This window comes from Papio anubis, chromosome 2, assembly GCF_008728515.1.
Source record: "Papio anubis isolate 15944 chromosome 2, Panubis1.0, whole genome shotgun sequence".
Taxonomy (NCBI): domain Eukaryota; kingdom Metazoa; phylum Chordata; class Mammalia; order Primates; family Cercopithecidae; genus Papio; species Papio anubis.
Window position 1 is genome coordinate 56795074 of NC_044977.1, and position 72089 is coordinate 56867162.

General features: G+C 39.4%; 1 long non-coding RNA gene across 2 annotated transcripts; it reads left to right on the plus strand.

The window, feature by feature from the left end:
• Window positions 1–7925: 7925 nt before the first annotated feature.
• LOC110742540 lies at window positions 7926–51882 on the plus strand. 2 transcript variants are annotated; one of them, XR_002520326.2, is made up of 4 exons: window positions 7926–8441; window positions 42918–43266; window positions 44759–44827; window positions 50645–50661. It is a non-coding gene; the product is annotated as an uncharacterized LOC110742540 (long non-coding RNA). The 2 variants fall into 2 exon arrangements; XR_002520325.2 differs by having other exon boundaries at window positions 7927–8441; window positions 44759–51882.
• Window positions 51883–72089: the final 20207 nt, after the last annotated feature.

Here is a 72089-nt window from a genome sequence, read left to right on the forward strand (position 1 = left end):
AGTGTGTTGTGGAGATGCTGAAATGAGATAATATTTCAGCTGGAACCATCCTGGACTTATAATAAGAACTCAATACATTTAAGCTAATATCACCTGTTTGCTTAATACAAAATGCTTCTCTGCCAGTTAAGCTAAAATGAAGCTAGAACTTGTGATAAGAAATTTCCAGCTTGAAGATATCTTTGGGCATTGGCAGAATCGATATGAATTTAAAATGATTCCTTCTAAATATCCACTTTCGAAATCTAGGTTTTGAAAATGCAATGAAGGCAGTAAAAAGAACCTTCTTGATATGAAAACATAACCAGAATATTAGAGTTTCCAAGGATAGACATTCCTGAGCCCCTTCAAGGAACAGATGGACTTACATATGGATGAATGAAATGATAGTCTAGGTATAATTAGTGGAAAGGCACAATGACACTCTTATTAGACTGGGGATATGTAGAATTAGAAAAGGCTCCAGACAACTTTCTTTCATTGCCCAAAAATCATTAAAGGAAGTTGGGGCTGGGTGAGTGAGGAGAACTAGCTTCCTAAGATGATTCCATTCCTTATGCCAAGTCACAGCCAGCCATTCTGTAGTTTTGCAAATCTCCCTCCAGAGAGAAGAAGAAGATAATTTTCAAAGCAGCTAAGCCCACGTAACCACTAAAATAGAAATGAAATTAATGGAATAGTTTGTATATTCCCTCTCACACTCATCTACAATAAATCACACAAAGCTGCAGCATTTCTGCATTTATCACACAAATAGTCCCTTTCCTCCTAATGGCCATGTTTCTCTCTTTAAATACAGAGAAATAGATTCACTGCCTAGAGTCTGGGGAAAGCCTGCATTTGCTCATAAACAGCTATCAAAGAACAATGGTTGTGCAGTCCAACTGGCACTTGCTTATTGGACTGTTAGGCTGTGGGAGGATGTTCAAACAAGAGAAGTGCAGAAAAAGACCCAGCCTTCCTTATAGCTTGGGGCCCATCCAGCAATTGGAAGTGTACTATTTCACTGTCAACTTTTTGAGAGAAGCCACATCGCAAAGCCATCCCTCTTTTCATCTTTCCCTGCATAACTTACATTGAAAACTTAAAGGATCAGACTACTCAGGGGCTCTTGAAAAAAGTACATTAGTCTAGAAGGAAACAAATGGAAAAGCTCTCCAAGAACAGTAAATATTCTTTGTACTGATGTACTACTTTCATCTGCAATTTAAAAGGGCTTTGTGTTTAAGAAAATGTCACTGTCATTCCCACCAGAGGGCCAAGGTAAACCCAGACACACAGGATGAAAGGACTCTCACTTGTCCTTCTCGGTCTTTAGAGTTTAAACTGCTCCTAGGTTGAAACTAAGCAAAGAGAAAGAATCTTGGATTGGAAATCAAGAATAAGATTATTGAAAATGGTGGATATTTCTCCAATTCAGGTGCATATGCTCCCTGGAGGGTCTGGCCTGGTGTGTCTGGTGATATGTGAAATCTCAGGATAAGAAAATCTAGTTCAGGGGAATATCTATTCTACCTGAAGGTTAGCATGTCAAGTAGAAATGTATTTGGCTGCAAGTAACAAAAACAATGGTTTAAACAAATAGGGGCTTTTAATTTGACCACATAATATCTCCAGAATTAGGCAACTGGTGCTTTTAGGGACCTAGATTCCATCTTTTCATTCTCAGCAGCCAGTCTTTAACCATCCTTAGCATATCAGCTTTTGCCCTATTTTTTGTCCTTTTATTCTATGACTTTTATACTTTCGGGGCTCAAGTCTGTGTACAAGGTGGAAAGAAGAGAACAGATTGTTGAGTAGTGCTTGCTGTCTCCATCCATCCCCTTTTTAAGGAAAGCAAAAACTTTCCAGAATCCTCTCCATAAAAATTCCATTTCACTTTCAGTTTCCAGAATTAGATCATATTTTATTCTTAGTTGTAGGGACCATTACACATCAGAAGTCAGAATTTTCAAAAAAAGAAAAAGAAAGAAAGAAAAAGAAAGAAGGAAAGAAGGAAAGAAGGAAAGAAGGAAAGAAGGAAAGAAAGAAAGAAAGAAAGAAAGAAAGAAAGAAAGAAAGAAAGAAAGAAAGAAAGAAAGAAAGAAAGAGAAAAAGAAAGAAAGGGAGAGAGAGAGAGAGAGAGAGAGAAATCAAAATTGCCTCAATGGGCTTAGGACACTGATGACCCTGTATCTGGGGCTTATATCACATTGCCATCTTTAACAAAATTAGGGCTCTTTCAACAAGAATAAAACGTCTATTTGCTACTCAATTAATGGGGTTAGCACCAGTGAATAATTGGGAATATTTTTAAAGCACTGAAACACAGTAGTATACATAGCATGTCAAAATGCAAAATTTGCATACATTTTACAACAATATTTGAAACAATTGCATGCTTTCAACATGCCACTGCAAACCCATCTTTGTGATAACTGATCTCCCTCAGCCCTTGCCCTCGTCTGACCCACTTCCCGCCCAGTAACATGGTAATCTTTGAAAGGCACCCTCTGAATATGTTGCTCCCTTGCTTAAAATCCTTCAATACCATTCCAGCAGGGCGGGAATAAAGTCTAAAGTTTTCCTGTTACTTTCAAAATCCCTCCGAGTTTAGCATCAGACTTCTCTCCAGCTGCATTTCTTACTACTTCTCCTCCTCACTTTTGAAGCTACCATTGCTCAATTTTTCAACAGCACCAAGCTCTCTTGCCATTGAATCTGGTGCATGCTGCACCCTCTGTCTGCATCACTCTGCTCCAACTTCCTGAAATTCGTCTCCCCTGGCTAACTCCCTGCCATCTTTCCAGCTGTTACTTCCTCTGGGAAGCCTTCTTTGATGCCCCTAACAACATCTGATGCTCCTACTTTATGCTCTTCAATACCCTCTCATTGCATTTAGAGTTCTTTATCAATGTTGCTGACATTTCTCAGAATATGCAACTCTTCCATCTTCCCCATCTTGTTCACTATTTTTGCCTCCACACCTAGCATATTGCCTGGTTCCATAAATATCTTGATTTTTAATTGATTTCTAGTTGCTTGAAGTTTGTTGAAATAATCCCAACTTACTTACTTACTTACTTACTTACAGCACACTAACTATACAGGCGAAGCTCTATTGTTTCTTAAAGAGTTTAAATAAACAGATAAACCTAGAAATGAAGAAAGGAACATAGGGTATCAGAAGCAGAAATTTGACCAGGGTCAAATGTGGCAGAGGTGCCCCCATCATTAGAAGATTTAGTGGAGGATAAACATTTTATCCCAGTCACTCCTATAAAAACTGCCTTTCTTTTTTATAAGCAAGGCTTTTATTTTGCTCGTGACTTGTTTTGCAAAGAGCCCTGTCATCTCATATTTAAGGATTTGTTGTTGTTTGGTTTTGTTTTCCTCCAGGTTTACAAGTGAGGCTGTGAGGCCTAGAGTACTCATTTTTGTGGTGTTTCTTCTCTAAATTCTCTGACTCTTTTTTTTTGTGAGCCTTGTTAGCATCTCTCTCAGGCAGGCTGGAACCATGTAGAAGGAAAGGTGGCACCTGAGAGTTCCCAGGTACCATGCTTGTTATTGATACTTCCAGATTCATGGTTCATGTTTCAGAAGGAGGACAGGCAGAGAAAGGATCATCTGAGCTCTCTGATCCAGCCATATCTGAACCCAGAAGCTCCTCTGGACTTCCCAGGTTTATGAGTCAGCAAATGTCCTTTCTGCTACAGCTCTTTTAAATTGACATTTTTGTCATTTACAAATAAATAGTGAATACAGGATTTGAAATGAGAAATGTAATAGTTGATTGACTTGATGTCTCATGTCAACCCCTGTGGCTCTTGGTAGGAGAAGTTATTCCCACCCAAACCACTGAAGACTCCAGTATAAGAAAATGGAGAAAGAATGTCAGGAGACAAAAGCAAATAAAGCCAAGGTGTCTACTTTGTCCATGTGACATTGATACCAAAGGAGGGAAGGGAAGTGCTGGGAAGGAAAGGCCTTGGTCCCTGGCAAGGACTCCACACCCTGCCTGTACCCACAGACCCAGGTGAGGATGGGCACTCCTGCCTTCATGCTCAAATGTTGCATTTCCCAAGACTACCCTGGCCTGCCATGCCCCCATCCTGCACCTATCATACCTATAAAAACCCTGAGTCCCTAGCAGGCAGACCCACAAGTCACTGGACATCGAGAGGAACACATCGGTGGGAGAAGACACAAGTGGCTGAATATTGAAAGGACGTCTAGGGGAACACGCTGGCAGAAGAGCACAGGACGGATGTCAGCAGGCCACCGACTGACAGAACAATGTGGACTTTGACTGGGGTAGTCAGAGGAGAGCCCAGGACACTCAGTGGTCTGATTCCAGGGGAAAACCACCTTCCCACTCCATCTCCCTTCTGGCTCCCACATCTGTTGAGAGCTACTTACACTCAATAAAACCTTGCACTCATTCTCCAAGCCCACGTGTGATCCAATTCTTCTGGTACACCAAAGCAAGAAACTCCAGGATACAGAAAGCCCTCTGTCCTTGCGATAAGGCAGAAGGTCTAATTGAGCTGACTAGTGCAAGCTGCCTACGAACGGCTAAACTAAAAGAGTACCCCATAACACACACCCACTAGGGCTTCAGCTGTAAACATTCACCCCTATTCATTGCTGTGGGCTTGGAGCCCCACAACCTTCCCGTCTGCATGCTCCCCTAGAGGTTTGAGCAGTGGGGCACATAAGAAGCTAGCCACTTCCTGTCACGTGCCTTGAGAAGGGAACAGGGGAAACTTTCCCATTTCAACATGTCTCTTTGTCACTGCAGCTTCAGCTAAATTCATAAAATTGCTTTTATTTCTGAGACCTGGAACTTTCTTTGGGACAGTGGAAGTGGACAACTTTCTGAAAATTAATTTTCCAAATGTTCGTTTGCTAAGGCTAGTTCACTGATAGCCAATTTGTGAAAAGCCAATTGTGAGCTTTAATTTAAACTCCAAAGTAAATAAAATAAATCAGAATTACCCAAAATATAACATATAATAAATCAAGATTAAAGAAAAATGTCCATATTAATACTCAGAATTATTTTTCTGAATGTTATATTTGATACCCAAAGATGAACATTTCAGTTAAGTTGGTTAAGTCTTTTTAAATGTTTACAAAATTACTACAAGCAAATTTGCTATATTTGGCCAATTGATCATTCAGTGACTAAGCTTCTTCCCTTGCCCAAAACCTGAAGTAGTTGACTGCAACCACTGATGTTCTTCACAGGCTTATTTGAAACACTTGAATTTATACCAATAAGCAAGGTTTTTTTGTCGATAGGGCAAGAGGTCCAATGCAAGTAGAAAAAAAAAAGTGAAGACAAAGGACGACACCTCCCATAGGGAAAGGTCTGTACAGGTCACAGATATTCAACACTGCCTTCCCCTCACCCCACTTGCCAAGTCTCTGATCTGATATAAGCTGCCACATTTTTGAGATAATTTCCGTCTTTTATAAACACTCTGTTGTGGTTAAAGGGTCTGTTTTCCAGTACTGATTTAGTCTTTTACTGACAGTGAATTCGTGTAAGTCAGAAGAAGCTGTTACGCTGTAATAAGGAATCCCTCCCCAAGTCTCAACAGCTTAATGCAACCATGTTTTGTTTCTTGTTCATGTTCCATGCCCGATGTAACTGTCATCACTTTACAGATCCTATATGATCTATATTAACATACAGCTATACTACCTGAACCACTGGCTGCTTTGGTCAGCTCAGCAGAGGAAGAGGGGGCACAGAAAATCAAACAAAGGCTCTTAAATACTTCCACCTGAAAGTGATAGTTTTCATCCACTCACATTCCACTGGCCGAAGCACATCATGAGGTTACACTGCACTTCAAGTGGGCAGGGGATTGTAGTCCTCTTTGTCCCTGATTAGAAGAGAAATGAATGTTGGCAAACATTGGTATTACAAAACACAGAAAATTAATTGTTCTGTGTCTCTGTTAACTCATCTGTAAAATGAGGATGATAATATCCATGTCATAGAGCTATTTATGAAATGGAGAATGAATATACAAAGCCTAGCATTATACTTGATAGTCACAAAACAATAAAATTAACTATTATTATTATTAGAATTAATATTTATCTTTAGGATAGACGATTACATTGAGTAGCATCACTCTAGGTCTTTCAAAAAGTATTTCATATATAAGATCAGATTAATTTTATTTGGAATAAGTTGCATAATCACTAAATTTGTTTCTTCTTTTCTGTAAATGACATCACCTACCCATTTACTCAAGCTAGAAATTTTGGCACTATCCTTGATGCCCCTCTTTCCTCACCTCCCTAATTCAATCAATTCACCAAGTCCTGTGAATTCCGCTTTATGAATAATTTTGCACTCCACTGCTCTCACTTATTCCACATTACCATCATTGTTATGTACTGAATTTTTGTGTTCCTTCCCACTCCAAATGACTGTGTTGAAGCCCTAACTTCCAATCTGACAGGGAGAGATGGGGTTTTTTCAGGGGGAAATGGGACCTTTGCGAGATAACTAGATTTATATGAGGTCACAAGGGTGGAGTAACCATGACTGGATTAATGTCCTAATAAAAAGAAAAAGATACACCAGAGCTCTCTATCCTCTATGTAAGGACACAGTAAGAAGGTGGCCAAATGCAAGTCAGGAAGGGAGCCCTCACCAGAACCTGAGCAGTCTGGCACTCTTGGGCTTCCAGCCTCCAGAACTCTGAGAAATAAATGTCTGCTTGTTAAGACACCCATTCTGTAGTATTTTGTTGTGGCAGGCCAACCTGATCAAGGACAATCGTTTTTTCCATAGACTACAGCAACTCCCAACTGGTTACCCCAGTATTCATTCTGCTCTTCTCCAACTTTTATTCACATAGGAGCCATAGTGATTTTTTTTAGCTTAGACATTAAGCTTCTTTTTGGATAATATCCTTTAATAGTTTCTCATTTTATTTTTTACCAAGGCCTACAAAGCTCTCTATGGGTATAAGCAAGCATTCTGCATAAAGTGACATTCTAGTTCCCCAGGGATGAGGCAGTCATCCATATCAGATTCCCTACCTTGAATTTCTACAACTACTTTTATTATTTCTTAAAGAGAAGATGGGTTGGTGGACAGGTAGAAGTAAGAGGAAAGAGAAGGCTTAGGGAATCCCATCAAATATTTCCTGCTCCTTTTTATCTCCTGAGTACCTTCCTAATGAAGAAGTGGTTCAAACAGTCTCTAGTTAGGTGTTTGAATCTGAAAGAAGAAATGACAATGTCTTTCATTTTGTGCTTCAATTTCCATTCATTTTTAGTGGCTTCTCAAAGGATTAAGGTGAGAAGGTTAAATGGGGCTCAGAAAAAAAGCATTGAAATTATTTAGTAATGTCTGCCACTGGAGAGAAAATAGTGAAGAGTGACTGGTTTTGTCACCATCATCTGAACCCTCCAACCTGGATGATAGCCTTTCTCTGACATAGGAGGAATCATCTTCTTTGAAGAGCTTTCTCTCAAAAACCATTAGAAATACTAGTGACCACTACTTTCTGAGAGTGTCAAAAGGTTTAAATGCTGATAAAGCTTAAAGAAAGTGCATCATAATGCTAGACAGGTGTGACATTCATTCCCTGTCTTGTAATTTGCTTTCACTGATGGAAATTTTTATTTCTCTCTTATGTGGAAGAAGAGTAACAACAATGTTGTGGTTCAAACAGAACTTTTTTTTTTTTTTTTTTTTGAGACAGAGTCTGGCTCTGTCGCCCAAGCTGGAGTGCAGTGGTGCAACCTCGGCTCACTGCAAGCTCCGCCTCCTGGGTTCACGACATTCTTCTGCCTCAGTCTCCCAAGTAGCTGGGACTACGGCGCCCACCACGACGCCTGGCTAATTTGTTTTTGTATTTTTAGTAGAGGCGGGGTTTCACCGTGTTAGCCAGGATGGTCTCGATCTCCTGACCTCGTGATCCACCCACCTCGGCCTCCCAAAGTGCTGGGATTACAGGCGTGAGCCACCGAGCCACCGTACCCAGCCCAAACAGAACCTTGTTATTCAAAGGTCTTATGGTGTGATGGGTAAAAGCTTGGGAAATGCCTGTGGGAAATTAGCAGCACAACTTGCTTACTCACTTTCAGCCTATTAAAATTTTCCTGAAACTTATAAATTGAAAGATGTTTTGTTCCCAAGAGTCTGCTTGTATGTTGCTTCAGTTTTTAGAAATAATTCAAGAAAGTAAGCACAGGACCTGGGAAGTCTGCAGAAAAGTTTCAACTAAGATGACAAACTCAGTTAACTTTATTATTTTGTTTCCTTACAAAGCCCACGGATCATACCACACTTTTCTTTCTGCAAAACAGTTGAGAATTACCAGTAATTGGGACTGTTTACATTCAATGCCATCCTGACAGAAGCAGCTTTATTATATTGCAGAGGGCTAATTAATATATGATGGGGATTAAAGATTGCATCACAGCAGGTAAGCCTCTTGTCTGATATGTCATTTCACTGATTACAAAGGAATGCAAATTATATAAACAGAAATAATGTTTTTCTCTTATGCTAATTTTAGCCTAGCCCACCTGTGCATTTTTGACTAACTGGAGAAAGGTGAAAAATATTAGGTTTGCTAAGGTCGATTTCTGCCTTGTCAGCCTACCTCATCTGATATTAAATGCAGTTATATCTTATTTAGACTCCGTTTTTAACCTTTTTTTAATTCCTGAAAAGATAAAATTCAAGCAAATTACTCATATGAGCTATGAGATTTAGGAGACGTGACATGATTTGGGTAAGGTAAAAGGCTTGTCTTTCTTGACAAATTGTACAAATTAGAGCAATATTCTTGGCTATTTGACTATCGTGATATTGTCGTGTCTTAGGCTAGTGCTTGTTTGCAACAGATCTTTAATACCTAATATTGTTAATTGTACACCATATCAATACTCTCCTTTGCCTCTATCACAGGCCAAGGCAAGATGTAATAAACATTAATAATTTTAGATTTATTTCCACTGTAGCAAGAATGGGAAAAAAGTGTCATCTGAAATGCCATTTTCAAGCAATTGCAGTGATTTCCTGGAACCCTACATAACAAGTCCAGATTCAGTGGGAAAGACTGTGAGGATCCATTAGCAATGCTTACGATGAGCAAGTCTTGTGATGGGGTTACCCTCCTTGCATTAGAATTTGCAGTCTTCTCTTAGGCCATTAGCCTTTGAGAGCAAAAACTATATGTATCTCATTTTTGTAGCCCCAGTGCCAGGCACACAGTAGCTGCTCCAAAAGCAAAGGAGTCTGAGTCAGGCTGCTTGGGTTTAATGACTGTCCTTGTCGCTTACTAGCTGAGTGAACTCTTCATGTTTATAACTTAACTGTGGTTCAGTTTCCTTCTCTACAGAAAAGGCATGAGTTCCTCATTCATAGGGTTATAATAAGGGTTAAATAAAGTCATGCATATCCAAAGCTTAGCATACTGCCTGAGACATAGTAAATACTTGAGGAATGCAGGTATGAATTAACATAGGAATGAATAACTTTGCAAGGAAACAGAGAGAAGGATCCTAAACAGTCCTGCTGGTGTATGCATTTATGATTCAAAAATCCTCAATTGTTAAAATTTGGGTCAGAAACGTATTATTCCAGGTTGTTGGTAAATGTGAGGGCCCTTCTGGGTTTGGAGGTAGAACAATAAACTGAGAGGCCAAAGGAGCTGCAAATAAAAATTGACTTCTCTGGGAAAATGATTTTCACATTTATACCTACCTGCCTTTTGTCCTCCCATGCATTTCTCCAGATGTGGTACCAATGTGATACAACTGTTGTTTATTCCTTCTTTGACAATAGCAAGGTAGTATGAACCTGCCAGTGAGGGCTTCAAATATAGCTCCAGAGACATTCACCACTACTGCCTGCCTCCATGGTTTCCCATTCCCTTTCACAAATAAAACATGGCCTCATGCTTCATTCTGAGCTTGTATTTTACATACATCATTTGGATCTTCTCTGCAAAACAATGAAGTGGGCATGGTAATCTTCCTTTACAAATAGAGAAACTGAGGCCTAAGATGAGGAGCAATTTCCCCGTAAAAATCCTTTATTGTCAAGGTCCAAATGGCTGATGATTCATGCTACAGACATCCCAAAACAGCTGGTAGGCAGAGCTCTGGGCATTCCAAATGGAAACGTGGAACAGACACAGATCACCTGGCCACACAGACCTCAGCTCTAAAGACAGATAACTACTTATCTGTTAAAGTTTCCTGTGCACTAATTTTTAAAATCTAGAGATATATTAAGTAGGTTAAGTGACATCTTAAATTAGCCCATGGACATTTGAGAACAGAATCATTTCTAGGATCTTGATTCTGAGATTCACTGTTGGGCTTAAGTCACTGCTTCTGTGATGGTTGGTTTTGGGTGTGAACTTGACTGCATTAAGGGATACTTATCTGGGAAAGCATTATTTACTCTCCATGCTTCAGTAGATACTGAGCCCTTCCCTCTTCTGCCGAAAGGGAAACCCAGGTGATTTGGCGTTTGATTAGAAATAATTGGGCTGCCCCAGGTGTGTCGGTGAGGGTGCTTCTGAGGGAAACTGGGACTAAATGAAGAAGATCTGCCCTCCATATGAGCAGGCACGATCCAACCAGCTGGGGGCCCCAAATAGAACAAAAAGGCAGATAAAGGGCAAAGTCTCCCTGGAGAAGAGCCCAGCCTGTAGACAGACATCAGAACTCCAGGTTCTCCAGCCTTTGGGCTCCAGGACTCACACCAAGGCGCCACCGGGCTCTCTGACCTTCAGCTTTGGACTGAGAATTACACCATAGAATGCCATGGTTCTGAAGCCTTCAAACTCAGACTGAGCCACGCTACAGGCTTTCCAGGTTGTCCAGCATGCAGAAGGTCTGTTGTGGGACTTCTCAGCCTCTATAAGCAAGTAAGACAATTACCTCTAATAAATCCTTTTTCATATATCTCTCTATACATCTGTAGCTTCTGTCTCTAGGGAGAACCCTAACTAAAACCCATTCTCAAAGGTAACATGCATAAGAATTGCCCAGAGCAGGGGGATGGAGTCTTGCTAACATGCACATTGATTTAGAAGAGGTAGGGCCTAGGATTTTCTGTAGTTTGAAACACTTCCAGGTGATGTTGATGCTGATGGACAAGGAGCACACTATCAGTTTTCAGTCAGGCTTCCACAAAGTGCTTTCTGCGGGTGCCTTGCATCAGAATATGCACACATGAAGAGAGTCTGCCTTGGTTAGTGGGTCTCAGGTGGGTCTGGAGAGACGAGGGGAAACTGTCTGTTTAAAATGCATTCAGGTGATTCAGCTACATATTAACAAAGCATTGTGCCATTAATGAAAGTGTTTTCCAGACTTGCTCCATCATTAGAACCACCTGCTGGTTAAAAGGCACTGATTTCCCAGGCTTTCCCCCTTACAGACTCAGTTTTAAAGATCTGGCTTATCTCATTTTTATCTCTGCAATTCCTGATAATAACTTGGTGAGGTTATGGAATTTGTCCAAAATCTAACGTAGTAAATAGTAGTCTTAAGTATATGTGTAGACTGATGGAGAAGAGTCAGAGGGGAAGAAATAGTAAATGAGAGACAAATAGGGAATTAGAGACTTCATTGGGAGATATTTGCATGAGTGGACCTAGAGTACTCAGTACCACTGGGCTAGCTTTGGAAGGCTTGCTCACCCAACAGAGTTGTGCAGTGGCTCCTCCGCAGTGTGCCTGGGCTTCAGGAACGCAAGAAGCGGGACTTGGGTTCAGAGTGGTGCAGGCTAAACTCGCGGCAAGACAGTCACATGGACTCATAACTGCGTCAAGAACTTCAGTGAAGGAACTTCTAGTCTCTACCATACTGGTAACACTTGCCTTTTTTGTTTTTGTTTTTAGTTTTTTCTTGGTAAAAATAAAAATTTGCACAAATAAAATGGAAACTCATGTTCTAAAAATATAACTTTCCTAGTAATCCTCTACCCTTTTGTATCAACTTAAGTCAATTATAATCCTTTTTATCCCCCAGTTTCCACACACATAAATTTTCTAATATTGGCAAGACTTATTTCAGAGAGGGGTGAGGCTTATTAAAGTTATCTTAAGGATCTAAACCAGCGGTGATACGTGGAAGTTAGTGGAGGACAGATTTCTGTGGACAGAGTAAGGGAGAATGGTTTAAAATACTCGTATAATAATTAGACCAGAGAGAGCAAAAATGTTTTCTTTTAATGCTAGCCCCAATCTATTATTGAGCATCTAGGGAACTGTGCAGGGAAGTATTCTAAGCTGACATCTAATCAGTGTTTTTGAAAGATCTTGGTAGCCAAGTCTTTTGTGTATTATATCTAGCAAGAATTGTTTCACAGTTGTTTTCTAATTGTACTCTGCGTAAATATGCGCTAGAGTCTGGGTGAATGTGCATCACTATGCCCAGGGATTTGGTGAGGAGGAACCAGAAATTCCTCCTTTGTTATTAATATTCTTAATAAAACTTGATTTTCATGCTTTGGGCCTGGCTCTGTTGAAATGAGGGTTATGGAGTTTAAGAACTGGAGCAGAACAAACACAATCCTACCACAGATGCCCTTCCAGAAGGAAAAGGGATGAATGAGGTCATGCCTCTTGGCTGGTATTAGTCCCCCATCTTCTGTAGAACTCAAGGTGCTGCTCCTCCAAAACCAAATAACATTAGAGTCTCCACCTGTCATCTGAAACCACAGCACTCAGCGGAAGGCCCAGCTTGTCAGCTAATATCCACGCCCCTCATTCAGTGCATGCTGACTATTCCAGCTCATCCTGCCCACTCACCCCTAACCTCCACAGACCCAACTGGTTATGGTTATCCCACTTCAGTTGTCTAGTTAACTCACCCCAAAGAATGATTTGAATCTTTATAAAAATCAAGTCTCCTAATTCCTCTGTCCCTTCCTTCTCTCCTGCCTTCGACCCCATCCATCAGATTGTGGGACTCAATTATCTTCCCATAGTTTTGGTCTCCTTTCTTTCTTACCCATGCAAAATTTAGATTTTACATCAATTTTAAAATGGGAGAGAAAATAATTTTTAAAATGAGATAAATGGCAACTACTCATTACCTACTTGTTCTAGACTTTCCCGTATAAGGGTAGTTCTAGATGCTTTCTTACAGATTTTGAATTTAATTATACTGAGATTCAAGAATGCAGATTATATTTTGATTATTTGTTAAAACTTGTTATAGTAGTTAATCTTAGCAAATGTTTTATTGGTGGGCTTCGGATGAATATGAATTCATTTAGTTACACAAAATTTGCATAATGCAAATAAGTTGTTTATCTTTACTAATTCTTTTTGTCAGCTTTATCTCTCAATTACTGAGAGCTATGTGAAAGCCTAAGGGTATGTTGGTAAATTGTCGATTTCTTAATTATAGTCGCATTTAGCATTAATGTATCATCTTGCTAACTGAAACTTTGTGATTATGTGGTGATCTTCCTTGTCCCTAATATTTTTTACCTAAATACTATTTGGACTGATATAAATACAAACTCCCCAATTTTTTTTTTTTAGCTATTTTTTTTAGCATATGCTTTCCATCCTTTCTCCTATCAACCTTTTGATTTTCCTATGTTTTAGCGTGTTCCTTTGCTGCATAAAGCAGAATTTAAATCTGCCTTTCAAATGACAACATAGTTGATCAATCTTAGCTGTGATTACTGTTGTTTTAAACTTTATTGCTATTGTCTCATTTAATGTTCTTGCTTTTTGTATTAGTTTTTAGAAGTTTTTCTGACTCCTTTGCTTCATCTTTTATTTTTGAAAATTCCATTTCTTTCTCTACTATTTGAAAATTACATAATCCATTTTTAGTCTCAAACTTGACATTTCCCTATGTATTCTTAATTTTTTGAAGCCTCCAGTCAATCACAACTTGACATTTTTCCTGAGCAATATTGAAACCTTAGAATGTTTAAATTCTGAATGTCTAAATTCCTTCCTCAATTCCATAGTTTAGAAGATTGTTTAAAGGTTTGTTGTGCTGAACTCTATATTTTTGTTTATCTAGAAATATCATTTGGCCTTAAGAGATTTTTGTCACAGACATTTCTATTCTAATTGACAGCTATTTTCTCTCACACCTTGGGGCATATTTTTTGAACATTATGTTGTTGTGGGCCTTTTTCCTTAGTTCAGCTAGAGATGAGGGTCCTTATCACACAGCCACGAAAAATTAGGCTTGCAGACAACTTGAAGGGTAAGGCAGGCTTTTATTGGGTTGAAAAGGAAGAAAAGGAGAAACAGGGACTCAGGGGAGTGAAAACCCTGCTAGTACTAGTACATGCTTCCCTCCTTGCAGATTGAATCCCAAGTTCCACCCAGGAAGAGGAGGGGCTGGGCGCCTTCCTGCTGCAAGGGCCAGAAATTCTGTGTCTTGATGCGTATTCCTCCAAGTGTGCAGGCTGGCTGGAGTTTCTCTGGGGACCCCCTTCCCGCCTGGCTGTCTCATTGTTATGAACGTTTCCTGATTTCTATTGTTACTTTAAAGAAATCTTCTAATTATTACTCCTTTTATAAATGAATATTTTTTAGCTGCTTTTAAGATCATTTTCTTTAGTGTTCTATAGTTTCACTACACATTTCTAGCTATTGATTTGTGATTTACTTTCTCAGAACTCCTTGTGCTTCCAGGATTGGAAAATTCATGTTTTTTTAATTTTTTATTTTTTGCCATTATTTTGATGAATGATCCATGTGCAGTTGAAATAAAATATGCAGTCTGACGTGTGTTGTGATGTTCTGTACATGTCAGCTAGATTAAGTTGTTTGATAGTGTTGTCCAAGTACTCAATGATTACTAATGTTTCTGTCTACTTTTTCTCTTTTTTTTTTCTTTGAGACGGAGTCTCGTTTTGTCGCCCAGCCTGAAGTACAGTGGCGCGATCTCGGCTCACTGCAAGCTCCACCTCCCGGACTCATGCCATTCTCCTGCTTCAGCCTCCCGAGTAGCTGGGATGCCCGGCTAATATTTTGTATTTTTAGTAGAGATGGGGTTTCACAGTGTTAGCCAGGATGATCTTGATCTCCCGATCTCGTCATCCACCCGCCTTGGCCTCCCAAAGTGCTGGGATTACAGGCATGAGCCACCGCGCCAGGCTGAATTTTTCTCTCAATTTTTGAGAGGAGTGTTAATCTCCAACTATAATTGTAGATAGATCTATTTTCCTCTTAGTTTTGTCAGTGTTTTGAAATTATTAGGTGCATATATACTTAAGACTTCTATGTCCTTTTTATAAACTGACCCTTTATACCATTAAATACTTTTTATCTGGAAATTAATGTAACCCAAAGTCTAGTATGTCTATGTCTTATATAAATCAATGTTCTCATTATTAGTGTTTACATGTTATAATTTTTTTATCCATTTACTTTTAACTTAATTGTGTTATATTTAAAGTGCATTTCTTTCCAACAGGATGTAGTTGAGAGTTGATCTTGCTTGGGACAACCTGTCATTTGAAATTGATCCAAAAGATGTAACCAGTTTACCAGTCAGATTATAATCTTTTTATTTGGTGATTAGGAATTTGAGACTAGGAGAGAGAAAGTGACTTGGTCAAGATCACACAGCTAGTAATTGCAGGTATGAGAATAGATTTAGGTACATGATGCTCGACTCTGTGGTAATCTAGTTGCTACACAGACCTTGTCTCATTGATTTTGGAGGGTTTCCTAGTTTTCCCACTTCTGATTTTCAAAGTTGTGTTTCAACATCATGGTCAGTAGGATCAAAGCCATTGTTCTGGATTCATGGAAAGCCTTTGGTTTTGCCTGCTTTAGTGACTTGTTCAGGATATTCAGTCCTTAGCATTAAGCAACTCCTCTTACAGCTTCAAAGATGTTGGATAACTCCAAAACCTTTGTAGTGTAAAACCATCCAGTTCAAAGGCCAAGTGTTCCTTTAAAGGAAGGAGAAAAGTCTACCCAGATGCACATTTGGCCCTTGACCTCTTTTGATGTTTCTCCTTTGAGAATGCAGGTCCTGTCGATTTTCAGCCCCTCCATACTGACAGCACTGCAGAAATTTCTCTCAAATCCTCCATTTCTTTTTGCATCTATTTAAAAAAAGAAAAAACTTTAAAAATCTTTTCTGAATGAGGCATTTGCTATTTTTTGTTAAAGGTTGTCGTCATGGATATGAAAACTGTTGTCTGCCTTTTTGAAGTTGAAATTACGAATTGTTCCGAAATTAAGAAAGTTCACTTTCTAATTTACTTAAATTTGTATTTGCTGTATCTGAGCTACAGTATTCACATACAGGTGAATATCAGCTATACATACACGTGGGATTCAACTGATACACCATATAGTCTTAGAGCTCAATCTTAGGATGAGAGACATCTGCTTTCTACTTTTGTCTTTGACTAGTCACTAACCATTTGATCTTGGGCAAGTAACTTCACTTGGGTTAGTAACTTAATTCTTGGTCTCAGTAGCCACACCTGTTAAATAAAATAGTTGACATTTCCTGTCTCTTTCATTCTTCAGCTGTATTTTATTGCTAAATGTTTAAAGAGCAGCACATTATTTTGTATAACTATTTTTGTGCAACATATAAAACTGTAAATTTTGCCCCAAGCTGAAATTACAAACATCTCAGAATCTCCTCTATAATTTAACATGTAGTCTCTCCTAAACTCAATACATTGTTTTCATTATTTTTATACCATTGCTTAACTAACTTTGGGAATTTGGGGAGGGATACCTCATGCAGATCAATGTGCATGCTTTTCAGAAAACATACTTCATTTTCTTTGTGTCATTGGCCTTTCCTAATCATGTCAGCAATGTACATGTAGACTATGCTACTGCAGTGGTGGAGGCAGGAGTCAGTGCCACAGATAGTTTACTGATGGCAACATTGTCTGCATGAAATGGAATCTGCCAAGGGTGGGGAAAAATATCATGTCCTTCAAAATAATGCCTTATTTGGGAGAGTGATCACGGTGAGCTTTGAAGTAAACTTTGATTTGAAACTTGGCTGCCATGAATTAGCTTTGCATCCAAGGAATAGAGACTTGGCTAACTTGACCAAGCTTTCATTTCTTTATATCCAAATAGGAATAACAGAATCTAATTCTGCATGTTTGCTATATGGTTGAATGACTTAATGTATGGTGAAGCACATCTTATGTCTGGTATACAGGTCATGTTCAAATGTTCTTTCCTTTTTTGTTGTTACCCCTTTAAAAAGTCACACATGGCTGTAGTCATCAATTATGATTCTCAAAAAGTTGTTTTTAACATGAATTACTGCTTCCGGCTCTCTATTTCCTTCTCTTGAAGCAGTGTCATAGGATTCATAAGTATGAGAGAGATCTGCCCGGAATATGTGAAGGGAATTTGGAGGACACATTGGGAACTGCATGGATCTCAGTTATAGATATTACCCAACATGACAGGGACTGAAAAGAAGCAGGTAGCCGTCCCCTACCCCCCACCCTTTTTTTTTTTTTTTTTGGCTGTCTTTTTCTGGGCTATCTGTGCTTCCATCTCTATTTCTCTTTGAGATTGCTCTATTATTTACAGATCTGAGTTAGACATAACTTTATATCCTTCTTGAGTTGCATTTTTCTTTTCTATGACATAGCATTTTTCTATTATTTTTTTCCTACCTGACTTCATTTTCTCAGTATTGTCTTGCTGCTTTCTTTTCCTCTGCCAAACCTGCCAGACCTGCATGTTTATACGTACGAAGGGCTTGGATCTCACCCCTGTTATACTCCAAACACGTTTTCCCAGGACGGTTTGATCTACCACTTTGTTCGTTACCTCTCGGTTTTCTGCCCTCCCTAGTCCCTGAGCTCCAGGTCAATATATCCAACCTCATACTTGATATATGCAGATGAACGTCTAATAGGTCCCTCAAGTTGAAAAAGGCCAAAACAGAATTCTTGGTCCCCCAGTCTCCTCCCATCAACTCTGTTTCTCACTTGTAATTCAGGAAACCTAGTTTCTCAAAAGCCAGAGAATCATTCTTATTTATTGCTTCCCTTTACCATCACATGAAACTCATCAGCAATTTCTGATGGAAAAAAATGTAATCTGAAGCCATTTTTACCTTTCTGTTTCTACTCTGGTCACCCATATGGGCAAAGTTATCATCTCTCCCCTAAACTTTTACCAGGCCTCTTAATTTGTCTTCATATAGCTATTGCTGTCCCCTTAACAAAACTCACCCTCCATACCTCCTACTAGAGGGATAGTTTTAAGATTGAAAACCTCCGATCATTCCCCTGCTTAAAACTCTTCAATTGCCTCTTATTACATTGAGAATAATGGCTAAATTTTTTTTTTTTATTCTAGCACATCAGGCCCTACCTGATAAGATTTCTGCGACTTCTATAACCGAAAATGAATGGTATATTTCCTCTCTTCACTATAATGTTCTGGACACCTTCCAGGCTTTCATTTTGTTCTTTTATTTCTCTTCTTTTTTTTTTTTTTTTTTAAATAGGCAACACTCTTGAAAGCATCAAGGCATTTGTATTTTGTCTCTGGCTCAAGTCCCCACCCCGTGGATCTTTGCAGATCTCTCTCTTCATATGAGACCATTACCAAAGAACTCAGAAGAATAAATTATAAAATGATAAAGATTAGCCAAAGGAGTGATATAAGGGTATGAGAGCATGAATGCAATTACTGAGTTTATTTCTAATATTCTTACTTTTAAAATATAAATTTAAAAATATAATTATGTCAATGATAAATGTAATCTAAAATTAAAAACAAGCAGAAGCCACTAGCAATACACAGTGGGAAATGGAAATTGAAAAGCAATTTCAGGGACTTCTACTTCCAGACATGATGGAGTAAGACCAGATTCCTTCTTGCTTTAAATAACAAAATAGATAAAACATATAAAACAATGATTTACATGCAATCATTGGAAAACATAGTACAGGAATGTAATCCCAGAGCAAAGAGAAGAAACAGAAGAGAGTCTGTCAGCCTGCAGAGAGTTTCCAAGTAAAAACACAGGAGACAGAATTCAAGAGACCAGTAAGGCAGGTATTTGTTCGAGCAGAACACCAGAGAAGATGGAATTCACAGAGGGCATTCTGGTAATTTGCAGAAGCATTCCCTCTGGTTTTTGGCTGAGTACTGGTTTTACAGTGTATGAAAGGGAACTCGGTAAGGCCAGGGATATAATTTTTGGGAAGCAGTTTAATAATGCTAGAAGCTCCTTGCAAGTTGGGAATATTTTCTGTTCTAATGAGTTTGGAAAGGCCTCCTTATACATGGGCATTGGTTCAAGTCCTCACATAGTTACAATGTCAGTATTTGGGATAAGTTAGCCTGAGACCAAAAGCTGCCTTAGATCTGTCCTAACAAGGCTTAAATGCAAACCTTAATACATTAACTTGTTTCAGAGTAACTTAACTGAGTACTAGAGAAATAGAAGTCCCATAATATTTAAAGGAATAATAAAAAATTACCAGGTCAGGTGCAGTGGTACACACTTGTAGTCTTGGGAAATTGGGAGGCTGAAGCTGGGGGCCTTATTATTATTATTATTATTATTTTATTTTACTTTATTTTTTTTTGAGACAGAATCTTGCTCTGTCGCCCAGGCTGGAGTGCAGTGACCTGATCTCAGCTCACTGCAAGCTCCGCCTCCCGGGTTTACGCCATTCTCCTGCCTCAGCCTCCCAAGTAGCTGGGACTACAGGCGCCTGCCACATCACCTGGCTAGTTTTTTTGTATTTTTTGGTAGAGACGGGGTTTCACCGTGTTAGTCAGGGTGGTCTTGATCTCCTGACCTCGTGATCGGCCTGTCTAGGTCTCCCAAAGTGCTGGGTTTACAGGCTTGAGCCACCGCGCCCAGCCTTTTTATTATTTTTTAAGGTAGGATCTCGTGCTGTTGCCTAGGCTGGAGTGCAGTGGTGCAATCACAGCTCACTGCAGACTCAACCTCCCAGGTTCAAGTGATCCTCCTACCTTAGTCTCACAAGCAGCCAGCACAGTAGGCACATTGCTATCATGCCTAATTTTTAAAATTTATTGTGGAGACAAGCATTGCTTTGTTGCCCATGCTGGTCTTAAATTCTGGCCTCAAGTGATCCTCCCACCTCAGTCTCCCAAAGTGTTGCAATTACAGGCATAAGCCATCCGTCCTGGTCACTGGGGGATCTTTTGAACCCAGAAGTTTGAGACCAGCCTGGGAAACATAGTGAGACCCCATCTCAATTTTAAAGAAATACCAGACATCCAAAGTAACAGGAAAATATAACTCCTAGCCATAAGAAACACTCAACAGAAACAGACCCAGGCATAACAGATAACAAAATTAGCAGGCAAGAGTGTGAAAATACCTGTTAGAAACTATGATTCATGTATTCAAATAAACACACACAAAAATGTAAATGTTAAATATATACTTATCCCATGACATCAATCCTACTCATGAAATGAGAAAATTTTAAATTTTCAAGATAAATGAAAATTGATGTTGACACGAAAATCTGTACTCAAATTTTCAGTGATTGCATTGTAATAGCCAAAAAACCTGGTAACAATGTAAATATACATCAACTTATAAAGGAATAAGTAAACTCTGGCATACCTATACAATGGCATAGTACTCAGCAATTACGAGGAACATAATATACATGCAACAGCATGGATGAATCTCAAACTGATCATCCCAATGAAATAAGCCATTTCAAAAGGCTACTTATTATACGATTTTTTCTATGACATTCAGAAAAAGAAAAAATGAAACAAAAAATAACTTACGGGAACACAAGTGGAATCAGTGGTTACCAGGAGCTGGGGACAGGGGAGGGCTTGACCATAAGGGAGCCAAGAGGGGTTTATTGTGATGGAACTAGTCTATCGATTTTGATAATCCCATGATTATACCTTTGCCAAATGTAAACAGAATCCAAAAAAGTAAACTTCATGTAAATTATATATCATCAAATTTGATTTTGAAAAATACTGAAAATATCAAGTGTTGATAAAAATATGGAGCAACTGGAGCTCTTATTTCTTCAGGGAGTGTGTTAATAGCTACTTTGTATAGCTACTTTGGGGGAAAAGGGAACATTTCTTTTTGTTGTTTTTTTTAAGTTCCAGGATACACATGCAGGTTTGTTACATAGGTAAATGTGTGCTGTGGTGGTTTGCTATACCTATCAACTCATCACCTAGCTGTGAAGCCCAGCATGCATTAGCTATTTATCCTGATACTCTCCCTCCTCCAACCTCACAGCCCCCAGTGTGTGTTGATCCCCTCCTTGTGTCCATGTGTTCTCATTGTTCAGCTCCCACTTATAAGCAAGAATATGTGGTGTTTGGTTTTCTATTCCTGTGTTAGTTTGCTGAGGATAATGGCTTCCAGCTCCATCCATGCCCATGCAAAGGAGATGATCTCCTTCCTTTTTATGACTGCATAGTATTCCGTGGTATATATGTACCATATTTTCTGTATCCAGTCTATCATTGATGGGTATTTGGGTTGATTCCATGTCTTTGCTATTGTCAATAGTGCTGCAATGAACAGACACATGCATGTATCTTTATAATAGAATGATTTATATTTCTTTGGGTATATACCTAGTAATGGGATTGCTGGGTCAAATGCTATTTCTGGTTCTAGGTCTTTGAGGAATCACCACACTGTCTTCCACAATGGTTAAACTGTTTTACATTTCCACCAAAAGTGTAAAAGTGTTCCTATTTCTCCACAGCCTCACCAACATCATCGTTTCTTGATTTTTTAATAATCACCATTCTGACTGGCATGAAATGATATCTCATTGTGGTTTTGATGTGCATTTCTCTAATCAGTGATGTTGAACATTTTTTTCAAGTTTTTTGGCCACATAAATGTCTTTTGAGAAGTGTCTGTTCATGTCCGAAAAAGGTAACATTCCTTATGAAGCTGCATATAAACCTACCATACAACCCCATACTCCCACATATAGGTATTCGTCCAAATGAATAAAAACATATATTCAAACACTTATATGTAAACATTTATAAACTATCCATAAAAACAAAGCAAACAAAGTAAACACACACACACACACACACACAAACACACACCAAAAACAACCAAAAACTAAGAAATCTCAGATGTTCACCAGCTGGTGAATAAACTGTCAAATAGCTATACAATAAAATACTACTAATTAAGATACATTAACTGCTAATATAGGAACAATATGGATGATACTGAAGGGTGCCTGCCATAAGTTATGTACGTTCATATACGTTGTATAATTTTCTTTATAAAAATATATAGAAACTATAGAGCCTAACAACAGATCAAAGTGGGGAAGGATGGAGTGTGCCTGCAAAGGAGCATGAGTGACCTTGCTTAATGAAATTAGTCTGTGTCTTGATTATGGTGCTGGTTTCAGGAGTGTTTTTATCTATTTGTTAAAACATGTCAAATGAGTGAATTTCAATGTGTTTTATTATCAAATTATATCTCATGTTGATTTAGAAAATAGAAGCAATTAGAGCTAACTGTAAAATAAACAGAAAAAACTTCTATGGGATAACTTTAAATCAACTAGATCACAAATTAATAGGATATTTTTAAGGTCTCCAAACTTAAAAACAAACTGGAATATATGAGCAAATGAATCTAAGTATATATAATATATCCATAAAGGAAGAGCTAATTCAAATGATTTTGATGCACTACTGATTGCATCCTTAGTGAGAAATAATATTCTAAAGAGAAAAATAACTACACAATTATTTAAACACATGAGGTAAATTTAATTTTAGGAATAATGTTGGTTTTGCTATCTAGAAGTTGCTATATTTAAGCTACAGAGTAAATAAACAATTATGTTATTGTAATGAAAAACCATGATTTCCAATGCAAGAGAAATGCAATATAAGTATAAAATGTTAAGTCAAATTGTGCACTAAAAGTTTGTCTCGTTAAACTTAATTTTTATTTTTTTCTTTAATTTTTTATTATACTTTAAGTTCTAGGGTACATGTGCACAACATGCAGCCTTGTCACATATGTACACATGTGCCATGCTGGTTCACTGTACCCATCAACTCGTCATTTACATTAGGCATTTCTCCCAGTGCTATCCCTGCCCCAGCCCCCCCGGCCCCTGACAGGCACTGATATGCGATATTCCCCGCCCCGTGTCCAAGTGTTCCCATTATTCAACTCCCACCTATGAGTGAGAACATGTGGTGTTGGGTTTTCTGTCCTTGGGATAGTTTGCTCAGAATGATGGTTTCCAGCTTCATCCATGTCCCTGCAAAGGACATAAACTCATCCTTTTTTATGGCTGCATAGTATTCCATGGTGTATATGTGCTACATTTTCTTTATCCAGTCTATCATTGATGGACATTTGGATTGGTTCCAAGTCTTTGCTATTGTGAATAGGGCCACAATAAACATACATGTGCATGTGTCTTTATAGTAGAATGATTTATAATTCTTTGGGTATATACCCAGTAATGGGATGGCTGGGTCAAATGGCATTTCTAGTTCTAGATCCTTGAGGAATCGCCACACTGTCTTCCACGATGGTTGAACTAATTTACACTCCCACCAACAGTGTAAAAGTGTTCCTATTTCTCCACATCCTCTCCAGCACCTGTTGTTTCCTAACTTTTTAATGATTGCCATTCTAACTGGTGTGAGATGGTATCTCATTGTGGTTTTGATTTGCATTTCTCTGATGGCCAGTGATGATGAGCATTTTTTCATGTGTCTGTTGGCTGTATGAATGTCTTCTTTTGAGAAATGTCTGTTCATATCCTTTGCCCACTTTTTGGTGGGGTTGTTTGTTTTTTTCTTGTAAATTTGTAAATTTGTTTGAGTTCTTTGTAGGTTCTGGATATTAGCCCTTTGTCAGATGAGCAGATTGCAAAAATTTTCTCCCATTCTGTAGGTTGCCTGTTCACTCTGATGGTAATCTCTTTTGCTGTGCCAAAGCTCTTTAATTAGATCCCATTTGTCCATTCTGGCTTTTGTTGCCATTGCTTTTGGTGTTTTAGTCATGAAGTCCTTGCCCATGCCTGTGTCCTGAATGGTATTGCCTAGGTTTTCTTCTAGGCTTTTATGGTTTTAGGTGTAACATTTAAGTCTTTAATCTATCTTGAATTAATTTTTGTGTAAGGAAGGGATCCAGTTTCAGCTTTCTAATTATGGCTAGCCAGTTTTCCCAGCACCATTTATTAAATAGGGAATCCTTTCCCCATTTCTTGTTTTTGTCAGGTTTTTCAAAGATCAGATGATTGTAGATGTGTGGTGTTATTTCTGAGGCCTCTGTTCTGTTCCATTGGTCTATATGTCTGTTTTGGTACCAGTACCATGCTGTTTTTGATTACTGCAGCCTTGTAGTATAGTTTGAAGACAGGTAGCGTGATGCCTTAAGCTTTATTCTTTTGGCTTAGGATTGACTTGGCAATGCGGGCTCTTTTTTGGTTCCATATGAACGTTAAAGTAGTTTTTTCCAAGAAAGTCATTGGTAGCTTGATGGGGATGGCACTGAATCTATTAATTACCTTGGGCAGTATGGCCATTTTCACAATATCGATTCTTCTTATCTATGAGTATGGTATGTTCTTCCATTTGTTTGTGTCCTCTTTTATTGCATTGAGCAGTGGTTTGTAGTTCTCCTTGAAGAGGTCCTTCACATCTCCTGTAAGTTGTATTCCTAGATATTTTATTCTCTTTGTAGCTATTGTGAATGGGAGTTCACTCATGATTTGGCTCTCTATTATTGGTGTATAGGAATGCTTGTGATTTTTGCACATTTTGTATCCTGAGCCTTAAGTTGCTTATCAGTTTAAGGAGATTTTGGGCTGAGATGATGGGGTTTTCTAAATATACAATCATGTCATCTGCAAACAGGGACAATTTGACTTCCTCTTTTCCTAACTGAATACCCTTTATTTCTTTCTCTTGCCTGATTGCCCTGGCCAGAACTTCCAACACTATGTTGAATAGGAGTGGTGAGAGAGGGCATCCCTGTCTTGTGCCGGTTTTGAAAGGGGATGCTTCTGGTTTTTGCCCATTCAGTATGATATTGGCTGTGTGTTTGTCATAAGTAGATCTTATTATTTTGAGATACATTCCATCAATACCTAGTTTATTGAGCGTTTTTAGCATGAAGGGCTGTTGAATTTTGTCGAAGGCCTCTTCTGCATCTATTGAGATGATCATGTGGTTTTTGTCATTGGTTCTGTTTATGTGGTAGGTTACATTTATTGATTGCACATGTTGAGCTGGACTTACATTCCAGGGATGAAGCTGACTTGATCATGGTGGATAGTTTTTGATGTGCTGCTGAATTTGTTTTGCCAGTATTTTATTGAGGATTTTTGCATTGATGTTGATCAGGGATATTGGTATGAAATTCTCTTTTTTGTTGTGTCTCTGCCAGGCTTTAGTATCAGGATGATGCTCCCTCATAAAATGAGTTAGGGAGGATTTCCTCTTTTTCTACTGATTGGAATAGTTTCAGAAGGAATGGTACCATCTCGTCTTTGTGCCTCTGGTAGAATTCACCTGTGAATCCGTCTGGTTCTGGACTTTTTTTGATTGGTAGGCTATTAATTATTGCCTCAGTTTCAGAGCCTGTTTTTTGTTTATTCTGTGATTCGACTTCTTACTGGTTTAGTCTTGGGAGGGTGAATGTGTTCAGGAATTTATCCATTTCTTCTAGATTTCCTAGTTTATTTGTGTAAAGGTGTTTTTAGTATTTTCTGATGGTAGTTTCTATTTCTGTGGAATCGGTGGTGATATCCCCTTTATCATTTGTTATTGCATCTATTTCATTTTTTCTCTTTTCTTTATTAGTTTTGCCAGTGATCTAACAATTTTGTTGATCTTTTCATAAAATAAGCTCCTGGATTCATCAATTTTTTTGGGGGGGTGGTTTATGTCACTATCTCCTTCACTTCTGCTCTGATCTTAGTTATTTCTTCTACTAGCTTTTGAATGTCTTTGCTATTGCTTCTCTAGTTCTTTTAATTGTGATGTTAGGGTGTCAATTTTAGATCTTGCCTGCTTTCTCTTGTGGGCATTTAGTGCTATAAATGTCCCTCTTCACATTGCTTTAAATGTGTCTCAGAGATTCTGGTACATTTTATCTTTGTTCTCATTGGTTTCAAAGAACATCTTTATTTCTCCTTTCATTTCATTATTTACCCAGTAGTAATCAGGAGCAGGTGGTTCAATTTCCATGAGTTGTATATGGTTTTGAGTGAGTTTCTTAATCCTGAGTTCTAGTTTGATTGCACTGTGGTCTGAGAGACAGTTTGTTGTGATTTCTGTTCTTTTACATTTGCTGAGGAGTGCTTTACTTCCAATTACATGGTCAATTTTGGAATAAGTGTGATGTGGTATTGAGAAGAATGTATATTCTATTTGGGGTGGAGAGCTCTGTAGATTTTTTTAGGTCCACTTGGTGCAGAGCTGAGTTCGAGTCCTGAATATCCTTGTTAACCTTCTACCTTGTTGATCTGTCTAATGTTGACAGTGGGGAGTAAAATCTCCCATTATTATTGTGTGGGAGTCTAAGTCTCTTTGTAGGTCTCTCAGGACTTGCTTTATGAATCTGGGTGCTGTATTGGGTGCATATATATTTAGGATAGTTAGCTCTTCTTGTTGAATTCTTCCCTTTACCATTATGTAATGGCCTTCTTTGTCTCTTTTGATCTTTGATGGTTTAAAGTCTGTTTTATCAGAGACTAGGATTGCAACCCCTGCTTTTTTTTGATTTCTATTTGCTTGTTAAGTATTTCTCCATCCCTTTATTTTCAGCCTATTTGTGTCTTTGCACATGAGATAGATTTCCGGAATACGGCACACTGACGGATCTTGACGCTTTATCAGGACCCATCTTTGCTGGTCTATGTCTTTTAATTGGTCCATTTAGCCCATTTATATTTAAGGTTTATATTGTTAGTGTGTATTTGATCCTGTCATTATGATGTTAGCCAGTTATTTTGCCCGTTAATTGATGCAGTTTCTTCATAGCATTGATGACCTTTATAATTTGTCATGGTTTTGCAGTGGCTGGTACTTGTTGTTCCTTTCAATGTTGATTGCTTCTTTCAGGAGCTCTTGTAAGGCAGGGCTGGTGGTGATAAAAGTCTCTGCCTTTGCTTGTCTATAAAGGACTTTATTTCTCCTTCATTTATGAAGCTTATTTTGGCTGAAATTCTGGGTTGAAAATTCTTTAAGAATGTTGAATATTGGCCCCTACTCTCTTCTGGCTTGTAGGGTGTTTGCAGAGAGATCTGCTGTTAGTCTGATGGGCCTCCCTTTGTGGGTAACCCAACCTTTCTCTCTGTCTGCCCTTAACATTTTTTTCTTCATTTCAACCTTGGTGAATCTGACAATCATGTGTCTTGGGGTTACCCTTCTTGAGGAGTATCTTAGTAGTGTTCTCTGTATTTCCTGAACTTGAATGTTGACCTGTCTTCCTAAGTTGGGGAAGTTCTCCTGGATAATATCCTGAAGAGTGTTTTCCAACTTGGTTCCATTCTCCCCATCACTTTCAGGTACACCTGTCATAGATTTGGTCTTTTCACATAGTCCCATATTTCTTGGAGGCTTTGTTTCTTTTTACTCTTTTTTCTCTGAACTTGTCTTCTCACTTTATTTCATTAATTTGATCTTCAATCACTGATACCCTTTCTTCCACTTGATTGAATTAGCTATTGAAGCTTGTGCATGTGTCATGAAGTTCTCATGCCATAGTTTTCAGCTCCATCAGGTAATTTAAGGTCTTCTCTACCCTGTTTATTCTAGTTCGCCATTCATTAACCTTTTTTCAAGGTTTTTAGCTTTCTTGCGATGGGTTAGAACATGTTCCTTTAGCTCAGAGAAGTTTATTACTGACCTTCTGAACTCTACTTCTGTCAATTCATCAAAGTCATTCTCTGTCCAGCGTTGTTCCCGTGCTGGTGAGGAGCTGCAATCCTTTGGCGAAGAAGAGGCACTCTGGTTTTTAGAATTTTCAGATTTTCTGCTCTGGTTTCTTTTCTTCTTTGTGGTTTATCTACTTTTGGTCTTTTATGTTGGTAACCTACAGATGAGGTTTTGGTGTGGATGTCCTTTTTGTTGATACTATTCCTTCCTGTTTGTTAGTTTTCCTTTCTAACAGTCAGGTCCCTCAGCTCTGGTCGGTTGGAGTTTGCTGGAGGTCCACTCCAGACCCTGTTTGCCTGGGTATCACTAGCGGAGGCTGCAAAACAGCAAATATTGCTGCCTGATCCGGAAGCTTCATCCCAGAGGGGCACCCGCCTGTATGATATGTCTGTCGGCCCCTACTGGGAGGTGTCTCCCAGTTAGGCTACAAGGGGATCAGAGATGCACTTGAGGAGGCAGCCTGTCCATTCTCACATTTCAATTGCTGTGCTGGGAGAACCACTGCTCTCTTCAGAGCTGTCAGACAGGGATGTTTAAGTCTGCAGAAGTTTCTGCTGCCCTTTGTTCAGTTATGCCCTGCCCACAGAGGTGGCGTCTATAGAGGCAGTAGACCTTGCTGAGCTACAGTGGGCTTCGCCCAGTTCAAGCTTCCCTGCAGCTTTGTTTACCTACTCAAGCCTCAGCAATGGTGGATGCCCCTCCCCCAGCCAGGCTGCAGCCTTGCAGGTCGATCTCAGACTGCTGCACTAGCAGTGAGCAAGGGTCCATGGGTGTGGGACCCACTGAGCCAGGCATGGGAGAGAATTTCCTGGTCTGCCGGTTGCTAAGACCTTGGGAAAAGTGCAGTATTTGGGCGAGAATGTCCCATTTTTCCAGGTACAGTCTGTCATGGCTTCCCTTGGTTAGGAAAAGGAAATCCCCTGACCCCTTGTGCTTCCCAGGTGAGGTGATGCCCCACCCTGCTTCTGCTCACCCTCCATGGGCTGCACCTACTATCCAACCAGTCCCAATGAGATGAACCAGGTACCTCAGTTGGAAATGCAGAAATCACCCACCTTCTGTGTCGATCACACTGGGAGCTGCAGTCCAGAGCTGTTCCTATTCAGCCATCTTGGAATGGGAAAAAAAAAAACTTTATAATTTTTAAAAGATAAATATCTTAGATTCACATTGAGAAAACAAAGAAACAATAGCTTTCCAGGACCAGTGATCACTCCTGACATTTAGATTTTGTTCTCTAAATATCATTTATCATGAAGAGTATTTGGATTCAAAGAAATGGCTAATTTCAGGTCTGATGAAGAAAACGCCCTGGGTGTTGGGATATTCTGTTGTTCTAGAGAGCAAAGAATACTTCAAGACTAATATGGTCACTTAAAAAGACACAGCCAGTTTGAAGGTGCTCATAGTATCCACAGTCATTATGATCCAAATAACAGTAAGAATGACTATAATTGATTAAAGCATAATTACTATATAAAATTCCATGAGCTCATAGTTATTCTCATAAAGCCATCCACATTAAAAGCAAATAATGACAATTTCAGGAGATCAAGACCATCCTGGCTAACACGTTGAAACCCCGTCTCTACTAAAAATACAAAAAATTCGTTGGGCATGGTGGCAAGCACCTGTAGTCCCAGCTACTTGGGAGGCTGAGGCAGGAGAATGGCATGAACCCAGGAGGTGGAGCTTGCAGTGAGCTGAGGTTGCATCACTGTACTCCAGCCTGGGTGACAGAGTGAGACTCCATCTAAAAAAAAATAAAAAGGAAAATAATTACAGTTTAAAAATCCATCAGGGATTTAAAGGCAGAGGTAAGTATTTATTCTGCCTTTTCTCTGCAAACTGCGTGATAGGGTGATCAAATAACCCCATTTGATGAGAGAAGGCTCTTTTTTGATTTTTGTTTTTAACAGCAGACTGTTGACTAATAAACATAGAAGAAACAAAGGCATTAAAAAATTGCCCCTTTGAATTCTCTAATGGAATAATTGAGTCAATCAAAGGTCATCAACTGGCCGGGTACGGTGGCTCACGCATGTAATACCAGCACTTTAGGAGACTGAGGCGGGTGAATTACGAGGTCAGGAGATTGAGACCATCCTGACCAATATGGTGAAACCCCATCTATACTAAAATACAAAAAATTAGCTGGGCATGGTGGTGGGCACCTGTAGCCCCAGCTTCTTGGGGCAGGGGAATCCCTTGAACCCAGGAGGTGGAGGTTGCACTGAGCTGAGATCACGCCACTGTACTCCAACATAGTGAGAGAGCAGGACTCTGTCTCCAAAAACAAAAAAACAAAAACAAACAAAAAATTAACTAAAGCATTTCAATGAAAGACTGATAAAGAATTGGATATCCGTGGTGGTGTCATAATATTTCTCCATATGTAATACTTTCTGCTTTCAAGTCAGGAAATGTCACTTGCTGAAGGCAGGATCAGTCTGTGACACCTTAACCTGGAAGTTTTAAGGTTGGTAGAGGAGCATTTGAATGTGATATGCTTTATGAGGTGATACAACATGAAGTGTACAGAATTACCTATCAAGTAGTCTTTCCAAAAATTTTTAACTTGAGTCAAATCAAGCTGCTATGCCTAACTTCCCGTGTATACAAAATACAGAATAAAGAACAGGTTAAATGGTACCATGGGAAACCACTGGGCAAATCTAAAGCTAGCCCAATATTTTAACTAGTCCATATCATGGGGAGAAAATAGAGTAACAGCATTCTTGAAGAGCAAAAGACATAACCTGTTGTAAAGATTGGATCTTATTTGGATCTTTGAACAGAGTGGTTATAAAAAATTTGGGGGAACTACCAGATTGAATATGGTGTGACAATTTGACAGTGAGAAATTATCAGTTGTGTTCCATGTGTTAATAGAACTGTTGGGGAAATGCCCTTGTCTAAGATTACAGAATTTAAGGAGTAAAATATCTGTAAATTGCTTTAAAATATTTAATAAAAATAGGAACATGCATAGTAAAATATCCTATTTTCCCGAATCCTTGAAAATTTTATTAACAAAAAGTTGAAAATTGCACTTATAACCTCAACTTTTCTGATTACCCTGTCCATTACCCTGTCACATCACCTTATTTTCTTTATGGCACTAATCAAAATTAGAAAATCTCTTATTTACTGAGGACTCCGACACGCACCACTAAGAATGTTAGCTTGATCAGGGCAGGGATCTTCTGTCTCTAGTTACCAATGTTGTCCTGACACCTAGTCACCTGACACAATGGTACCTGACACATAGTCATTTTTTAAATATTAAATAGAATAAATAACTATAACTGATAAGTTAGGAGAAGATGAAAAAATGCCAAGAACAGTAAGACACAAGAATTACACTGTAGTAATTAGGCAGTGAGATGTCTGAAGATTTTCAGCAGGGCAGTGACATAATTCAAATTACAACATGATTTTTTAACCCCTCCAGAGATTTTCCAGTTATCGATCCAGGTGCTTTGCATAGGAAACATGGCAGGTAGGCAGTAAGTCTTCATGAATTTCCATCATGGCTTTGTAACAGACAAGTAATATTTTATGGGGCCATTTAACATTGTGTAGCAATTCATGCACCCATAACCTATGCAAATACCAAACTGAAAGGGACTTTTGCATTGCTGATTGAAAAGCTGATGTAAGAAACAAGTTTCAGTTCAAAATAAAAAATCCAGGTAGACTTTTTGAAGTTGGTTATGAGTAGTTCGAGTCCTTTGAGATAGCTTCTCAATTTTGTACATTTTGTACAATTTTGTTCTCAATTGTGAAATGCCATGTACTGTTACCTCTAGTCCCACCACAAGGCACTTTTAGCTCTTTCAATGATTGTTCTGAATACCCATAATTAATTCTATTTTGGAGTGAGTATAAACTGTCTTCCTGTTCCTTTAATCTCTCTTCTGATCTTCCACCCTGTGTATTCCTCCCCTGAGATGGTCGACATCAGCAGCAGACCACCAGGGAAGGGAAGGATAGTATAGCCTAGAGTTGGAAAAAACAATCTCCTTAATTTGCACTTTTAAATTGAGATGGGATAAATATTCCAATTTATTTCTGTAAAGCAAATCACTCTAATAGTTAGTGGCATAAAATAACCATTTAATTATGCTCACAGTGTGTGCAGGTCAAGAATTTGAACAGAGTGCAGTAGGGAAGGCTAGTCCGTGTTCTACATACAACGTCTGGAGCCTCAACTGAGAAGGCTTAATGGCTTGGTGATGGAATCATCTGGAAGTTTTCTCATTTACATATGAAATCTGGGATGACTCAACAGCTCATCTCAGCTGGAACACTATTAAACACAGTGCCCACATGTGACCTCAATTTCCTGGGCTTTCCCACAGCATGATAGTATATGCGTGGTTGGACTTCTGATGCAGTAGCTCAGGACTCTGAGTGTTCCAGTGACCAGGGTAAAAGCCGCATGACTTAGGCACACTGCGTCACTTCCCCTGTGCTATATAGTTGAAGCAATTGTGAGTCTGCCCAGATTCAAGAGGAAGAGAGTTGAACTCTTAGTGGGAGGAGTCAAATTTGCAATCATGTTTTACAACTGCTGTGATTGGAGAAATTATATACAACCAGAAATACTACCCTGGAGTGACTACTTAAAATGAGCAGCTTGTTCTCAGTTTCATGCAGATTTGCTGTGAGGCAAAGCAAACTTGAAACGGAGCTGTCTTCAGCACATTTTAGTCCTTCTAGCCCTAGTTCCTGTTCTGTTGATTCCTTCTCATACAGTGAAGAATAGTATATAAATTGTATTATTTTAATGGCATAACTAAGAAAATTTTCTAATTACAAATGAGGATGCAACAAATTCTGTATTAACAAAGGTTGTTAATGGATCATTTGATCAAATGACTAATGGATAATGGTTCTTCTCAGCTCTAGTCTCATTTTTGAACTCGCTTTCTTCAAGATATTTGGAATCAATTGTAACAGCTCACATAACCTGGTATTTTGCTACACATGGTTCAATCATGATGCTTCTGCTCTTGGCTGTTGGTCTCAAGAAGTGTGGACAGTAAACAGCGACTTTTCAAACGGTACCAACAGTCCAGCCTAGTAAATTAATTATTGAACAGTCACTACCAAATGCTGCTGTAGATGTGTGCAGTTTGACAAGGCTGCTGTAATGTCCAGCCCTTTCAGGAAAGTAATTCTGTAAGGAAATTGCCTGCAATGGAAGTTATGGGACTCAGCTGGGTGACAGCCATGTCATGGCAATCAATACAAGAACAAAAAAAAATCAAATATTAATGAAAGATGGATTTGTTCAGGCACAGGATTGGTATTTTTTGTAAATGCCATTTTACTTCCACCGTCTGTTTCCAGTCAAGGCTGAGTATAATCTCACTGACACTAAACTCAAGGTGACATTTCTCATTTCAATTATTTCCTGAAGTGTCTTCCTCCTCCTTTTTCTCCCACCTCTTGTCAAGAACTGCAGGCAACATAATGAAATACTCCATCAACTATGGAGTCTAGGGTCTGAAGAAGCAGGAGACAGTTTTGTTATGCTTTATGAATGTAGAATACATCCTAATTTGAAAGCCAGTGTGAAGCTTAGAGGAGGATCTTGGCTTCAGAAAAAAATTATCAGGATAATTTGAAAGAAGTCTGAATATTTAACAAATTCACTGTTAATTACATATAAGTTGGCAGATTTCAAGATAAGAATCACAGGGATGGCTATAATAACAGCTAACACTTACTGAGCAATTATGCTGGATAAATAAAATCTCTTGTTTTCTAAGTAAACGGTAGCCATTTTTAATCATGTTTATGTGATCTGCCAAAATTTTGCTTTTGATTGCTTGTTCTACATAATGTAGAAACAGAAAATATTATACAAGGGGAAAAGGCAGTAAGAGTAATTATTTGATGTTTCTTATACAGGCAACATCTTGTTAAATAGTTTCTGAATTGACTATTTGGACTCAGTTGAACAATTATTAAGTAACTGTGTTGAAGGACTGTCTAAAGGAATTGAGCTGATTGATTCCATTAAAACAAGTAGATGCTACCAACCTTTAGAAATAGAATACTTGCCAGTTATTGATATTTTGGTCAATTTCACAAAGACTCCTAAAATAATGACTTTTTACTTGATTTGGAATGGATGATAATTACGTATTTTGCCTGGAATGTACAAAAGGAAATAGTTCTTTAGATCCTTAACAATTAAATATAATATATTTAATTAACAGATGATGAAGGAAAATTCGGACTGACCATAGTGTTTTGTTAACTTCAATTTGAATTTTAAAACAAATTAGTTGAAGACAAAAGTGACCAATACATATAGGAATAGTGTTGCAATGTAAAAATATTTTTCAGGTTTTTACTAGTAGCCTAGTATAAAAAAAGAGAAATCAGGAGAAAACAATTTATTATTATTATTATTATTATTATTATTATTATTATTGTTATTATTTATTTTGTCCCTTCCTTTCTCTTTCTCTTCCTGACTGTGGTAGAGAATGAATAATGGCTCATTGAAGATGTTCACATTCTAACCTCCAGACCTGTGAATATGTTGCCTTACCCGGCAAATGGGACTTTGCAGATGTGATTTAATTAAGAATATTGACATGTAGACATTATCCTGAATTATTGAGGCAGGGCCATTGCACTCACAACGTAACCAAAATGCAGGTTCAGTGGCTCACTGCTTGCAGAATCCGATTGACAAGAGTGAGGTCTGGTATAAAGAAGTAGCACAGGCTTCCTGCCTTAAGTGTGCCACCTTCCTTTTGGAGTAAAAAGCAGGTGCTTTTAAAAAGGGAGGTGGCATGAATGACAGTAGGAGAGGGAATGAACAGGTGAGGAACCATGTGACTTGCTTTGGTTGTAAATTGACTATTGTCTTTCAAGGCAATCTCCTGGTGGGAGAGAGTTCTGCTGTGGAGCTTTTAAGTAAGCACAGTTAGATAAGCTTGCCCTGTAGGGCGTGTCTGGTGAGATGAAGGTAAAAGGTTAAAATTGCATTTCTAAAGAGCTAAGTAGGAAGTCAGGAAGAGGAGAAAAAGAAGAAAGAGAAAAGAGAGCAAAAAATAAAACTAGCTCTTAGAAAACTGGAGGTACTTGATTACAATAAGGGTTCTTGTAAAAGGGAGGCAGGAGAGTCAGCATTCAAGAAAGGGGAGAGTAGAAGAGGAATGGGTGGAGTAGGCTATTGCAAGAAGCCAAGGGATGTGGGTGGCCTCTAGAAGCTGGACAAGGCAAGGAACAGGGTCTCCCTTACAGCTCCAGAAGGAATGCAGCCCTGCCAACAGCTTGGTTTTAGCTATGACAGCCACTTTTAGACTTCTGACCTATAGAATTGCAAGATAAATGTATTGTTTTTAGCCTCTAAGTTTATAGCAATTAGAGAATTATTAATACAATTTCAATACCCTCCCTTCTGTTTCCTAGCCTATACCCTCTGCTCTCCTTCCTCTTCCTTCCCACTTACTCTTGCTCTTTCTTCTACCAAAATTTCTTAAAATATATAATAGTGGAAAAAAACAAGACCAAAACCTTTGTCTGTAAATGAAGTAGAGTATTTAGACAATAAAAAGGCAGGAAGTATTACATTCTGCAGACCCTTTGAAGGGAATAAACAGCGGGGAGAGAAAATGGGGATTGTGTTTCCTTTATTTACATGGTAGTTTGTGAAGATCTTGTTAAGGAGGTGACATTTATGTGACAATGTCAACACTTAGAAGAAGCTACATACAAAGGAGCTATGAGTGGGTGGAATGGGCTGAGTAGAGGGTGTTGATTGTCTGTCTTGAGAAACAAGGCCAATATGAATCAGGAAAGAGTAGGCAAAGGGGTTCAGGTTGCTTTTTAGGAGTGAGACTCAGTCTTGTTAAAGTAATCTCTCTTTTAACCTTAGTGAGTGTAAAAGTCTCTCTCTCTTCTACACAGGATTTCAACATTAAGGTCAAGCTACCGAAATTCTTGTTCCTCAAGAAATGGAGGAGGTTTTATTAGACTGGCCCCATGTTCCGTTCTGCATTGGGTAATAATGTCTAGTAACATAAAGGTCTAAGAGCGGCTGTGGAAAGCTTACTCGGCTGACTTGGCTTTGAACTTCACTGTTAAGAAGGCTGTGGCTGCTGAGCATGGCCTCTTATCTTGCACACACTGCATGATTAGGGGTTCAATGGATGGTGTAGATTATCTTTCTATTCTCTTTCTGCGTTTGAATTTTTTTGTTTTCAGTTGTGTTTGAACTTAATAGAACAATCTCCAGAGGCTTCACTTTCTCTTGATGAGAGTTTTTATTCCAATATGGTACCAGGTAAGGGTTCTGATGCCATTTCTTATTCTCCTCTCTACCTCAGGTCTTTTTTAGTTATTTATTTATTTTTAAAACAGAGTCTCATTCTATCACCCAGGCTGGAGTACAGTGGCACCATCTCAGCTGACTGCTCACTCTGCTTCCCAGGTTCAAGCAATTCTTGTTCCTCAGCCTCCAGAGTATCTGGGATTACAGGCACACACCACCACACCTGGCTAATTTTTGTATTTTTAGTAGATATGGGGTTTTACCATGTTGGCCAGGCTGGTTTTGAACTCTTGACCTCAAGTGATCCACCCGCCTTGACCTCCCAAAGTGCTGGGATTACAGGAGACACAGTGCCTGGACTTCACCTCAGCTCTTAATTTTATACCATAAACTGGGATTTGAGGGGATTATGGATAATGTAAGTCACTGAATGCTTTCCTTTGTATTATTCAAGTAATTGTAACCAATAGGCACTTTGAGTTGAGTTATACGGATAATAATTGCCCTCTTACTGTTGTTGTTTAATCCTATATTCCAGATTTTGACTTATTATTACAACAGATAGCAAGGTATACATATAAATATAAAAGAACTAGAATAACCATTGAAAGTAAGTCAGGTCATTTACAACGTAACTTTGCATTAATGTATAATTGCTTCGTTTCTCTTATTACGGTTTTGAAATTGTCCTGTCTCATAGTTGAATTGTCAGCCTCACCACCCACTTACTCCTTGACTTTCCCTGTTCACTCCAACTTCTTTCTCAAAGGTCTAGCATGCCCTCCTAGTAGTAAAATTTGGTAATGTTCCATCCCTTACTTCTCATCATTTGTCTTACATGTGACATTACAGATATCCTTTTCTTAAAATATTTTCTGCCAATAGCTTCTCTAATGCTTTGCTGCTGTTTTGTGTTTACTTTTCTGGATTTTCTTCTTCATCTTTGTATGTTCCTTGTCTGACTCTTCTTTCATCCTTAAATACAAGGATTCTTCTAGGATCTATCTTTGATTGTATTTTTATACATTTGACCTACCAATTTCATAATATGGCATTTCTGTATATACCACGTTGACACTTCTTATCTCCAATCTTAAGTCTCAATGGGGCTGCATTTCTAGCTGCCTGTAATAGATTTCTACATCCCAAAGTCCTTCTGGTGCCTGTTAGGGGCTTGCAAAACCTCTCTCCATTTAGCCTTAAAGTGGATCTAGCCCTCTAAGCAATCTATTCCACGTCGCAGATTTGTGACTCTTCATGTGTACATGAGGAGTGCCATGTGGCTTACATTTTAGGGCTCCAAGCACCATGGCCTGGAAGCTTCATCTCTGGAAGTGTCTACAGTTTTCTCTAGACTAAATTCTGCAAAATCACTGAAATGATTGCGGGAGTTGTCCAATGAGAGTCAGACAGAAGCATATATGTATTATGACACTCTGGGCACACACAAAGAATATATCATTGTACTCCCAAGGCAGGGAGCAATTTTATCTGGGCCCACCCTTGATAGGATGTGTTCTTTCATTCTTTCCCTGCTTCATCTTCCCAAGCCACTTCCAGTGACAGGCTGACTGTATAGGCATAAGAGAAGTCACACAATACTCCTTTATCTCCTCTTTTCCTGTATCTCCCATTATGAATGAAGGGAATTTGAGTTTGCTGGAATGCGATACATGATAACTTGGCCTTTATAGATATGATCCCAGGAAACACAAATGGTCGTCATACAATGGGTCTCTAACCATGCACAGCTTTAACTCGGTATTCCTCTAAATAAACTAATGCTTTTATTTCCTAATAGGCTTCTGAAGTGCGTTTCGTATTGTTGTCAGTGGAATCACTGACCATCCAACCAATTTCTCAAGCTGTGAATAGTAAAGCTGTCTACGTTCTCATTAGCATGCGACTGAAATACCATCACTGTGGGATAAGAGTCTGTCTAAACTGAAGTCATGACTGTGGGAATGGAGAGGGAGGGACAAGTGCAGAAAATAAATTAAATGATAAACTTAATGAGACTTGAGAGTTCGTTATGAAGAAAGGGTGAAGGAGAGGGTGGAGTTGGATAGCAATAATATTTAACAATCATTGAACTTTTACTTATGTGCTGGGCATTATTCCAACTTCTGCCCATATTATCTTCATTAAGGAATTGTAGATAGGTTAATGTTGAAGTTTTAACCTGAACCAGCTGGTGGTAAAAGTCAGTGCCACTCAAAAGAAGGTCCACAAATCAATGTAGGTCCGTAAACTGTTTGCATTCATCCATGACATTGCACAGAAACTGAAAGTGAGCATTAGAAACGTTTATGGCAAGTTGATGGAGTGACTTTATGTCCGTTGAATGTAATAGTAAAAATGTTGTCTTATGTTTTATGTTTTTGTTTTTGTATTTTAAGTTTCATGTCATTCATTTTTATGGCATTTCATACATGCATCTGTTATTTATATGCATATGATATTTTGACAGGAAACATGACACCTCTGGATCAGAGAACAGATTATTTATTACTCAGTTCTCTCAGTCTCAGTCCTTTTTGGATGATACAATGAGAACAGGGCAAGAACCCTGAAATTAAGAGACTTAGAGCTTACATAGAGTGACTGGAATATTGACCTATCCTCGCCATCTAGAGAGAGAAACACTTATTCCCAAATATAAACAAATATTCTCCAGGGAGGCAAGAGGAATGTGGTCCATAGCTTTCCTGGAATATAAGTCAGTGGTTCTAGGAGAGGTAAATCTCTATCTCTCCAGAGAAATATACTATCTTTAGCTTCCAATGTATACATTCCACTAAATCGTCTTTTATTTAAGCTCACCAGTTTGCAGAAAGTTCAGACAAAACATAAATGTGAAAATATTCATGGAGAAGAAGCTCCCAAGAGTATTAAAAAAGAGTCCCACTCCAAAGTAGTTTGAGGAGCACTAGAGTAAGTGACAGAAGAAAATCAAGATGTGAAGCTCAGTTTGCTGAGGGGCAGGGTGAAGAGTTTGATTTAGATGACATTTCCTAGAAAGGTAGCTCTAGTGCTGAGAAGAGAGGAAAGACAGACTTTTACAAGTCATCCTTAGAATGACATTTAAGACCGGAATGAGTAGAAAATACCTCTACTGTACAGAGAAGAAGAAAGAAGAATGTTAAAGAAACAAAACTTGGATAAGCATTGGGGTTAATAGCAAATGGGATTTTAAGTGGAGTGCCCAGAAGAAGTTAGGGTGGGCATCTAGATAAAGCCAAGGAAGGTTCAAAGAAAAACTGTGGTATAGCAATTGTCAGGGCCTGGGAGCAGTCCATTGCCTTTAGCCGGAAGACTCCTCACCAGATAATTTAAGATACCGGCGGGGCGTGGTGGCTCACGCCTGTAATCCCAGCACTTTGGGAGGCTGAGGCGGGTGGATCACAAGATCAGGAGTTCGAGACCAGCCTGGCCAAGATGGTGAAACCCCATCTGTACTAAAAATACAAAAATTAGCCAGGCGTGGTGGTGGATGCCTGTAATTCCAGCTATTTGGGAGACTGAGGCAGGAGAATCGCTTGAACCCAGGAGGTAGAGGTTCCAGTGAGTCATGATCATGCCATTGTACTGTAGCCTGGGCGACAGAGCTAGACTCTGTCTCAAAAAACAACAACAACAACAACAACAAAAACCTACCAATTGCAATTCCTTCAGCCCATTTCACGAAGTCCTCTCTTTTTTGAATGCTATTAATAATCCATCTGAAAACCAAATGCCTGCCAGAACTAGCTCTCAAATTAGTTTCTTTTGGTTAACATTTGAAAACCTGGAGCTTACTCATAAAATTTTACATTTTTGGTTTCTCTCTCTGAGAAAAGAAAGATCCATCACACTGAATCTGCATTTCTCATTAGATAAGATTTCTGTTATTCACAGTTTCATTACCTCCAAAATATTCACTCTCTCTGGCCTTGAACCTGAATGACTGTTGCCATAGGATAAGCATCATGTTTTCTTTTGCTGGCTTTACTTAAATACATGATTTACCTGGCCACTTTAATTAATACAGTATTTTTTGTTAGAAATTTTCCTTTTAGACCCAGCATGGTGGCTCACGTCTATAATCCTAGCACTTTGGGAGGCCAAGGTGGGCAGATCACAAGGTCAAGAGATCGAGACCATCCTGGCCAACATGGTGAAACCCCATCTCTACTAAAAATACAAAAATTAGCTGAACATGGTGGTGTACACCTGTAGTCCCAGCTACTTGGGAGGCTGAGGCAGGAGAATCACTTGAACCCGGGAGGCACAGGTTGCAGTGAGCTGAGATCATGCCACTAAACTCCAGCCTGGGTGACAGAGTGAGACTCCGTCTCAAAAAAAATTTCTTTTAACATATACATTCATATCTTTAAAAGTATCTGAAACAGTTTGGTGCCAGAAATTGATCTAGCAGTGACTTGAAAGGGCTAAGGTTTAAATCTCAGCTATAACATACCCCAGTTCTGGCAGACAGGATGATGTGTCACTAGAAGTGGTAGCTTCTGCTCAGAGTGGTGAGTTACTGCTGGAAAGTGGTTGCCCAGCCAGATGTCACATTTTGTTTTTTTAAAGCTCTTTTGCATCTAGGGGAAACCATGTAATCTGTGCTGGGAGATAAAATGTGAGGCAGTCATGTGTGTCACATCATAACCTAGGAAGTCTAAAAATTAGGTTTGTTTTCTCCACACTCAATGCTTAGCTGTGGTGGTCTCATAGCCCATATTTGACATATGACCTTTAGCCTCATAAAATGCACCAAACATGCATCCCTGAGTCATTGCTTGCAAAAGAGCTGCCCAACAGTGATGGAGTTTGCATGACCTGGAATGTTTGAAATGGACCTCATTGGAGAGAGAAATACATGTTTAATATGTTAAGTTACTGAGATTTTAGGATTGTCTCATACTGCAGTGAGCCTCTTGACTAAAATGGCAGTTATATGATGTTGGATGAGTAAATTTACCTTGGTGCCTCAGTTTCCTCATCTGTAAAAATTGAGAGGAAAAGGCAGGATACCTCATAGAACTGGGAAGATTAAATGGGGTGATTTGTATGAAACATTTAGAAGAGTACTTGCCAGAGTGTAGGCATTCAAAAAGTCTTAGCTGTTGCCATTCACATCTGTTATTTCTGCTTCATTACTGTAGCCAAAGATGGTCTTTATAGAAATGGGACTCATTCTATTTCTTTCCAAAATGTGGTCAGACCATACAGCCAAATTAGGCAAAGCCTAACATTTCCCTTTAGAAATCTAAGTAGATATTTCCACCAAGGAAGTAGAAAACTTTGTGTTTTTAACTTGCCACAAGAATCTAGGTAATTGGATAGGATTTGAGATGGTCATCCTCTCTACATTCCTTAATTTTTGTTGGGTTGAGTCTGTCTAACCACCACACTGATGATGGCCAATGGAGAAAAATGTGGCAGAGTCCGATGAAAATAGATGAATCCTGAATCCAGTTGTTATTCTCACTGTTTGGCAGGGACAACACCATGGTGAGAAATGGCCATTGTGTTGCCTATCTCAAATCTGATCCTCCTGTGCCAGGCACCTGTGTTTATGAAATAGGGAAACTCAGTGCAGAGAACTCTTCTCACTGGGATGACTGACTGAGGGCTTGGGCATCCTTGACTCTGGGGCTTGTAAAGTGTCATCTTGTCTCACACATTCTATCCTGCTGCTATCCTGGACAGTTCCCATGGTCCCTACAGGTATTGGCAGGGATGGAGCCAGAGGACAGCCCTTCATGAAGCTTTGTGCAGTTGGAATGCCCTCCTGTGATATGAGAAGACATGGGGAAAGAAGAGCATGGGGACATTTAGACCACTTCTAGAAACTCCAATAGCTCGTAGGAACCTATCTTACAGGATAAAACCTACCCATTTTTTCCCTAGTTAGACTGAGTCAGGACTGTGATTATTCGAGCACTGATACCCCTGAACTGACTCAACCCTTCTCTTCCCTTCAGGTTGATTTGAATCCATGTTTATTCTTAAGTGAATGTACTTTTCCTTGCATTAATTTAAATAAAAATCAACCCTGGCTTTATATAAGCTCATATGGAACTCATAAGTGGTCAACATATCCATCACTCCATTTATGATTTGCTTATTTATTAAAGGACCATGAGGAGTGCTCCTGGGCTGGTCAGGCAGTCTCGGAGCCCTGGCCCCAGCAAGCCCCTGTGTCCTCTACCAACCCTCACACTGGTTTCCTCCCAGATGGCAGCTCTGGAAGAAGCTTGTCAGCACTGGGAAGGAAACCAAGCAGATAATCAGAAAACCATACGTTCACCAGGAATGGGTATTTGGAGTGTAGCAAGTTCAATTTGCCAGATAATTTGCTTCCCACAGTCAGCCTTACCTACAGCACAATGAAAGACATTTCAATTTAAATTGCTTCCCAGCTCCAATCAGCATTAATTTAATAATACATATTCAACAGATATAAACACTTCAAATGGCTAGAAAATGCGAACAGATCCTCATGTTTAAGCTGATATTGATGCCTAAATATATTTATCGGTGATGGCAATGGAAATGTTTTTCCTTTTAATTCCCCCCTCCCAAATAGGAATATGAAATCATCTGCAAGCTGCTAAGGGATTTACATACTGGCTGGGTTGGGAGAGCTTTCAGCTACTTTGCTTTGCATTTCTGTGTGTTCACTAAGGTTTTCTCTGCTGGCCTTCACTCTGATGAATTTCTTCTCTGGACAGGACCCAGACTTTCCTTTTCTAATTGGTCGAAAGTAACTCAGCTCAACCCACAAGGGTGCTTTTTCTTCCTTCTTCGTGGAACAAGAAGGGAGGCTGTGGAGCTTGAGAACATTTTTAGCACATAGACAAGAGGGGCCACACAACAGCTCTTAAGACAAACAGAACATCCTGGAATAGACTGCACCATTGTCAGAACTGGGGAAGATAGCCTGGAGGCTGCACCTCTCGTGTTGCAAATGGAGAAACTGAGGAAAGGAGCCTGGCTTAGAAGGTTAGGCGAAGCAAGGACCAGAATTCAGGCTTCCTGACTCTAAGACAGCAGACATCCCCAAATACAGCTGTCACTCAGGTAAAAAAAACACACACACACGCACACACAAAAAGAATGCATGCGCAACTAGGGTAGCCTTTTTTTTTTTTTTTTTTTTTCTTTTTAAGTCAGGCTCAGAACAGTTTGGTTCAAACAAAATAGTATAGCAGCTGAAAAAATAACTAAATGTGAGGGTTTAATACAAAAGCTAATGGTAGTAATAATGGTGGAGGGAACTATACATTCTTGGTCAAAGTATAATTTTCAAAAAGTTAAAAACATGACCCTGATACACATGTATAGGTCAGTTTCAGTTCATTGATAAGGGAACAAATGAGATGATAAAGCTGGTTGCAAAAGTATTTGAAGAATCGGGAATTTATAGACATTTTTAAAATGTGAGCATACGTTTTCTTGGTTACATACAAAACTGGTTAATGTTTCACAGAGCAATAAAACTTAAAACCCTGATATTTGGGGACATCTCTTTTACTAGACATAAATCAACAAATTAACATGTAAGTTCACACTGTCTGGGCTTCTGTCAAATACTAAATAGCTATGTCAAACACATGTACGGGCTTCTACAGAATTAAATAATCCTTGAGTAAACCTTTTAGGCGAGGCCTCAGTATGTTATTGATTAAACATGCCCCCCTCCTTCATCCCACACTTACCTCCTCAGCACCTTATTTCCAGGTGTTGGGTGATTATCAAAGCAGATTTCAAAGTTTTGGATCATAATAGCAGCAGGACTGTATAATTACACTACATTTTTCTATTTCTAATACCAAAAACTGCCCCACCAGTCCCATGCATGCCATTTGTCTTTTTCTACTTCTCTAGACTTAAATCTTTAGGCTGCTTAGACTCCTACCTTTCTTGCTTTATCTCACTGGATCCTATCTCTGCCTCCTTCCAACTCAGTAGTTCTTTCTCTTTCCAATGTTAGTCTTACAGGATCCTTAGACTTTTAAAATCCCTCCTGTTCTGGATCTTTCTAGTGATCATAAGGTCAAAAACTGTCATACTAAAAACAATTTCGTAGTAAAGGTGAACAGTAGGGTCAGACCTAAAAAGCAAACACAAATTTTGGGAGCTGGGGGAAGAAGGAAACAGTGGGGAAGAAGTTAAGGATATGCAAGCATCAGATACCTTATTGTATTAACTGTATTATACCAACACAATTCGCACCCAGCAGTGAGCCTCTCAGAAGTGCAAGATTCTGGGAAGGATGCAAGAGTTGACTTTCCCGGGGCCAATGTACTGATTTAAGATAATATCAATCCTTCCCTATCAGTGGTATACCTTCTTGAATTATCCCTGTACTTAAAACCACTTTGAAAATTCTTGGCTTTCCAGAGTAGTTTTTTGAGTGGATTTTCTTTTACCACTCAGTTTTCATGGATTTATAGTTATTATTAACTATTTGGCCCAATTATGTAGGCACACAAATGTCAATGGCAAAAGCAAGTTCTAATATTTTTTAAAAAGGGGTTTTGAAGATGACATTTCTTTGGATTTCTTTCAGGACTGAAGACAAGGAATGCATTTGCTGGGTGTAAATAATTAAAGACATCTCTGCTTTCAATTGGACTCAGTAAGTGCAGAATTTGTTTATTTTTAAAATAGATCAAAGAAGCGGAAGGGATGTGAGGCTTGAGGTTGGAAGACCTGGGTTGTCATCTGGAGAGACTCCTAGGTAGCTGTGTGGCCTTTGCAGGCTCAAGAGAGGAAGTGATCCTTTCCTTGAGTCACACAGGGAGTAAGTGATTGAAATTCTGTGTGTGCGAGGTAGATGGAAAGATGGGGGCATTATGGAAACCTACTCTTCTGTTTCTCAGTGCATGGTTTCTTTGATTATTGCACATTATCTCTGGAGAAGGAATATCAAGGATTCTCCTGAACTTTATATTTTTAATAAAAGATATGGTAGTCCCCCATCATTAAGAGAGCTGTGTTTTGACTGATTTGCAAAAGCTGTAGGAGTAAGCAATGGTTGTGACCTCTAAACATTGAAATACACAGTCGACTGGAGGCTACTACCCTATCCCTCTCCTTGTTAATCCTGATAGCTTCCCCCATGCCAAGAAAATGATGGTTTTGAGCAAGAGGACTAGAAAGTAGCTCACGGGCTGATTCAGTCCATGAGTTTCCTAGACTGGATACCATATTCTGGGTGTATTATCAGGAGTCTCCTCACCCTTGGGATGTCCACCCCCTAGCAGGTTAATTCATTTAGAGAAATTGTGGGGAAGGGAATGTTGAAGTGCTCACTGATGCACCCACAGTCTCTGTAGCCTATGTTCCTCATCCCCCCCACAGCAGTCAACACTGATAAGTGTGTTTTGTATTTCCTAAAAGGATCCTGCATATCCCCCAGAGGTACAAGTTATTGTGATTCTGGGGATTTGCTGAGCTCAAAGAACTGAGGCTCATATCTGAGCTCCACAATGGTGAAACCCACCTCTGTTCTGTTTTCTGCTATTTGATAACTTCTTTCATACTGGAGATTCTGAGTTCTGGCTCTTGACCAAATTTTGGCACAAATGGCATGAAGTAACATCCCATCTCTGTGTTGCAAATATTAAAGCATATGGGATGCATAGGCCATTAGAATTTGTACAAATCAGCACATCATGGCTTGGGGGAGTGTGTCTGTGGTCTTTGAGATTTCTCATGAAAGTTGAGTGGAAGCTGTCACACAGAGTAACATTTTTCAAACTGTGATAAAGGGTCTTTTTGTTTTAAAAATTTCTAGTCCACTATAGGCTAACACTCTTATAAGACAATAACACAAAAATCAAAATACAAGTTCCTTGTTTTTAGTAGGCATAAAATTGTTCTTTCAATCTCTATAAATTCTGATTTTTTTTTCCCTCAATGTCAGTACCTTCTGCAGACCAGTAATAAACAACTTATAGGCCAGCACAATGGCCCGTACTTGGAGAAGCTCTTGTTGGGAGTGTATGTAGGAAGGTTCCATCTTTTTTAGCGTAGGGGAAAGGTTGCCTAAAAGTTGTAAAGCCCTCTACCCTGCCCATTCCCTCCAAGGGTTAGGACCCGTATACATAGAGTTTATCCTATGCAACTAGTGTGTAGAAAGATATTGTTTATGAAAATGAAATCAAGCTTTGAAGATTATTGGATTCTCTTGGAATCTTTCATAACAACAAAAAGTGATTTCACCATGCAGACAACCTTTATTTTAAGTTACCCATTACAATCCTTCTACAGAACCCGATTCTTTATTTTCCTAGCCAAATTTCCATCACCTTAAATCACTTTACCTATGATAAGTGGCTTAGGTCTCAGCATTGATGCATCAGTTTAGTGGCCACTTAAATGAAGGAGGTGGGAATGATTTAAGTCAGCGTGTGTTTTCCAAACATGCAATTTAAGAAGGTTGCAAACATGTAAGTGTTTAAAATGTAAAGAGATCTGTGTAGAAGCCAGGCACTTTGAAATGGAAATAAAAAAGCCAAAGACCTCAGCTAGATGCTTCACATAACAACTCAAATATTACATGAAAGAAGGAAGAAGGAAGACAAAAAAGGAGAAGCAGGATTCTGAAACTTTGCAATAGCTGATGTCCTTTGAAGGAGATGGATTTGAGGGGTCGGTACTAATCTTTAGAATCAGAAGCATTTGCATTGTTAACTGTATCAGAATCACTTAAATTCTTTTGTTACTTTAATGAGCACTTCCTTGATGGTTAAAATATTGTATCATAGCATTAACTAAGTGCATGTGCCCTTAACCTGAAATTAGTAAATAGTCAAGAAGATTGTAACTGGCTTGGTATAGAATTGGGGGAGATTTACTTCTGAGGCCTGCTGTAACTATGTAGACCAATTAAATGGAAAGATAATGCCATTGTGTGAAAAACTCACACAAAATAAACTATCACAAAGATGAAGTTGTACAAGGAGGTTTTGGGGATTATCAGAGAATTATGTAGATTCATAAATTGCAAAAGTGTTGATTTTTATCTAGCTATACTGAAATGGGAGAGTTCCCTGACCCACCTCACAGGATGTGTGACAGGGGTGTGGTTTGTCACTGCTCAAACCCCTTACAGGACAGGGAGCATGCAGACAGACAGGTGAAGGAGTCTAAGTGCGCGTGTGTTACAGTGTGCTCTTTTAGCCTTACTGTCTGTGAATGGCTTAAATGTTAGCCAGCTCAGTGGACCCTCTGCCTTTTTGCAAGGGCAGAGGACCAGTGTGACAGCTTTCTATATCCCGAGTTCTTGTCCAGTGTACTGGAAGAATCAGGTCACACACAGACTTGAAGGATGGTGAATGCTGGGTTTTATTGGGTGGTGGAGGTGGCTCTCAGTGGGAGGGATGGGGAGCTGGACAGGGGATAGAGTGGGAAGATGATCTTCCCCTGGAGTTTGGCCATCCAGCAACTGATTCTCTGACCATCCCCAGCTGAACTCCTCCTGACATTCAGAGGCTCCTTCTCTGCCATGCCATTCTTCTGTTCACCTGCTCATCTTCTCCTTCTGAAGCCTAGAGTTTGGGTACAGAATATGGGGAATGGCAGGCCAAAAGGCAACTTTTTGGGCATGTAAACAGGAATGCCTGATCTAATTTAGGGCTGCAGGTTTCCAGGCTTGAGGGTGGGGCCTTTGCCAGGGAACCCACCCTCTTCTACCCAGTATTTCCCTGTCTCCTGTCCATATCAGTACTTAGCAAGACTTATTAATACTGAAATACATGATGCATGCCTTTTTGATGCCCTGACCAAACATAACTTACTCTATACTTAGACAAATGATGAAATAGTGCTGTAAAATACTTTATTAGAATGAAAGGAAGTCTTGCAGTTGTTACTTTTACTGGGTATCAGAATCGCCCAAAAGGCTTATCAATAATGCAGATTCCAGGGTGCAAAACCTCAGATATTTTGAGTCATCAGATGTGGGACAACATAAACTGCCTTTCTAAGCATACCAGGTGAGTTTGACACAAGTGGCTCCTGGAACACACTTTCAAAATTCATACAACTTCCTCACTGTATGAATGAAGAAATGGAAACTCCTTGTCTGTGTGAGCTTGGTGAAGCCACTTAAACTCTGAGGCAGAACCAAGACTGGAACTCAAGGATTGTGTCTCACCCTCATGCTGCCTGAGAATTACCTGGATCTGCAGCTAACCTGTATTTCTGTACAATGCCTTTGAAGCAAAAACATCTTTCACAATTTACAATTGGAAGGGTTTGTCCTAACCAAGGGTGACAAAAACAAGTCAAATGTTTAGCAGGTCATTGAGGTTGCTTTTAAAATTCAGCTTTAGATTTTTATCTTGGTGACTGCTCTGTATCTCCATAACCTCAGACACAGTCTGAGGATAGAAGGTGCAGACAACCTTTCTTTTCTTGCTCCAGGGGGGGGCGTGTGTGTGTGTGTGTGTGTGTGTGTGTGTGTGTTGGGAGCTAGAGAGCTCTTACCAGCTCAATTACCAACATGTAAATGAAGGTTCAAAATCAAAGCAACGGTCTTCTGTGTCATCCCAACAGCAGCTTTCTGATACCAGCTGGAGTCTTACAGTTCAATTCAATCCAGACAGAGCTAGCACAGACCCCACAGGTTGAAGGGCTGAGTTCCACAAGACCACCCCTACTTCACATATCAGCTCTCAATCCCAGATGCCCCCAAGCCCTCTGCACTTCTGCCCGGTTGGTGACAAATTTGGAAGTTTTCATGAAGTTACCCCGTCAGGTTTGATACTTTGCTACAACAACTCATAGAACTCAAGAAAGAGCTGTAGTTATAATAGTTTTATTATAAAGGGTATAACTCAGGGAAAACCAAGTGGAAGAGATGCAAAGTGTAAGATACAACGCTGTGGGAGAGGCTCAGCACTTCCATGACGTCTCCAGGTGTTGCAGCCTTGCAAACAGTGTGGTCACCAAGAAGGACATTCTACAAGCCTCTGTTTTCTGAATCTTTATTGAGGTTTCATAATGTAAATATGATGTTTGAAGTCACTGGCCATATGATTGAACTCAGTTTCCAGTTTGTCTTTCATCCCCAGCAACTGGAGGATAAGGCTGATAGTTCTCTAAACATGTTTGGACTTTCTGTGATCAGCCTCATCCTGAAGCTATTGATGGGCCTTGTTGTGAGTCACCTCACGTGTGGTCTAAGTGGCTCATTGTAAATCACAAAAGATACTCCTCCTACTGAGGAAATTCCAAATGTGTTAGGAGCTCTGTGCCAGGAACTCTGGGACAAAGACCAAATATATATTTGTATTATACTACATCTTTCAATTGTATTTTGAATATATACTGTGGTCAGAGAGGGCTATTTGTCTTATTGGCTAATCTGTAGCTTTGTGCAAAGACACATTTACTATCTGGGTCTGGACTGTGATGCATAAGAATATTGGAAAGGATTATGTGTGTAGTTTGCATTTCTTATATTAAAAATGATGAGAAACAAGATGGCTTTATAGATTTTGTAACTGCCTAAAGGCTATTATGATATGTAAGGGAGAATAGATTTATATAGGATAGTACCTTGTTAGGAATATTAGGCTGTAGTAATAAATAACATTCAAATGGTACTTCACAGTTTATAATGTACTTTCATAAGCATCATAATCAACTGCTAACATTTATTGAACACATCCTTGGGTCAGATTCTGTACGAAGTGTTTATATGCATAATAATTCTAGCTTCTATGCTTTATAACTCTATTAGGTAGGCACTATTACTATCCACATCTTGCTAATGAGGAAACCAATGTGCATACCAGGTTAAATAACTTGTTCAAGGTCACAAATTAGCATCGCAACTTGAACCCTCGTCCATTTGACCCGGAGCCGTAAATCATAATTGCAATCTCTATACTATAACCAGAAAGTAGAAAGCAGAGGAGTGAATTCCAAACTAATAGCCAGAGTACATTCTAGTCTTTGTTACAGAGACTTTCTATTTGACCTTGAGCTTCTGAATCTCTGATTTCTCTTTTCACTTTGTTGGGCAGGGCACAGGTTGAAGTAGATGCTCTCTGGCACTTTGAGCTGTGTCACTGGTGATCTGATGCCTGAGTTTGGCTTCTGCTGTGGTTTTGGGATTGGTAAGGAAGCAGCATTGTTGTCTGGGTTAAATTCTCGAGATTTGTTGTCTCACAACCATGGAAAACTAGGATGCAGACACACAAGAGTAAGGTTCAGAGCAGAAATGTAATAGGCAAAAGAAAGAGAAAAGCTCTCTTGCTACAGAGAGGTCTCAGAGAAAATGAGTTGCCACTTCTGCAGTGAAGTGCAGAAGGTTTTATAGGTGAGCTTGAGGAGGCGGTGTCTGATTTATATAGGGCATGAGAGATTGGTCGGACCAGGTGTGTAATTTGCGTAGTGTGTGAAAATCTGGCCACTCCCACTCTAATGTTTTATCATGCAGGTGGGTTCTCTACCTGGCCAGCTCCATGTTGCCTGTTTCTTACTCTACATGTGGTGACAAAGAAAAGAGAAGATGAAGCCTCCATGTTGAACATGCCTGTCTTCCAGGTAGCCCTTTTCTATTGGCACAGCTGCCGGCATTCCCCCATGTTAGCTTCCAGCTTGCTTATCCATGTCTGTAGCGCAATTTTTCAGGCTACTCTTTGTTAGAAAAGAAATGATTTTGGGGCTCCTTTTTGTTAAAAGGGAAATTCCACTGAGAATTCTGTTGTCCTTGCTATCTTTCTCAACAATTTCGTTTTAGCTCCTGTATCAGTAACAGTTTATAAATCTGAGAACTTGGAGGGTGAGGGGCAGGTTCCCTGAGAAACTCTAGAACCAGTACCCTATCTCCCTTAATGCCATAGTTTCTAGTCCCAACATACTCTGTGCCAACATTTTTATTTTCTGTGCTTCTCTCTGAATTCAGATGAAGACCATTTCATAGAGCCATATAGGCAATGTAAATGCATATTTCAAAATAAACAGAGTCCTGGGACAAGACCTGCTAAACCCATAGACTCAATATCAGTTTTGATTTTTCACTAATGGTTGACATCTAGGGCATTTGGGCTCCTGTTTTTCCCTCCTGCTCATACAGAGCACTGGACTCATTCACATAGATCTGAGGTTTTGCTTTCTGGCTCTCTTTAACCAACAGGCTTGATTTTGGGCAAGTAGCTTAGCTTCTTAACCTCAATTTCTTCATGTGTCAAATGATAATAACACTCACCTCAAGGGATTACCAGGAGGATAAAATGAAAGAGTCTGCTGAAATAAATGTTGATGACTTAAATCTGGCTTGACCCTTTAAGAATGATGTTTTACCACCCCCTTCCCCCATTCTCCTAAGCCCATAAGCAGGAATACACAGGGGGTCTTGGACAACCTGCTGGACTGAGGGGGCCCTGCACTTGCTCCTGACTCTTTTATTTCCAAACCTTTCCCCACACATCTCAGCAGGATCCTGTTGATAGAAGGAAAGGAATATTCTTGAGAGTAGGTAGATAATTCCTCCTCTTTAGTTCAGAAGCAGACTTATTTCCACTGTTGAAAGCTTTCCCCAGTGCTTTAAATGGCCTTGGGATTAAGAAAAAGCTCTTAACCCTGGCATGGTGGCTCATGCCTGTAATGCCAGCACTTCGGGAGGCTGAGACAGACTGATCACGAGGTCAGGAGATCGAGACCATCCATCCTGACTAACACGGTGAAACCCCGTCTCTACTAAAAATTACAAAAATTAGCCGGGCGTGGTGGTGGGTGCCTGTAGTCCCAGCTACTCAGGAGGCTGAAGCAGGAGAATGGCATGAACCCAGGAGGCGGAGCTTGCAGTGAGCCAAGATTGCACCACTGTGCTCTAGCCTGGGCGACAGAGCAAGACTCCATCTCAAAAAAAAAAAAAAAAAAAAAAAAAAAAAGAAGTTCTCCGGGACCCTGATGAAAGGTGACCCTGAATCTCCCATCCTTATGGTGGATGTGACCTCTGAGGAGAGCCTCAGAGACAGTACACAAATCTATGTGGACTTCTAGGACTCCAACACCCTTGCAGGGTAACTTTTTACCACAGCAGATATGAGAAAGCCCAGATCCCCTTGCTGAAGAAGGACTGATGCCTTACCATAAGGCAGTGTGGTCTAGCAAGTATTTGAACTCTGACAGACTCCCTGGATTCAAGTCCTGGCGCTGCACTTGGGCCACTTACTTCATTTCCCTGTGCCTCAGTTTCTCATCTGTACAATGCTGATAATGGTAGCTCCCTCATAGGGTCACAATGAGAATGTCTGACATATGTTAAACAACATGTGCTTTTGCTACTAAATATTTACACTAACATAAAGAAGGTAACCTATTTCCCTATTACTCTTGATACTTCAATAATAGTAACATTATCAAGAATCAGAAAATTATGGCAAAGTAGAGTTTGTACAAGCTTTATTTGAATTTCTCAAAGATGTTATAAAAGATTATTCTGGATGATATGAGCACAGACTTTGTTTTTCTTAATTTTGAATTTATTGTACTTGGAAGAATAATATATCTAGTCCATGAGTTCATGGGTTTGCCCTGGACGAGGCCAAAGTCTGGTAGTGGGAATATAAGGCCCAATTTGAGTGAGGAACCAGGAGAGTTTCCTTTGGAGAATTTCAGGTTGTGAGATGTTCTTGATGAGAATTTATGGCTCTGTAAGTGCTTAGAAATCCTGTCATGCAAGATGCAACAGAGCCATGAATTTTCATTGACTTGTAATGAGATTACAGAGAAGACTCAATATTTTAAAACAATTTTGAAAAGTACTTTGAGAAGAAAAATGCCATCTTTATAGCTTAATATTAATCTTAGTTTTGTTTTTTTGTTTGTTTGTTTGTTTGTTTTTTCCCCCTTTGGGCAGTGTTTCAATGACACTAAACAGATTTTTTTCCTGAGACTAGTTCTCAATTTGCTTAATGGTAAAAACACCTAAGTAGAATCCCCTTCATTGTTGATAAAATCCTATTTCTGAGGATAAACTGTCATTTCAAAGGGAAAAATAATGCAGGCACGATTGACTGAAGGACCCAGAAGGGCTTGGTGCAGTGTCATCCACATTCACTACTTGCTTTCTACCCATTTCCTGGAGGATGGCCCACTGGTGGGCTTGCTGTGATGTGCTGGAGGAACAACTGCCAAGAAAATTCGATTGTCTCTTCTGGGGGCTGTGATATAAATACGGAGAGCATGAGGTTGACAGTAGACCTAGGTTCTCTTTCCAGTTCTGTCCCTTTCTAACTGTCTGACCTTGGGAGAGTCACTCAAATCTCCTAGGCATTCATGCATAGGTGGGAGGTACAGCTAGCACAGAGTTCAGAGGCATCTGGGTGTTGGGTCTTGGATGGTAGAGCTTTTTTTTTTTTTTTCCCCCCCCCGTGCAATGCTTCATATAAGACGAAATGCCACATGAAACATCTAGAAATTTTGCCTCTGTTTGAAACTTGGAAGATCCTATGACCTTGGTCCTACTCAGCAAAATCCCAATAGTGCTGAGTAGCTGTTGCTCACTTTAGGTACTGCATCCTTGGTCACCACCATTCCTGTTGACTCATATAATTCAGGTGCCACATCAACCTGGCCTCCTTGGTCATGTGTGTTGGTGACTTCCAGAACTCTTTTTTTGATTGATCAAAAGTCTCTGTTTCTACCTTCCTGGCTGCTTCAAGAATAGGCTGAGTTTGTCAGAGAAGCAATTTCTGGATTAAAAAAACACTTGTATTAACTTTTCACAATTTTTCCATATACGTAATATTGGTCTTCATAACTATGCCTGTTTAAGATTCAATTAGGTTTAGTGTACTTTTAAAAAATCTGTAACTTTTATGATGTTGGAGTTTCCACATTAAAATGATTGTTTTGATGTAACTTTGCAATAAGATCCAAGTTTTTTTCATTCTCTTAAATTATCAAAGGAATCAGAAATAACTTACAGAAAATGGCGGGGCAGGGGTGGGGGGAAGTGCTGGGGCTCACTGTTATTTGCTAATGTATTGCGTTCCTGCTCTCTGTCTTCAGGGAGCCTAGGAAAATATAATTGTTGGGGAAAAAGAGCATCAGGTAGGAGAAAAACCTAACAGATTAAGAAAAATAAAATGAGAAACACTGATTTAATAATGGGATATTATAACAATATTATTATATAACATCTGTGCTTCTCATTTTATATAATTATATACTGTATATTTTTTATAGTTATATATAATAGAGGGTTATTTTTAATTTTAATTGTAACAGGAAGCAAATATGGCATCCACCTTGATTTTAACTCATTTCAAGGTTCTGAAATTTGAGCAGTATGCTATGTTATATAATTTTCTTTCAGAAATAGCTTTAACTGGTTTAGAATTTAGAAGAAGAGTTTAATACTTGCCAAACTCCGTATGTGGTACAAATTTGTCTCAACTTCGTATATGACTTTAGTAACCCAATACAATGTTCTTGGAGTCTGTACTGCTGGGTGGAGAAAATCACTGGATTGGGTGTCAGATCAGACCTATCAAAACCCTAGCTCTAATACATGCTAGGGTCACAGAGACAGTAAGTTCTTATGGCTCATTGAGCCTCAGTCTCCTCTTTTGTAAAAAGGGATAATATTGGGACTTACAAAGAAGGTTATGAAAACCAAATAAAACAATCCCCCTACATCAGTTAGCATAGTGTCTAGCATTAAAAAGAAAAAAAAAAAATTCACCAGAGATATTTTTAGCTTGGGACCAGAAAATAATTATTAAGACTTGTATACTACTTCAATCCTCACAAGTTTTAAGAAATCATCTTGTTTTATTTAAATATATACTTTGACTATTTTTAAGCAACAAATGATATCTGTTCATGATTAGTGCTTTTTCCTACCAGCAGTGCATCATCAAAATTTGTGAGCAGATGTAGGTTACATTTATCCTCACCTCTGAACTAGGTTTTATTTAATACCCCCCACCTATTGTAGAAGTGAAATATTTTGCAGACACCCACTGCCAAATGAGAGGGGCTGACCTGCCTGATGTCACACAGCTGTTATAATATCCAAGTGGCAAGGTCAGGAATGAGAGGCAGGCAGGATGCTTCTTTTGTTGAGGTTGTTGGTGAGATTGTCTCTTATGCTGGGGAGCCCTTAGGCAATGATGTGATATTGTGTAGGCAAAAGACCTGAGGGACTGCATCTTCCACCTGCCATCTGGTTGTTATGGTGTCCTATTATTTGGCATAATCCCAGTCTTCTAGATTGTTAGGAAGAATTAAGCACTAGGAAGATCAGTATGCTTTAGGTATGTAAATTGCTAACATCCCAAATCCAAAAAAATGAGATGTCCTTTAAGAAATGAAAATTTAGCATGTTGTTGCTCTTCAGGCTTACAAAGAGTACTTAAGAGTAAAGGTTGCAGAGAAACCTCAGAAAACAACAAAGCCCATAAAATTCACTCCAGTGCAAATCAATACTTTTAACTTCAGCCTTTTAAGTTACTTCTTGGTTTCTTACTCAATTGGATTCCTAACTTGCTTAAAGAAGAAGGAAAAAGCGACAGTGAAACATCTGTAGAGGCAAAGGGAACCGTTCCCTCTTGGTTTTCATTCAAAGGAAGGACACATATGTAGATATTTCCTGTTTTTGTAGAATTATTGAAGGTATTTCTTTATATTTTCTTTGTTCCTTCTTTTGTTTTAACCTTTCTTTACGCTTTGTTTTAGTTGTACTTATTATAGGTATCGTATAGCTAGGTATTATTATTCCATCCTTAACAAGAGGATGCAATAAAAAGGCTAGTCAACATTATAGGGATTTTTGTTCATATGTTTATTTATTTATTTATTTTTGAGACAGAGTCTTGCTCTGTCGCCCAGGCTGGAGTGCAGTGGCCAGATCTCAGCTCACTGCAAGCTTCGCCTCCCGGGTTTACACCATTCTCCTGCCTCAGCCTCCCGAGTAGCTGGGATTATAGGCGCCCGCCACCTCGCCTGGCTAGTTTTTTGTGTTTTTTTTTTAGTAGAGACGGGGTTTCACCGTGTTAGTCAGGATGGTCTCGATCTCCTGACCTTGTGATCCGCCCATCTCGGCCTCACAAAGTGCTGGGATTACAGGCTTGAGCCACAGCACCCGGCCCATATGTTTATTTTTGCATTTTTCAAGCATATCTTTGCATTCATAAGGTTGATTAGTACTTTTTATTATCTACTAATAAGGAATTTTAACTAGAGTGTATATTTTGCTAGTGCTTTTATATTTTAAGTCATATTTAAACTCCTTAAAAACCTTTTTCTAACATTTTATTTTGAAAATTTGTTAGACATAAATAGTATAGTTGAAAGAATTTATAGTGCACATCTGTATAGTGTCTACCTAGATTCTACAATTAACTTTTTATTGTACTTACTTTGTCAATGAAGATATTCTGTTATGAAATCTTATTTGCCACTCTTTGCAACGGTGCTTAAACATTTTTCCAACTAAAAGAAAAAGTGCATTCAGGCTTTTATAATTTCTACCCAAAAAGAGGTGGTTGGGTCACTGGCAAGATGGCTGAATAGGAACAACTACAGTCTGCAGCTCCCAGCAAGATCAACGTAGAAGGCAGGTGATTTCTGCATTTCCAACTGAGGTACCTGGCTCATCTCATTGGGACTGGTTAGACAGTGGGTGCAGCCCATGGAGGGTGAGCTGAAGCAGGGTGGGGCATCACCTCACCTGGGAAGTGCAAAGGGTCAGGGAACTCCCTCCCCTAGCCAAGGGAAGTCATGAGGGACTGTGCCATGAGGAACGGTGCATTCCAGCCCAGATACTATGCTTTTCCCATGGTCTTTGCAACCTGCAGACCAGGAGATTCCCTCGGATACCTACGCCACCAGGGTCCTGGGTTTCAAGTACAAAACTGGGCAGCTGTTTGAGCAAACATGGAGCTAACTGCAGGAGTTTTTTTTTTCATACCCCAGTGAAACGTGGGACACCAGATAGACAGAACCGTTCCCTCCCCTGGGATGGGGGCTGAAGCCAAGGAGCCAAGTGGTCTAGCTCAGCAGATTCCACCCCCATGGAGTCCAGCAAGCTAAGATCCACTGGCTTGAAATTCTCACTGCCAGCACAGCAGTCTGAAGTTGACCTGGGATGCTGGAGCTTGGTTGGGGGGAGGGGCATCCGCCATTACTGAGGCTTGAGTAGGCAGTTTTCCCCTCATAGTGTAAACAAAGCCCCCCGGGAAGTTCAAACTGGGTGGAGCCCACAACAGCTTGGCAAAGCAGCTGTAGCCAGACTGCCTGTCTAGAATCCTGCTCTCTGAAACAAAGGCAGTAGCCCCAGTCAGGGGCTTATAGATAAAACTCCCGACTCCCAAGGGGTAGCTGTGGGCACAACTTCAGCAGACTTAAATGTTCCTGCCAGCTGGCTCTGAAGAGAGCAGCAGATCTTCCAGCAGAACGTTTGAGCTCTACTAAGGGACAGACTGCCTCCTCAAGTGGGTCACTGATCCCTGTGCCTCCTGACTGGGAGACAACACCCAACAGGGGTGAACAGATACTTCATACAGGAGAGATTCGGCTGGCATCTGGCGAGTGCCCCTCTGGGATGAAGCTTCCAGAGGAAGGAACAGGCAGCAATCTTTGCTGTTCTGCAGCCTCCCTGGTGATACCTTGGTAAACAGGGTCTGGAATGGACAACCTCCAGCAGACCTGCAGCAGAGGGGCATGACTGTTAGAAGGAAAAAAAAACCAGAAAGGGATAGCATCAATGTGAACAAAAAGGACATCCACACAGAAACCCCATCCTGAGGTCACCAACATCAAAGACCAAAGATAGATAAATCCACACAGATGAGGAAAAACCAGTGCAAAAAGGCTGAAAATTCCAAAAACACAGAACTTCTCTTTTTCCTTCAAAGGATCACAACTCCTTGCCAGCAAGGGAACAAAACTGGACGGAGAATAAGTTTGATGAATTGACAGAAGTAGGCTTCAGAGTGGGTAATGACAAACTCCTCCCAGCTAAAGGAGCATGTTCTAACCTAATACAAGGAAGCTAAGAACCTTGAAAAAAGGTTAGACAAATTGCTAACTAGAATAACCAGTTTAGAGAAGAAAATAAATGACCTGATGGAACTGAAAAACAAGCACAAGAATTTTGTGAAGCATACACAGCTATCAATAGCTGAATTGATTATGTGGAAGAAAAGATATCAGAGATTGAAGATCAACTTAATAAAATAAAGCGAGATGACAAGATTAGAGAAAGAAAATGAAAAGGAATGAACAAAGCCTCCAAGAAATCTGGGACTATATGAAAAGACCAAATCTACATTTGATTGGTGTGCCTGAAAATGACAGGGAGAATGGAACCAAACTGGAAAACACTCTTCAGGATGTTATCCAGGAGAACTTCCCCAACCTAGCAAGACAGGCCAACATTCAAATTCAGGAAATACACAGAACACCAAAAAGATACTCCTCGAGAAGGCCAACCCCAATATACGTAATTGTCAGATTCACCAAGGTTGAGATGAAGGAAAAAATGTTAAGAGTAGCCAGAGGGGAAAGGTCAGGTTGCCCACAAAGGGAAACCCATCAGACTAACAGCGGATCTCTTGGCAGAAACCCTACAAGCCAGAATAGAGTGGGGGCCAACATTCAACATTCTTAAAGAAAACAATTTTCTACCCAGAATTTCGTATTTAGCCAAACTAAGTTTCATAAGTGAAGGAGAAATAAAATCCTTTACAGACAAGCAAATGCTAAGAGATTTTGTCACCACGAGGCCTGCCTTACAAGAGCTCCTGAAGAAAGCACTAAATATGGAAAGGAACAACCAGTACCAGCCACTGCAAGAACATATTAAATTGTAAAGACCATCAACACTATGAAGAAACTACATTAACTAATGGGCAACATAACCAGCTAGCCTCATAATGATAGGATCAAAGTCACACATAAAAATACTTACCTTAAATTTAAATGGGATAAATGCCCCCAGTTAAAAGACATAGACAGGTAAAGATGGGTCTTGATAAAGAGTCAAGACCCATCAGTGTGCTGTATTCAGGAAACCTATCTCATGCAAAGACACACATAGGCTCAAACTAAAGAGATGGAGGAATACTTACAAAGCAAAATGGAAAGCAAGAAAAAAAGCAGGGGTTGCAATCCTAGTCTCTGATAAAACAGACTTTAAATCAACAAAGATAAAAAAAAGACAGAGAAGAGCATTACATAATGGTAAAGGGATCAATTCAACAAGAAGAGCTAACTATCCTAAATATATATGTTCCCAATACAGGAGCACCCAGATTCATAAAGCAGGTTCTTAGAGACCTACAAAAAGACTTAGACTCCCACACAATAATAATGGGATATTGAACACCCCACTGTCAATATTAGACAGATCAACAAGACAGAAAATTAATAAGGATATTCAGAACTTGAACTCAGCTCTGGACCAAGTAGAACTAATAGACATCTACAGAACTCGACACCCCAAATCAACAGAATATACATTCTTCTCAGCACAACATCACACTTATTCTAAAACTGATCACATAATTTGAAGTAAAATACTCCTCAGAAAATGCACAAGAACAAAAATCATAACAGTTTCTCAGACCACAGTGCAATCAAATTAGAACTCAGGATTAAGAAACTCGCTCAAAACCGCACAACTACATGGAAACTGAACAACCTGCTCCTGAATGACTGCTGGGTAAATAACAAAATTAAGGCAGGAATAAATAAGTTCTTTGAAACAATGAGAACACAGACACAATGTACCAAAATCTCTGAGACATAGCTAAAGCAGTGTTCAGAGGCAAATATATATATATATTTGAGACAGAGCCTCACTCTGTCATCCAGACTGGAGTGTAGTGGTGCAATCTCAGCTCACTGCAACCTCCACCTCCCTGGTTCAAATGATTCTCCTGCCTCAACTTCCTGAGTAGCTGGGACTACAGGCACCCACCTGTAAAAAATCAGTGAATCCAGGAGCTGTTTTTTTTTTCTTTTTAAAGATCAACAAAATAGATAGACTGCTAGCCAGACAAAGAAGAAAAGAGAAGAATCAAATAGACATAATAAAAAAATCATAAAGGGGATATTGCCACTGATCCCACAGAAATACAAACTACCATCAGAGAATACTATAAACATCTCTACATAAATAAGCTAGAAAATCTAGAAGAAATGGATAAATTCCTGAACACATATACCCTCCCAAGACTAAACCAGGAAGAAGTCGAATACCTGAAAAGACCAACAAGTTCTGAAATTGAGGCAGTAATTTTTTGGTTGGCCTACCAACCAAAAAAAGCCCAGGACTGGACGGATTCACAGCTGAATTGTATGAGGTACAAAGAGGAGCTTGTAACATTCCTTCTGAAACTATTCCAAACAATAGAAAAAAAGGGACTCCTCCTTAACTCATTTTATAAGGCTAGCATCATCCTGATGCCAAACCTGGCAGAGATACAACCAAAAAAGAAAATTTCAGGCCAATATCCCTGATGAACCTCAATGAGAAAATCCTCAATAAAATACTGGCAAATGCAATAGCACATCAAAAAGCTTATTCACCACAGTCAAGTCAGCTTCATCCCTGGGATGCAAGGCTGGTTTAACATATGCAAATCAATAAACATAATCTATCACATAAACAGAACCAACAACTAAAACCACATGATTATCTCAATAGATGCAGAATAGACCTTCAATAAAATTCACCCCTTCATGCTAAAAACTGTTAACAAACTAGATATTGATGGAATATATCTCAAAATAATAAGCACTCTTTATGACAGACCCACAGCCATTATACTGAATGGGAAAAAGCTGGAAGTTTTCCCTTTGAAAACCAGCACAAGACAAGGAAGCCCTCTCTCCCCACTCCTATTGAACATATTATTGGAAGTCTGGCCAGGGCAATCAGGCAAGAGAAAGAAATAAAGCGTATTCAGATAGGAAGAGAGGAAGTCAAATTGTCTCTGTATGCAGATGACATGATTGTATATTTAGAAAACTCCATTATCTCAGCCCAAAATATCCTTAAGCTGATAACTAACTGCATCTAAGTCTCAGGATGCAAAATCAATGTGCAAAAATCACAAGCATTCCTATATACCAATAATCGACAAATGGAGAGCCAAATTATGAGTGGACTCCCATTCACAATTGTTACAAAGAGAATAAAATACCTAGGAATACAACTTATAAGGGATGTGAAGGACCTCTTCAAAGACAACTACAAACCACTTCTCAAGGAAATAAGAGAGGACATAAACAAATGGAAAAACATTCCATACTCAGGGATAGGAAGAATCAATATCATAAAAATGGCCATACTGCCCAAAGTAATTTATAGATTCAATGCTATCCCCATCAAGCTACCATTGACTTTCTTCACCGAATTCGAAAAAATGCTTTAAATTTCATCTGGAACCAAAAAAGAGCCTGTATAGCCATGACAATCCTAAGCAAAAAGAACAAAGCTTGAGGCATAATGCTACCTGTGTTCAAACTATACTACAAGGCTACAGTAACCAAAACAGCATGGTACTGGTATCAAAACAGACATATATACCAATGGAACAGAACGGATGCCTCAGAAACAATGCCACACATCTACAACCATCTGATCTTTGACAAACCTGACAAAAACAAACAATGGGGAAAAGATTCCGTATTTAATAAATGGCGTTGGTAAAACTGGCTAGCCATAGACAAAAACTGAAACTGGAATCCTTCCTTGTACCTTATACAAAAATTAACTCAAGATGGATTAAAGACTTAAACATAAGACCTAAAACTATAGAAACCCTAGAAGAAAACCTAGGCAATACCATTCAGGACATAGGCATGGGCAAAGATTGCATGTCCAAAACACCAAAGCAATGGCAACAGAAGCCAAATTGACAAATTAGTTCAACCATTGTGGAAGACAGTGTGGTGATTCCTCAAGGATCTAGAGCCAGAAATACCATTTGACCCAGCAATCCCATTACTTGGTATGTATCCAAAGGATTATAAATCATTCTATAAAGACACATGCACACTTATGTTTATTGTGGCACTCTACTTAGTGAAAATGTATTGTACTTGGATGGATATTTAGCTTGATTCCATATCTTTGCTATTGTGAATAGTGCTGTAATAAACATGCAAGTACACATATTCCTTTGATACACTGATGATTTGATTACCTTTGGGTATATTCCCAGTAGTGAGATTGCTGAATCAAATGCTAATTCTGTTTTTAAGATTTTTGAGAAATCTTCATACTGTTTTCCATAGTGGCTGTATGAGTTTACATTCCCACCAAGAGTTCTCTTTTCTCCACATTCTTGCCAACATCTGTTATTTTGTTTTTCTAATAATAGTCATTCTGAATAGTGTAAGATGTCTCATTGTGGTTTTGATTTGCATTTCTCTGATTAATGATGTGTTACACATTTTTTTTTATACACCTGTTGACCATTTGCATGTTGTCTTGTGGAAAATTTGTATGTTATTTTACCACTTTTAAATGTTTTTTTTTTTTTTTTTTTTTCCTGGTGAGTTGACTTCCTTGTGTATTCTGAATATTAGTCCCTGTCTAATAAATAGTTTGCAAACATTTTCTCTCATTCAACAGGTTGTTACTTTACTCTATTGATTATTTATTTAGCTGTGCAGAAGCTTTTTAGTTTTATTCCAATTTGCCTGTTTTGGTTTTAGTTGTCTGTGCTTTTGAAGTCTTAGTCATAAATTATTTGTCTAGGCTAATGTCCAGGAGAGTTTTTTCCCTAAGTTTTCTTCTAGTATTTTTATAGTTTGACATGTTATGTTTAACTGGTCAATCCATTTTGAGATGATCTTTATATATGGTAAGAAATAGTGGTTCAGTTTCATTCTTCTGTATGTGGCTGTCCAACTGTCACAGCATCATTTATTGAATAGTTTCCTCAATTGCTAAAGTATAAATTCTTGTCGGCTTTGTCAAATACCAATTGACTGTAAATATACTGGCTTTATTTCTGGCTTCTCTATTTGGTTCCATTGGTCTATGCATCTATTTTTATACCAATATCATGCATTTTGGTTACTCCAGCCTTATAATATATTTTGAAGTCAGATAGTGTGATGTCTCTAGCTTGGTTCATTTTCTTCAGGCTTGCTTTGGCAATTTGGGCTCTTTTTAGTGCCATATGAATTTTAGGATTGGTTTTTCTAATTCTTCAAAGAATGAGTTTGGCATTTTCATAGGGATTGCATTGAATCCGTAGATTGATTTGGGCTATATGGTGGTTTTAACAATATCAAATTCTTCTGATCCATAAGTGTAAGATGTTTTTCCATTTGTTTACTTTATCTTCAATTTCTTTCATCAGTGCCTTGTAGTTTTCCTTGTAGGGATCTCTCATCTCCTTTGTTAAATTCATTTAGAGGTATTTTATTTTTTGTCACTATTGTAAGTGAAATGGCCTTCTTGGCTTCTTTCTTGGCTAGGTTACTATTGTTGTATAGAAGCACTACTGATTTTTGTATACTGCAACATTACCAAATATATAAAATCTAAGAGGTTTTGGGGGAGTTGTTAGGTTTTTCAAGATGTAAGATTTTATTGTCAGAAAAGACATAATTTTACTTCATCTTTGCCAATGCGGATGCCTTTTCTTTCTCTTGTCTGATTGCTGTGTCTAGGACTTTCAGTACTATGTTAGATAGGAAGAGAGAAAGTGGACATCCTTGCCTTGTTCCAGCTGTTAGAGAAAAGGCTTTCAACTTTGTCAACATTTTTCAAATGTATTTTGTATTTTCTTCTATGAATTCTTCAGTTCCAGAATTTCTGTTTGGTTCTTACAAAAAATCTCTCTCTTTGATGACTTTTTTTCGGATTTTTCAGAATTCTCTTATAGCTCACTGAGCTTCTTAAAATCAATATTTTGAATTATTTGGGATTTTGAAGATTTCTTTTGATAAGATCTATTGCTGGAGAATAATTGTGTTTTTCTGGAGGTGTTGTATTTCTTTGCTATTTCATGTTTCTTGGGTCCTTATGTTGATATCAGTGCAACTGGTCTAACAGTTACTTCTTCCTAGTTTTGAATTTACTTTTGCAGTAGAGGACTTTCCTGAAGACATATCTTTGGTGTTGGTTGGGTAGGGAACTTTTTGATTCTGTGGATATGCAGTAGTGTAGCCTCTGTATGATTTATTTGGCTGTAAACAGCGTTCATGCTTTCTGTGAGTTACTCATAAGGTTAGGGTGAAGTTATTGGTAGAGGCTATGGTGAAGCTACACTGGACACTAGGAAGAAAAGTGGGCCAGTTATCAGCCCTCAGTGGCAGCAGCAGTGGACTGAGCATGACTGTCTTTGTTCCCTACGTTGGTGAACACTGGCACTTGGATTGGCAGTTCTTGGGTCTCCAGGTGGTTTGCTCATATGTGAGTGGTGGCAACAGTGGGCCAGGCAATTGAGCAGGTTCTTGGGTCTCTGAGCAGCCAGTGTGATGTAAGCAAGATCAGTGGCAGTGGTGGGAGGATCCTCTGAGTGATGTGGGTTGGTATTGTTGGTGGCTGTGGTGTGGGGTAGCAGTCACCACTCACAGCCCCAGACAGCCCACTGGCTCACCCATCCCAGCCTCCAGTAGCTGCAGGAGCTGGTGTGCACAGAGAGAAGAGGGGGTTCCATTCTCTATCTGAGACCAAGCACAGAGGCTGCTCCACTCATGGGAGCGGATTTCACTCTTTACATGCAAAGCCTAGCACAGAGCTTCTGCTGCTGGTGGTGGCAGGGTCACTTCTCATAGCTCCAGACAGGGAGCTCTTTAACTCCACAAAGTGCATGTCTTGGTTTCCTTTGTCCCAGAAGCTTGCCTTGTTGGTTCACTGGACTATTCTTTTCTCAAGGATTATTACTCCCTGTGGGCTAGAGCAGTAGTCCCCAATCTTTTTGGAACCAAAGACTGGACTGGTTTTAATGGAACACAGGTTTTTCACAGAGTGTGGTGGAGTGGTTTGAGGATGAAACCATTCCACCTCAGATCATCAGGCATTTGCTAGATTCTCACAAGGAACATGCAACGTAGATCTCTTGCATGCACAGTTCACAATAGGGTTTGTGCTCCTATGAGAATCTAATCTGACAGGAGGCGGAGCTCGAGCAGTAATGTGAGTGACGGGGAGTGGCTATAAGTACAGATGACACTTTGTTCCCTTGCCTGTCATTCATCTCCTGCTGTGCAGTCCAGTTCCTACCAGTCTGTGAACTGGGTTGTGCGGCCCAGTTCCTAACAGGCCAGTACCGGTCCACAGCCAGGAGTTTGGGGACACCTGTGCTAGAGCACTGGGGACCCAGTAGCAACTTTGGGTCTGGCCAGCACTATTCTGCTAAAGCCATCCCAGTGGATGCTGGAGAATATCAGTGGGAGTTCCCAGGGTATGGAGATACAGGGGCTGTGTTTCCCACAATAAGATGTAGTCCAGTGACAGCAGTGCTCCCAAAATGGTGTCCTGCCAGTTGCTCAGGTCTCAGGGTGGGGGTGAGTGGCTCAGGATAAGTTCCCTCTCTGGTGCCATGCTCTCATGGGGTCTCCAAATCATCACTCAAACTAGTGTCAGGGTTCATGAGGGTAGAGGAGTTCTCCTGTGGTACAGTGAATAGCAGTGTATAGCAGAGATGTGGATCACCAAAGCACTCTCACTTACCCTCTCCTTGCAATACTTAATCTCTCTGGACTCTCAGGCTGAGCTGAATGCTCACTTTCTTCTTCTCTGCCTCAGATGTTTCCTGTTATACTTTATTGTACACTCCTACGTGTTCTATTTGAGGTATGATTGTCTATTTATAATTTTGGTTCCTCTTTCTGGAGAAGGTATCTCATGTTTCTAGTCAGCCATCTTGGACCAGAATCCTCATGGTGCATTTCTTCAATGTTTTCCTGCATATCCTTGCTTACAACACATCAAATTGTTTGATGTTTCCCATTGCCTTGTCTATGTGTAACATTAAGTCAAACATTGTATTGATAATAAATTTAAAGATGGCAACTGCTATTAGTGCTTACTTAATGCTTCTTTCATAAAAAGCCTGTTCTCAGTGCTTAAAGGATTAAATGAATTAATATAACATTGAGGATTAAATGAATTAATATAACAACTGTACATGGCAAGTGTGAATAATATTGTGGTACAAATGAAACAAGAACAGAGTGATCAAGTCAATTCCCTAGGGTCTTATAGCTAGAAGTGGTAACACTAGTATTCATGCCCAGACAGCTGGACTTCAGGACATGTTTTAAGACTAGGGCCTCCATCTCACGTGCAGAGAGACATATATGCCCAAAATAAAGGGATGGAGAAAAATCTAACAAGTAAATGGAAAGCAAAATGAAAAAAAAAGGGGGTTGCAATCCTAGCCTCTGATAAAGCAGACTTTAAACCAACAAAGACCAAAAGAGACAAAGTAGGTCATTAAATAATTCAAGAAGAAGAGCTAACTATTCTAAATATATATGCACCCAATACAGGAGCACCCAGATTCATAAAGCAAGTCCTTAGAGAACTACAAAGAGACTTAGACTCCCACACAATAATAATGGGAGACTTTAACACCCCACTGTTAATATTAGACAGATCAATGACACAGAAGGTTAACAAGGATATCCAGGAATGGAACTCAGCTCTGCACCAAGCAGACCTAATAGACATCTACAGAACTCTCCACCCCAAATCAACAGAATATACATTCTAATAAGCACCACATTACACTTACTCCAAAATTGACCACATAGTTGGAAGTAAAATACTCCTCAACAAATGTAAAAGAACAGAAATCACAACAAACTGTCTCTCAGACCACAGTGCAATCAAATTAGAACTTAGGATTAAGAAACTCACTCAAAACTGCACAACTACAGGGAAACTGAACAACCTGCTCCTAAACGACTACTGGGTTAATAACGAAATGAAGCCTGAAATAAAGATGTTTTTTGAAATCAATGAGAACAAAGACACAATGTACCAGAATCTCTGGGACACAATTTAAAGCATTGTGTAGAGGGAAATTTATAGCACTAAATGCCCACAAAAGAAAGCAGGAAAGATCAAAATCGACACCCTAACATCACAATTAAAAAAACTAGAGAAGCAAGAGCAAACAAATTCAAAAGCTAACAGAAGGCAAGAAATACCTAAGAGCAGAACTGAAGGAGGTAGAGACACAAAAAACCCTTCAAAAAAATCAGTGAATCCAGGAGCTGGTTTTTTGAAAAGATCAGCAAAATTGATAGACCGCTAGCAAGACTAATAAGAGAGAATAATCAAGTAGACACAATAAAAAATGATAATCCCACAGAAATACAAACTACCATCAGAGAATACTGTAAGCACCTCTATGCAAAGAAGCTGAATCTTGGAATAGATCAATAACAGGCTCTGAAATTGAGGCAATAATTAATAGCCTACCAACCAAAGGAAGTCCAGGACCAGACAGATTCACAGCTGAAATCTACCAGAGGTATTACAAAGAAGAACTGGTACCATTCCTTCTGAAACTATTCCAATCAATAGAAAAAGAGGGAATCCTCCCTAACTCATTTTATGAGGCCAGCATCATTCTGATACCAAAGCCTGGGAGAGATACAGCAAAAAAAGAGAATTTTAGACCAATAACCCTGATGAACACCAATGCAAAAATCCTCAATAAAATACTGGCAAACCAAATCCAGCAGCACATGAAAAAGCTTCTCCACCAAAATCAAGTTGGCTTCATCCCAGGGATGCAAGGCTGGTTCAACATATGCAAATCAATAAACATAATCCATCATATAAACAGAACCAAAGACAAAAACTACATGATTATCTCAATAGATGCAGAAAAGGCCTTCGGCAAAATTCAACAGCACTTCATGCTAAAAACTCTCAATAAACTAGGTATTGATGGAACGTATCTCAGAATAAGAGCTATTTATGACTAACCCACAGCTAGTATCATACTGAATGGGCAAAAACTGGAAGCATTCCATTTGAAAACAGGCACAAGGCAGGGATGCCCTCTCTCACCATTCCTATTCAACGTAGTATTGGAAGTTCTGGTCAGGGCAATCAGGCAGGAGAAAGAAATAAAGGATATTCAATTAGGAAAAGAGGAAGTCAAATTGTCCCTGTTTGCAGGTGACATGATTGTATATTTAGAAAACCCCATAGTCTCAGCCCAAAATCTCCTTAACCTGATAAGCAACTTCAGCAAAGTCCGAGGATGCAAAATCAATGGGCAAAAATCACAAACATTCTTATACACCAATAGCAGACAGCCAAATCATGAGTGAACTCCCATTCACAATTGCTACAAAGAGAATAAACTACCTAGGAATCCAACTTACAAGGGATGTGAAGGACCTCTTCTAGGAGAACTACAAAGCACTGCTCAATGAAATAAAAGAGGACACAAACAAATGGAAGAACATTCCATGCTCATGGATAAGAAGCATGAATATCATGAAAATGGCCATACAGCCCAAGGTAATTCATAGATTCAGTGCCATCCCCATCAAGCTACCAATGACTTTCTTGGAAAAAACTACTTTAACGTTCATATGGAACCAAAAAAGAGCCCGCATTGCCAAGACAATCCTAAGCCAAAAGAATAAAGCTGGAGGCATCACACTACCTGACTTCAAACTATACTACAAGGCTACAGTAACGAAAACAGCATGGTATTGGTACCAAAACAGAGATATAGACCAATGGAACAGAACAGAGCCCTCAGGAATAATACTACACATCTACAACCATCTGATCTTTGACAAACCTGACAAAAACAAGAAATGGGGAAAGGATTCCCTATTTAATCAATGGTGCTGGGAAAACTGGCTAGCCATATGTAGAAAGCTGAAACTGGATCCCTTCCTTATACAAAAATCAATTTAAGATGGATTGAAGACTTAAATATTAGACCTAAAACCCATAAAAGCCTAGAAGAAAACCTAGGCAATACCATTCAGGACATAGGCATGGGCAAGGACTTCATGACTAAAACACCAAAAGCAATGGCAACAACAGCCAGAATGGACAAATGGGATCTAGTTAAAGAGCTTCTGCACAGCAAAAGAAACTACCATCAAAGTGAACAGGCAACCTAGAGAATGGAGAAAATTTTTGCAGTCTATCCATCTGACAAAGGGCTAATATCCAGAATCTACAAAGAACTTAAACAAACTTACAAGAAAAGAACCCCACCAAAAAGTGGGTAAAGGATATGAACAGACACTTTTCAAAAGAAGACATTTATACAGCCAACAGACACATGAAAAAATGCTCATCATCACTGGTCATCAGAGAAGTGAAAATCAAAACCACAATGAGATACCATCTCCCATCAGTTAGAATGGCGATCATTAAAAAGTCAGGAAACAACAGATGCTGGAGAGGATGTGGAGAAATAGGAACACCTTTACACTGTTGGTGGGAGTGTAAAGTAGTTCAACCATTGTGGAAGACAGCATGGTGATTCCTCAAGGATCTAGAACTAGAAATACCTACCATTTGACCCAGCAATCCCATTACTGGGTATATACCCAAAGGATTATAAATCATGCTACTATAAAGTCACATGCACATGTATGTTTATTGCAGAACCATTCACAATAACAAAGACTTGGAACCAACCCAAATGTCCATCAATGATAGACTGGATTGGGAAAATATGGCACATATACACCATGGAATACTATGCAGCCATAAAAAAGGATGAGTTCATGTCCTTTGCAGGGACATGGATGAAACTGGAAACCATCATTCTGAGCAAACTATCCCAAGGACAGAAAACCAAACACCGCATGTTCTCACTCATAGGTGGGAACTGAACAATGAGAACACTTGGGCACAGGGTGGGGAATCTCACACACCAGGGCCTGTTATGGGGTGGGGGGATGGGAGAGGGATAGCATTAGGATAAATACCTAATGTAAATGATGAGTTAATGGGTGCAGCAGACCAACACGGCACATGTATACATATGTAACAAACCAGCACGTTGTGCACATGTACCCTAGAATGTAAAGTATAATTAAAATAAAGACTGGGGCCTCATCTACCTTCTTGCCACTTCCTCAGTATCTAGCATGGCTGCAAGCACATAGTAGGAACTTGATTCATAGTTAAAGAATAAATGAGTGATGGTTTGGGGCAGAGTGTCCAAGTCATCAGAATTTACATACAGAAAATTACTGCACACCATGCCTGATGCCTTCTTGTGTTACCAGGCTGCTAGGTAAAACATTCTTAAGCACCAGATACTACAGTTTCCTCTTGCTTCCTCCCAAAGCACATATTGTCCCATGGGAAACCGAGCAACTCTAATGGTGTTAGCACTCTTTTCCCTACCAAAATATGCTCTTAGTGGAAAATCAATGAATCCAACTTTGATTTAATGAATCCTCAAAGGGATCCTCTTAGAAGGCTTTTGAACAGTACCTAGAGACAATGGGAGGGGAAGGTTTGCAAAACAGGCCAGAACCAAGACATACTGGGAAAACAGGTATGCATATGACCCCTCTAAGTGACCAGTGTGTTCATTCATTTAAAACTGCTGTGGCTGGCATATTCTCCATTGACTTTTGTCCACCATATGATACTCATGTGACTGCATCATCAGAAGATTTTTTAACCTCCTGTTGCCATTACCCTGAAAATCTTTATTGGAGATAGATATTTATGTTGATTCTTTAAAATTCATTGTTTTGTTCAAGCGCATATGATTGGCCACCCTATTTCTCATGACTGCCCTGCCCTAGTCCACCCCTCCCACATCCCACCTGCCACTGTTTTAAGATTCTCCAAATAAAGAAAAATAATCTGGATGCCTGATCATCCCACTCTGCCCACCAAAATATGTAGGTGGAGACCATGCATTTTCTAACTTCGCAAAGAGAAAATGGTGAATTGAAAGAAATTTTATACTGCTACCAATTCTTAAGTCTCCAGGTATTTAGTCTGGAACAGTACATTCTGGGTGACATGGTCTTGTACTGTAATAGATGCTCCTGTCATTATTACTTGTATATCAAATAGCTCTTGTGTGTTACACATGACTCTAGATGCTTGGTGGAAAGGAAAGATGGTGTCCCTGTTTCCACGGAGCTTATATGGACCAATGAACAATGAAGTTCACTGTTAACTTCATTAGCCATCAGAAATCAAGCAGGCTTATTAGAGAGCAGTTAAGCCTCTCTCAGTGGACTGTAGAGGGTTCTGAAATTCAGCTGACTGGTTTAACAAAATGGAATTCATTACTTTTTGTTCAAAAAAGATCAGGAGACAAGTTATTAGATTTAGTCAAAGACTCTAGAAGCTCGTTTTTGGCTCCTTTGCTGTGAGGGAAGTAGCTCACTATCTTCTTAGCAGGCTAAAAGTCATCATGGCAGATGGTCCTAAGCTGCATGTGCCAGCCACAGAACATGTGCCTGGTGTTTTTGAACATGGTGTTGCTCTTGTCTAAGCAGCAGTATATCCAGGTAGAATATTTTCTGGTGCTCTCCAACAGAGGATGTGGATAAGGAAGAGTCCATGGGAGTAGGTCCGAAAGTGGTTTTCTTTCATTTCTGGTCCTCTGCAAGTAGGCTCACGACTTGGCAAGCTTGAGGCAGAATGAAAGGATAAACAGAATCCGAGAAGCCCATGGCAATTGCAGAGCCCAGAACACAGTATCTGCTAGGCATATTTATTGGCAACGGATCTCCTGGCTGTCCCTGCATCTCTGATACCTGTCTCATCTGAGGTCCAACTAAGCATTTAAATCTCAAACCACTGGTCAGTCATTGTTTATGCCTGACAACTCAGCATTACCATGCAGCTTCTGTTTTAAACCTGGCCTCTTGCCTATTCTGCTGGACCTGTACTACAAGACTTAATAATAAACTATTATTTTTCTCTA